Source organism: Manis pentadactyla, chromosome X, assembly GCF_030020395.1.
Source record: "Manis pentadactyla isolate mManPen7 chromosome X, mManPen7.hap1, whole genome shotgun sequence".
NCBI lineage: Eukaryota > Metazoa > Chordata > Mammalia > Pholidota > Manidae > Manis > Manis pentadactyla.
The window spans coordinates 129,556,341-129,628,429 of NC_080038.1; the positions used below are offsets into that span (position 1 = coordinate 129,556,341).

Below are 72,089 nucleotides of genomic sequence, written 5' to 3' on the forward strand. Positions count from 1 at the left end.
CAAGGGAATACCACACAGTTGCTAAAAATGAACCCATAAACCATCACCCACATCAACATAGAACATTCCAGAACTCCTGGGAGCTAAATATTTGTTAAACTGATGCACATAAGAAATCCCTGAGTTGTGAACAGTTAAACACAGAGGAAGAGGGGGCTTGTGGGTGTTGGCTGGGATGGACATGAGCCAGAGATATTTAAAACTTGAATGGTTAGTGCCTTGTCCCTTTCTCTTTCGTAGAGGCAGTCTGAGGCTGGCAGGGCTGGAGAGGTATCAGGGTCACAGCCAAGGAGATGGCTGGAGCTGAAGAGGCAACCAAGGTGGCAGGATCAGAAATTGGTTATATATAAGGAAAATGAGCATTATATTGGGGATAAATGGAGGCAGGCGGCTCTGTCAGAGAAAGATAGGATAGGGTGGATGCTGGAATGAACACTGTGGTGTTAAACTGGAATTGGAGGTTCCAGTTTGAACTCGTGATTTTTCATAGATGAACAGACATAGATATGTATGCAAACATAAATATACATCTACATGTATTTTCTCTGTGCTGAGAAGAGCATTAAGCCATGATGCCCCAGGAGCAATGATTATACCTAGTGCCTAAAGCTTGGTTTTGAAATACCATTCCCCATTAAAAGGAATCAGGACTCTAGAGAAATGGCTAATCCCATGGCTGGGGCAAAAATGTATGAATCTGGGACATCTTACATCAGAAATTAAAACATAAAAAATTACCGGGATTTGTCAAAAGGACACAGGAGCCAGCTTGGAGAGGTTCTCACTGTCCAAATATGAGATGTGAATATCAAAATAATTATGACAATGGATTACACCCCACTGAAGTAGGAGTCTATGAGTCCACGCTGATGCAAATAAATGGCAGAGAAAGGAAATTTCTTCTTTACAATAGAAGGCCAACCAGTAAGTGCAGAAGCAATGACAGAATTGGAGACACCATTAGGTAAACATGCCATCAGGCAAAAAAGATCAATGGATACTGAAACTAGGGAGTGAGTTTGATGAGGAAACAGACAATTTACATACTCTCAAAGCATTGCCATACAAAATATCCTATTAATTTCAAAGGGAAAACACTGTGGAGAAACATGGCAGACACCACCTTAACCAAAAGACCATGGTCACCATCATTAGTAACTAGACGGACAGTGACACAATGTGGCCCCCTGAAAATGACACATTGAGAACACAGCATTGTTTCTGTGTTATTTCTGCTAAAAACGTACAGCTTGAATTTAATAAGAAGGAAATACCAGTCAAACCTAAATTGAAGGACACTTTTCAAAATAACTGGCCAATAGTTATGAAGATCACAAAAAGACAAGGCTAGGGACTTACAGGTTGAGGGAGACCAAAGACAGATAACAACTAAGTGTATATAATCCTGGATTGAATCCAGGCTGAAGTCAAGTTATTTTTCCCTTTCCCTAAAAGAGCTTTTTTGGAACCATACACAAAATTTGAATGGGGTCAACAGATGAAATGATAGTTTTATATCAAAGTTAGTTTCTGGATTTTGATAGCTGTAATGTGGCTATGTCAATGTCCACATCTTCAATAAATGTACACTGAAGCATTTAAGGATAATAGGGTATTATGTCTAAAACTTTTTCTCAGATGGTTCAGAAAAAATATGTGTGTGCATACACACGTACTAGAGAGAAACAGAGAGAGAGAAAATGATAAAGCAAATTGGGGAACGTGGGTGAAGGATATATAGCTCTTTAGGCTATTCTTGCAACTTTTCTGCAAATGTGAAAACAGTTCATATGTTTTTTTAAGTACTGAAAGAAAGTTGAGCATTTGCAATCTAAGTCATGCATAAAAGGCTTTTATTTTTTGCCTGTCTAGCCCCCGATCTTGTTCCAAAACAGTTTTAGTCTAATGAATATGTAAAAAAAATAACAAGATGAAACACACTGAAAATAAGAAGTATGTGTGGCCTTGGCAAGAACCTTCTAAATTGTCAAATTCTAAAAAATGCTCTTGAAAATTTGACAGATTATGTGGAGAGGTTTCTCTTTGTTTTGGGAAACTGCCCAAACTTCAATACAGCTATTAGTTCTTTTGTGTTCCTGATATCCCTTTACTCAAAATTCAACTGTAATTAGAAACAGAGAAATGTAATATTGGGATATGGAGGCAGAAAATAATTCTTAGTAAGGATAAAATGACTTTAAAAAATTTTACAGAATATTTTGCATGTGTACACACTTTATTAAATTTGCATTCTAAGAGATACATAAGCTCAGCATTTCACAAAACTTCCTAATATTCCAAAATAGTTATCATGAAACACAGTGATTACATGAGTCAGTCAAGAAAAAGAGCATCTATAGGATTTTATCATATCATCTCTTATACTTGTTTTGAAACAGAAGCCTGAAATACGATACAATATTAGAACAGGAAGAGAGGATTTTACTTTATAACAATGATCACTTTTCAAGTATGAGACTTTATATAAAAATAAAGGGGTACTGTCAAGAAAGCTCATCTGGAGGTTAGCATCTTTATCTTTTATTCCAAAACAATCCCTGCACAAACAACTTTCTAGTCAATTTAAACAATAAAAACAAACCTTGGTTTAAACAATAAAGTGAATCGTTGGGTCTCCTAGTTCTCATACAACTGGAACAATTTCATTTTCCTGTCCCAATTCTACCCTTCCACTGAACTTCAAAAATAAATGTAAATGTCACATTCCAGAGGTTTATATCTTATGAGTCCTAAATTAGAGCCAAAAAGTGATAGCCAAAGGTATGCCTTTAAGGCAAAGACGACAGTGGAGTGAAGGGTGGATAAATATCCTGTAAGATAAAAACATCTCTCAAGTATTATAAAGGCAGAACATCTTAACATGGTTCTTTCACAAACAGAATAAATACACTGAATACCATTGAAGTAATTTTTCTCTAAAATGGCATACTAGGGAACAGTCTTCATAATATATACATTTATGTTGTGTTTGAAGGATTATGGAGTTTGCACAGGTGAAAGCAATATGAGAAATAAAGCCATTAATGGCCATTATGGCAGTTATTACCATTTAAACTAAACACATCTGATGCTGTAACAGGACTGCTTACTGCAAGCTAAGTGATGCTCTCCTGTAATTCAGAGAATAGGTTTCCCTTCAAGCCATACAGTATTACTGCTCTGTGAGTACTCTCAAAGCACATCACCTTTCTCAAAAATTTAAGAATCTCTGCCTTCAAAAGACACAAACACAGTAGTTTCCGTTTCTTACATTCATTTAAAAACGGAGTATTATGATCCTAGCAGGTAAATTTGCATATTAAACACAATCCAACCACAATGTCTGAACATTAAAAAAAATCTATTGCAACAGACAGGTTTACACAGTTTTAAATAATAAATAACAGATTACACTCCGGTTTTTTATATAGCTCTACCAGGATTTTCCCCCTTTAAAAATTGAGTAACTTACGTTACCTCAGACTTACTATCATACACACTGTTCATAGCTCAAACAGCTTCATAAAAGCAGAATGCACAGTAACATTAGTTTATCAGCTCCTAAAAGTTTCTTTGTAGATATTTAACTGCCCTTACTATATGGCAGCATGAACAAGAACTGGATTCTGATTCTGGTGGCAACACAATAACCAAAACACAGTCAGCAGCACCACTCACCAGGCAACAAACAAATCCAATGAAGAAAAAGTAATCAGAGAAAAGCAGCAGTTGGAACAGTATGCGGCAATCAGACACATAAAGCCTCCTCTTCTACCCTACCTGATGATAACACATCTTGACAGCACAGCTCTGTACCCCAAGGCACCTCAGGCCTCATAATACAGCCCAAGACGAGCTGTCATGCTCCATGTATGCTTTTCTACACAGTGATTTGTGTGTAAATAACATTATTCATTCATTTGTAGATGCTCCACACATCTGGTCAAGGCAGGAATTTCTTCTCCTTGATAACACCACCTAGAAACATTAACAATATTTTATATATTCCTTAGGGCAACAATTTTGGGGAGAAAAACATCAACTGTGGTAGCTAAGTCATAAGAACATGTGGTGAGTCATCCAGGCATCCTGTAAGTGCATTTACATTCTCAGCACTAAAACCAATCATCATGTCGCACTCTCCCACAGCGAAGAAGCCATATGGATAGGAATGAAAGCACCTGCATGTTTCTTCCCTCTGTGAGGAATGGCGAGTAAGCAGCTCAAACAGGAAAGGGAAACAAAATAATGTACTTGAAGCTGATGCAGAATAATAAGAATTTAATATAATCAAAAGCAATTTACCTATTACAGTGAAATAAAGAGATTTGAAACTATGTAGTCAACAGAGAACAAAAACATCTCTCAAGCAAGAGAATTTCTGATCAACTCAAGCTGTCATATCACTGCTGGGAAAAAAAACATTACTGAAAATATGGATCAGTTCTTTCCTTAAATGTACAGACTCTAAAATAGGTGCTCTCTGAGGCACTGAGAAAAAATATATATACTCTACGCGATCAAAAATGAATATTTGAGATTTAGTCAAAATGAGATCAGCAAAGAGACATTACGTAAGGTCACTACACTTGTCAAATTGAACTTTAGAGAAGACAGATGCCAAAAAAGAATGGCATCGAGATGGCTTAAATCTGGAACACTTTAATCCTCATTATGGATCAAAGTTCTCTGCGTTCCTCACTGAACGTTTTATGCAGGAAACAGCAGTTAAAACACTGAATCAGAAATGGGTAAGTCACTTGGGTGAGAGATCATCCATCAAGATGAACGGAGAGCATGAATTGGAGCATGCTACTGGAGACTCTGCGGTTGTGCTGCCTTTAGCCAGTGAGTCTGAGGATAAGCCACTGCTGCTACTACTGCCATCCAAAATATCTGAACTGAGGACAAAGCAAAAAGAATTATAAGCAGATGCATCTATCAGGGTAAAGGTAAACATAACATGCAACGACATAGTTTCAAGAACTCACGAATCAGTACAGCATTCGTAAATCATAAAGAACATAAAAGCAACAGCAATGAACTACATAAGGTACTGTATTCAGATACCTGCAAAAAGACAGTCATAGAAATCCAAAGTAACGCATTCAAGGCTCTGTATCATTTGAGCGCTCTCCTGGAGGCACCAGAATGTTCAGCATATAATAAGCTCTCCTCTGGACATGTCAGGATTTTCGTGACGGAGCTCCCTCACCTTCAGCTCAAGAGATTTCTATTTTTATTTTATCTTCTTACCTTCCCAGCAGTCTTAGAGTGAGAGGAATGCTTATTCACTGAGGAACCCTGGCCTGTCTGAAGTATTCTATCAAGTACACTGCTTCACAGTTCCTCTACTCCAAAACAAAGTCTTTCAACTGCTTGAGAATTTACCACTTCCCCACTCCCAAGAGGCCTTCAGGGCAAACACATTTTTTCTAGTTTTCCCCTCTATTATTTGCCTTTTATGTTCTTCTCATTTTATGCATTTCTTACACTGTTTCCTTTTCTTGCTTTCAAACCCAAAGGGCCCCCTATTATCTCTAAAGGACCCCTTTCTCCAAGCCCTTCACTTACTACCCAGCTAAGCTCTAAAAGGAATGCTCTATATCTAGACCCAACACCCTCACAGTCCATGTGCCTCTTGGATCCAGCTAGCTAGCTTCTGCTCCTATTCCACTAAAACTCCTGATCTGGTCATCCAAGTCCACAGATACCTTACCCGTCCAGCTCAGGCTCTCATGGCTCCAACAATCAATCCAGCCTGCCTCATACATCCTGATTCATACATCAATATTCACAATTAAGAGCCTTCACAATTTGGCATCAGGCTGCCCTTCTGGCTTTGATTCCCTTCAACCCAACATATAAACTCTATGCTCTGTATTTGGCCCAAATTCACTCATTCACTCATTCATTTATTCTAATATGAAGGTGAGTACCTGCCAAGTGCACGAAGTATGCTAGAGAGTAAAAATACAGTGGTGCATTAAGACAAACATGGTCCCGCCCTCATCAAATTTAAAGTATAGTGCAGGAGACAAACATTTAAATAATCATGTTAATAAAACATATAATCTGTGATCGAAGCAATAAAGGAAAGATACAAGGGGCTCTGAAATATGTAACATGGGTAACCTAATCTGATGTGGAGGACCAAGGCTCCCCCAAAATGCTATTTAGCTGTCATCTGAAAGATGAGTAAGCATTAACTAGGTTTCGTTTGGGAGGAAGCAGGAGTAGTTTTAAGAGCCAAAAGCAGGCTTTGTGGATGTCGTACAGAGACTAAGAACAACACAGTGAGAGACAAAGCTGGACAGGCATTCAGGCAGTTTTAGGATTTACATAGACACTTTACTTTCGAAAAGGGAACAAAGCACAAAATTGGAGAAGGAATTAGAAATCAAGAAATTTGGGTTCTAGTTTAAGTTTGGTCACTAGCTATTTTGCAAAAGCCCGTCCTGGTCCAACATGCTCTGAGGCTAAATATTATAAGTCTTTAATACTATCGTTTTTATGAATGTCCGAGTCAATGCAGTTCTGGTGTTAAGCAGTGCATGGACATTTGGAAGCTTCTGTACCCTGTACGACGCTCAATGAAATATAACTTTCTCCCCCTGCTTCTCTACTCCTACATTTTTCTTCAAAATGTCATTTCTTTATATTGACTGTGGATTGTTTTTAGGTAGAGGGAGAATACAGGCTTCAGAAAAGTAAAAATGAAAATGGAAATGGTATAGTCCACAGTACTCCTACTCTATGCTCACTGCTGTCAAATGCATCATTAATAATACTTTTTTAAGCGAGAAGTTTGGAAAATTTTGCTGGCTCTCATATTTGTTCAACCAAATGGTAAAATGGGTCTAAAAAATGAATTATTCAAACTACTGAAAGAAAGTTGTACAGATAATCTAAGACATTGGAAAATCAAAAGACCTTTCTATTTGCCTTTGGAACATATGTGATTTTTCCTGCTTGCAGCATTTTGCCTAGATTAATATTAAAATGAATTTACTTTCCTAAAGCACATACTGACTGGGCAGCCAAAGGACATGCTCTGTGGTACTTGGCAGGAAGAAACAGGCTTAGATTAAAATTTGGCCAGCAAGCAGATAATCTGAATATAAATAAAGACTTTCTTATTCCAATCACCAGACTTATGGTGAGCCCTGGGTTAAAAGATTCCATTTGTAATAAGACCTGCTTGCTTAGGTGAATCTTGTATTCATTCAAAAACACAGAACATGACTCATGCAGAGAAATCTGTCATTTCACACTGTTGATAACCTTAAGAGAAATAAGCTAATGGGGAAGTTACCAAAAAATATACATATAAATCTGAACATTTCATTTCACGTTTTTTTCAAGAATTTCTTCTGTTATGAAATATAAACATACATGCAATTTTGTTCATTAACAGAAAAACAGCATACTTATATTTAGTCTCCAGTGCAATTTAGGTTCAGAACTTGGTAAACATCTAACCAGATATTTTCACTAAACTAAAATCTAGTTTCTATTCTAATTAATCTGGCACTACTACACATGGTCATGGAAGCAAAGACTATAGGTCACAAATTACCCACCATTAGTATATCAGGGAAAAGCAAGAATTACATGATTTTTTAATCCACAGAGAGATCATTGAACAAAAGTGACTTTCACAGTATCCACTATTAACCTCCTACCAGGACTTCCAAAAGCAACAAAACACGGTCCAACTTGAGTTTCGCTCATCTTTCTTTCCTAGCTTAAGCTCTGATGGAAGTGTTAATGAACCTTAAATGACTGAAAGACAGACAATGGCAGGAAGGCAAAGCACCTAGACAATTCAAATTGGACACAGGAGTACATGAATCAGAAGTGAACTAATTCATTCCAACTACTGAACATAAATATCAAGGCAATATTTGAACCACACAACCAAACATGCTTATGACAGTTAAAGTAGTGCCCTCTGTCTTAAAAAACTATGTAAAAGAGAACCATTAAAACATTTAAATGATAACCTAACGATAAAATTAGGATGTTCAGTGTGACTCATGCTATCACCCATCTGATTGAGCCACTCTGTTCCTTGTGGAATTAATAAATTGGATCCTACAGATGAATGCAGGCAGGTAAATGCACTAGAAATTAGCCACGGCCCTATCAACCCCAGCACAGATTACAGTATAAGGTAAGACCACGGGGCATGGTAAAACCTCCTAGTGTGGGTTAAACTAGTCCCTATGGTATCTTCTCTGGTCTCTACTACCTACTTTAGGAAGACCCAGCATTAACTTTCCATTTAACCTCTAAGTTTTTAAGATCACAGATTTAAATATCATTTCCAGGCACCTTAGAGATAGGAGTTTAAAAGTATCATCACAGATGTCACATAAAAACCTTCCAAGTATATGTTATACATTTCTGTTATTAAATAAATCACAATTAAATCTTATTCTAAATCTTATGTCACATATTCATAATAAAATTTTCTTGCCATGACATATATAACATGAAAAATAAAGTTAAAGCCACTAAGGTAAATCTAATGGAAAATGTTAAAACCATAAAGGTTAAATTAGCAGTCATGTTAACCATGATGCACTGGGCAAGAAATTTCATGGGAAACTTTTTCCTTCTCTGTAGGAAAAATAGACTACCAGTTCATCTTCACTACATGGCCAGTAGCTCTGAAAACTCCTTTACTTTATATAGCATACCACAGACAGTCTGATTCCCAGAAGAATGAGGAGCAGAACAAGAGTCGCCAACACGCAAAGAGAATCAAAGCACCATGCAAAGGTGTACTGCCGAACTATGATCAAACTCTTGATGTTCCTAAGGACTAAATGCAGAATGATCTAACCCCTGCCTTGCGGTTGACAATGTTCCCCAGATTTGGTTGGCAAAGATTCAAAACTTTCATTTAGTAAAAATATGATATAAAGAGGAGGCCAAAAAAAAAAGAGAGGAGACCTACTATTCCTTTGGGCAGTGCTGGCACACTGGACGCAAAGTCCAAACGGGTCCATACTTGAACTTCACGTTTAATTTATAGTTCAAAGATGTCAGAATGTTTATACATCATCTAATATATAAACTTTATAAAGTCTTAAAACCCAACTTTTCTTTGTGGGGTAGGGCAGGGAACAAACTAACGATTTAAATGATAAGATAATATCTACTCATGATACGACTGATGCCTTTTCTGCTCCCTAAAATGTATAAAAATTATTTCCTTAGCTATCATGTAGATTGCTGTCCTTGCCAACAGAAATCAGAACACAGCTTGTTCCTGTCACCAATCCCATTTCGAAGAATATGGATATCTGGTCAATGAAACTGCATTTAAAGAGATAGGAAAAAAACTTGCAAAAGTGGGATCCAATTTTTACATATCACGAACGACTCACATTTTAAAATCTCTTCCGGGTAGACAGTAAGTGTCAGCAATATTCGTATACAAGGTATCCCAAAAGTCTTAGTGCAATTTTAATCTTTAATATCCTCAGAATTCCAGATGCTGCAAACTTAGTAAAAAGTCATTTAAAGCTCTCTGTCTCTCTCTCTGCTGCCCTCTTTGTCTCTGTCTCTCTTTGTCTCTGTCTCTCTCTGCTGCCCTCTCTCTCTTTGTCTCTGTCTCTGTCCCCCTGCTCTCCCTGCTCTCTCTCACTCTCTCTCTGCTCTCTGCTGCTCCCTCTCTCTCTCTCTCTCCCCACCCCCCTCTGGTGCAGCCACTCTCTCCTTCAGATAATAAAGTCTCTTGTGTGGGGAAAAAAAAAAGTCATTTAAAGTTTAATTACTTAAATATCCTTAACACTTGATTTTGTGAATTTTGAAAATGAAGTTCTTTTTAACATATGATTTGAGCCATGTGTTGGCCCTGAGTGGCCATAAACAAAGCAAATCTCTCCAGGCAACACTTTTTTGTGCGTGTGTGTGTGTGTTTACAGATCAAAGTGCCCTTGATCACCATGGCCAGTAGCAGGTCTACAGAGAATGGGAGTGGTGGCAACAGAAATAAACCTCACAATAGCCACCATCATCGACAGCTTAGGCTGTGCTGCTCAGAGGAATGATCACCTGAACAAGGGGAGAGGACCCTTGGTAAATACCATGCCTTTTCTTTCCTTTCTTACTTATTCACATGAACCTGGTTTATGGCATCCTGCAGTCAGTCTACAAGACTATTTTTCAAAAAATCACTTCAACCTGAATGCTTTTCACTTGACAAAATGCCTTCATATCTTTTACCTAACTTGGTTACTTGGTTAGTAACTGGGTAAGCAAATCTATTTATAATGTCATGTGCCTATATTAAAACACACTTTACCATAAATGTGATATACAGTTTCCACTAAGTATAGAGTTTCATCCACTATCCCTCTTGACAAGCTTTAGAAGTTTTCTCTTTGCAATCATCTACATACCTGGAAAAGCACTCCGTACCAAAATTAGCACAATGAGCTACCAAGGACAGGGATGAGAGAGGAGAGACTGTGGAGCTGAAAATAGCTAGAACAATCTAAAAGGCATCTGTTTCAAGGTTAGAATAGTACTGATCAATGAGTCTAATAACTAGAATAATCTGTGACTTCTTGGTCAACTAGAAGCACAGATTATCTTACATATATCAATGAATAAGTTATTTGGGAAGAAGAAATCATCAATCCTAATGCCTTATAAACGGCTTACATAATTCTCCCATTTAGAGGAGAATTTTATTTTTAAAGTAAATGTCCTCTTAAGCTCTTAAAAAAGACCCTCGGTTGTAAGATTCAGGGAACAAAAAGCTCTGAAAGGCACTATTCAATTGTGTCTAGAACACAGGTGCTCAGTGAGTTGATTAGAAATACGTACTGAAAGATTACAAAATATTACCTCAGACACTGCTACTCTCCCTTCCCCTTCCTTCCAATATGTGTCACCATCCAAAGTGCTCAACATCAGGTACAGGAAAAGAAGTTAACTTTTGCACAGAACCACTGAAGGGCCTTAAGTTAGACACCTAAACCTGGATGGGGAAGACTAATGAACAGAAATATATGTAAGTGGACCAAGGGAATCAGGAAGTGTTCTTATAAAAAGGAAATCTTTTCCTTCTAGTTATTGGATCCTTTATTTGGAATATCCCAAAATTTTCAAAAAGATCTTAAAGCAACAGAAAATACTATTTAGAAAATGCCATGCTTAAGAGAATGCTGGTACTCTCTGCTAAGTCAAAAAGATATTAATAAAAAATGCAGGCAGAGTAGCTATAATCAATGCACATTACCCACGGCAACCCAGAAACTCTTTCTCACACCATCCAGCTGTTGCCACTCTCTCACACCATAGCACCTACTGAGAGAGGCCAACCTAACAGGGGCTAGGAATGAAGGTGAAGGTGCCAAGGACATACACACTTTTCCAAAGGAAGTACTCATGAGTTTCAAATGATTTGTTTTTCATATTATCTGCACCTCCATGGAGATTTCCCCTCTAGAGAGCATGGATTAAAAAGTTGAATATATTTTAAATGATCCCAATATACTTTTGATGTGGCTCTTTAAATAGATCATACCCTAACAGCCTTTTGATTTTATTTCATTTTTTACCATGAACTGAGATGAGACAGTTGTGCAGCCTCTGGAGACAGCATATTGGTAGTGCCTTGGAAAAGCCTCTTGGGCTGGCTTTCTGTCTCCATTTCACCTAAAACAGAAAGAGATAATGCTACTGTAAAACAATTTTACACTTACAGGCTTGATTCTAAAGTGGATGAGCTTTGTTTAGCCAAAGTTCGGACTGCTTCTTCAAGCCAGTATTTGAGAGCTATTTTTTCCATGTGCTTTAAGGTAGAAGAAATATACTTCCATATAACTTCAACCAAAAAATAAGCAGCCCTTCAAAAAAACCTTCTAATTTATTATATGCTACATGTTATGGATATAGTCATGTTCTTTAATAGAAAAGGAGAATACTGACTCTATCAGGCAAAATGAATCAAGGCTAACCACAGTAGAAATACAATATCCCCAAACAGCTGGAGCTCAGAGTGAATAATAATTTATCCTAGTCAGTTAGTAAAAACTGTTGATTTTACATATTTTAATATTGGAACATTTCCTGAGTTGAAGTCAAAAGGGTTAAATAGTATGTAGTCTGATAAACAGTGTATAAATCAAAGGTTGCATTAGACTACTTAGTGAAAATGAAAACTAAAAAGTAAGTCTGAATGCTCATCTGTCGTTGAAAGCAATTATTAATCACTTTACAAAACTAGTATTGTACTGGCTACCTCAATCTTAAGAGATTTTCTAAGAATAGGTAACAGAAAAACTTTGCACCAGTACGACTAATGGTTAACATTTTGCCACCAGGAACGCAAAGACTAACAACCCTAAATTAGACAGAAAAATAAGCTATGATTTAAAAGACAAACATACCTTGGTTTTGAAGCTCTTTATCTGAGCTTTGAGATGGAATATTAAAGAAAATTTAATTCAGGGGCTTGCTATACTCCAGTAGGAAATTAGTAACTATGAACTTAAACCTGTACACGATTATGATGGAAAAAAGATCAAGTAAGAAAAATGCAACATTCATTATTTCCACATTATCAATTACTTCATATTATCTTTCCTGTAAAGCTACTCTGAAAATTACTGAAACTCAGGAAAGGCTCTATTTTTATTTGCCTTTTTCCAGGCTTTAATATGCAACCTTCAAAAGCTGCTGTCAGGCTTTCAATAACACCTCATTAACAAAAGACTTTACCTCTTTTTAGCAAAGAATCCCTCCATCTGCTGGTATATTTTGGAATAGCTTTGAAACTGAACAACATACTAATTCCAACTTCCTCCAACATACTTACAATCAGTAGTAACAATAACAATAAAAGCTTTAATCTCCAAGTGTTATTTTCATGTACTAGCTCCTGTGAAGGTTCTTTGGACTGTAAGTAATTTCTTGCAGCATACAGAAAAAGACTATTGGTCTATAAAACAATACGTATTCACTAAATACAAGTATCATCACTGTATCAGGATCCATTTTCCAGAACACACCATCTTTAATTTTAAGTTGTCTGAAATACAGCACTTTTTGAATGTCTGTATGATGCTATCACTGGAAAGTTCTCAAAAGAGCCGCAAGTATCTGTTACCTAATATTAGGAGACCTGATGTTTTCTGACCTCAAGGGCTATCTGTACAAAGAAACCACTAACTGAATTTTTTAAAAATATGGTTAAAATTATTGTTTAAAATGACATCCAGACTGGTTAGCCAGAGACGGGTAAGATTCCTCAAGGGAGGAACAACCTAAGACAGGCACAGTCGCAGGGGGGCCATCAGGTGAGAAATTGGGGATCAACACAGGTGAAGCTTAGAACCTCACCCCCGCTGTTTTGAGAGAAATCTTCTGCATCCGTGGATGTTTTGTTGCCCTTGTCTAGCTTGGATTAACACTTAGTCTACAGGCACACACCTGATCATCTACATTTGCCCTCTTACAGCACTAAACTATGTTTTCTACCTTTATCTTGCATCTACCTACCACTTCAGCATTTTATTAAAAATAATAATAATAATAATAATAAGGGAGAAATGTGGGATTCACATATAAATCAAGTATAAAAATCAAACGAATAATCATATTTGACCTGATTGTTTACAGTTCATAATGCGTGATCAAAACCGAAAGTTTCTTTGATGACTGCCCTTGCACTGTTCACCATGTAAGAACTTATTCACTATGTAAGAACTTGTTCACCATGTAAGAACTTGTTCGTTATGCTTCAGAAGATTGGAGACTGTTGAGAATTAGGCTTGGGGTTGATTAATGATTGTGCATTGAGCCCCCTATACAGAATTTTATTGTTGTTAACAACCATTTGATCAATAAATATGAGAGATGCCCTCTCAAAAAAAAATAAATAAAATAAAATAAAATAAAATAAAATGACATCCAACACTTACAATCATGTGGTCATAGCCCCAGGAATAATGACTAAACCTATGTTAAATTTCTTAGCCTTTTCTTAATAGACTCCATCAGGTGCCCAATATAAGCATCTAAAACTAGCACTGAGCAAGATCATTTGAGCTCTGCACTTTGTGGTTCAAATAAGGTAACTGCGAGCACCCCCATTATATCAAAAACCTTATAGACTTGATTATGAGGCAATTCTCGCTGTGTCAAGATGTAATTTGGTGGTGGCTTGTATTTTAGCATATGCATGTTTATAGACCTATGTGCTATGACATAAGCATATGTTTCTGCCACATATCACCTTGCATCTTTTTTATATTCAGAACACAGAGGCAAGATTTTTGGACTATACATTGATAATATGAATATATGAATAAGATTCAGTTATGAAGCATAAAAAATATAGACAGTATCAAATAACTGATTTACAAAATTTAAAATCAGTAAAGCATATATTGGGAAGAATTTCCACATTTCTTTAGAAAAAGAAGTCATGCCTTGAACTAATTTCAGACAAAATCTAATTTGTAATTCAAGCTCAACTAGGTTTAATATCAAAAGTGTGAGGCTTACCTTTTCTTTTGAGAGGACCGAGAACACTGGGCCTAATGCACTTGACTGGACTCTGACTCCTCCTGCTTCAAAGAATAAACAGGATGATGAGAAATACTTCTAAGATGCAAGATAAACATTACAGCCCACCAAATAAATCGATAAAATTGACAGTCATAAAGGGAGAAATGGAAAATGCCTGTGTGGTAGGTTGAGCAACTGAAATGCCAAAACATGATCTGACCTGGCAAATGGCAACTGGGAATAACATGGCATTTTAAGCTATTTTTAAAATCATTCTATAAAACAACATATTCATAACAATTTTTTTAAGACAAACCTTATTACAAAGGTATTTGGATTTGTCTGTTCTACAATCTTAAACAAATTTTTTCCTTATCCTTATAAAGCATATATTATCTTGTGTGTCCTCTGAATGTAAACTGGCACTAAGTCTCAAAAAAAATGAATCTGGTAAAATATTAATGGTAGAATATAGGTGATAGGTATATGGATGTTCACTGTAAATTCTTTCAATTTTGCCGTCTGTTTGAAAACTTCCATAATAAAGTGTTGGGACAAAAGTTGACTGGAGAGACAAATTTAACGAGAAGTAATTCAACCACATATACAAAGTAGGTTCACTTACCTGGAAAAGTGTCTTGGATTAGGAATGGGACTTGGTGGCAGCCCACTGCTGCTCACAGACATTTGTAAGGATGGTGAAAAACATTGCTAGAAAAAACATACTTAATATTAAAACAGTTGTAATGCTTCAGTTTTCAAAAGGTTCTTCTCAAAATGACAGAAACAACATCCTTAGAACTGCTTAGCTGTCCGGATCTCTCATATATACATATATGAGAAAATACAGAGAGAGACAGATTTTTTTTCAAATTACTATCATAGACTTGTCAGTTTTTCTTCTAGTTATTGGATCCTTTTAAAGTGAGGTGATTTGTGTGTGTGTCTGTGTTCTAAAGAGTAAACAGCTCAATGTATGAAATAGAGTTAACATCTTGCCAATGAGCCTACCTTTCCAAATCCTCTGGTGGGTGATGGTGCCGGAGAAACTGGGGTGAAGTCGATCCTTTTAGGAGAATATAATTTCTCTGGCTTGTCAAAATCACTATCACTCTGTAAACATAAAGTGTTATTTCCTCATAATGTACAACTCAGCACATCTCAACTCTTCTTTACTACTTAAACATGCCTACATTTTTACAGTAGAAACATATAGGCTCTAAAAAAGTTGCAATCAAATATTCTGGTGGAAAAGCAGAGTTCAAAAACTGAATACAAATTTGAAAACAGAAGGGACAGAGTATATGAAAAAATTCACGAAGCCAATGATCAATATAAAGTTTTCTGGAAAATAAAAAGCAAGCAAACATGAGAAAACTTTACCAGGCTCAAGCTCTCATCCCATGATTGGCTTATCTGCATGGCTGTTTGCACTGCCCTAAAACAAACAAAAATGAAAGGCCATCAGTGTCCATAAATAGACACACATTAGGCTATGCCCTGTTCTCATGAAGCACAAACCTTTCATGCGCAGCTTCTTTGTTCATCACATCCATGCCTTCCTCCTGCAAAGACAAACATACGCTGAAAACAATATTTATCTACACAATTATTTCAAAGAAAATAAAAAAGACTTTTCTACCTTATTTGACATAATTATAGTACAGCAGAAATAACATTCTATGACTGCTACCCAGGCCACATCTGTATTCTATCTGAATACTCAAAATTGTAATGTCTACAACTAACCAGAGTTGCAGCCTGACTCGTTTTATAATACATGAATCTTCAAAATGAAAATAAAATCAAAATGTTAAAATCAGAAAATTATAGATCTGAGCAAGTAAGTAAAATTTACCCTTTTGATTTGATGCAGCCTGCTACTAGGAATACGATTAGGGGAGGATGACAGCAACTGCAAAGAAAAAGTAAACATTTACTATTTTCTGAATCACCAAGCAGCAGTCTGCTGTCAGTACCAGTGTACAATCTCTTTTTAGGTAACTTTTCATATTCTTAAAAATCTAGCTCTTTAAATCAATGAACATTAATGCACTAGAGGCAGTACATTCAGTCTTTAGTACACCAGGTGTCCAACTTCAAAGCACCATCTGTCACTAGATAGGCACTGACTTTAACACTTTTCCCAATGAATGCAGAGCTGTGTACATTTATGTAAAAAAAGATTCCAGGCCTTGGAAATATCCATCACCCCACTTATCTAAAAGGAACTCTATTAGAAGGGAAAGAAAAAAGATTTTATTCATTTTTATTACCAATATACAAATGGAAAAGACAGGCTAATAAGCCCAGTATAATATTTTGACTATGATTGTTTATTGAAAACACTTTAAAACTGCAATAAGGAGATTTTGCTTGCAATGCCTAAACCAATTCTAAAATGTGACCGCTAATGCCATCAGCACAAACCTTACTAATTAGGAAAAATCAACGTAGAAGACAGGGTGTATTTTAAAAATAACTGTTGCTTTCTATAACATCATCATCTTTTTAATAACACAAAGCTGAAATGATTTGGGGGCCATATTATGTTCCTCCAAAATAATCACAAAATCTGATCACAAAATGTAAGGTACAATTCATATCAACAGATCTTACAGGGTTCTAATAGCCCTAACATCTAATTGGATCTACATGATGTACAACTACTATTTATTCCTTAATGAAATGCACATGAATCTGTAATACTATAAAACCAAATAAGACAATTATCCTGTTACAAGAGACCCTATCCTATTATAACATTTAAAAATACTAATATAGTGAGTAGTAGTATAAAATGATGATAAAGTGCTTTAAGGTTTTTAGGCAAAAGCTAATACAGGTGAAATTTTTTACACTGACATATGATTTTACCTCAAAAGATATCCCTTCATTACCAATCCCTTTCTCTTACTCTTTCCTTTCCTAGACTTTGAAAAGAGAAAAACTTTACCCCTATAATCCTTTTAAAAAGTTTTTTTTTCCATTATGAAAGTAATATATGTTTACTGGTGAGCTCTTAATAAGGTCATATGAAAAACACTAAACTACTAGGCTAGTAAGTAAGGCAGAAAGACTGCAACAGGAGAATGTGGAAGAGAGCATGGGTATGTCCATTAGAGAACAAAAGAAACCCCAAAGGCAGTGAAATAATCAGGGGAGCCAAAGTAAGGATTGCAAAATGCTGGCTGTGAAGAAAGTCAGAAATTCAGTGGCTGCATCTATATGATGGACAACTTGCCCATTTTAGACAGAAATGGAAAACAGACCCGAAAGAGGGACAGAAAAGAGAAAAGCTGTGCCTAGTACCAGAAACAAGAGTAATATACAGGCAGTGAAAAAGCCAAATCAAGGGGGTACTGGTTAATGGTATTAAGTAAAGCCAAGCACTCAAGTGGGAAAAGAAAAGATGGACCTGCAATTGGCAACCAAGTGGGCGCTGGTGACTTTTGCAAAAGGTTTTTTTTAATGGAGTTGTGTTAAGAGTAGTGCTATCACGAATTGGCTGAATAGTTGGTAAGACATTAGGAGACAAAGAATTCAAGGCAGCTGAGTGTAGATGCAGCTTTGGAAAAGCTCAGAGAGGGGAAGGAGAAGGAGAAAGAGAGACCTATGAAAGAAGAAAAGTTTGTTTTCCAGATATTAGATGTGTAATTTGGGAAAAGGTGGGAGGGAAAGAGCCAGTGAGGATGAGACTGAAGACACAAGATAGACAGGAGACAACAGATGAAGCAAAGTGACAAGAGAGTCAGAACACGTAGGAACCGTTAGGACACACATGAAAGTAAAGACACTTTGAGAAGAAAGCTGACGTTTATACAAGATGAGTGTCTGTCTTCTCTGGGAAGTGAGGAGGGTCATCTGCTGAGAGTGAAAGGTGGTAAGATAGGAAGCTTGTAGTTTTTAAAAAGATTTAGAACATCGCTTTTAGAGTGCAGCATGGGGCCAGTGGCCCCTGGAACCCAACATGCCCAAAAGAATTTATCTTCCGGCCCTACAAACGACCAGTTCCTCTCAATTTCCCTATTCATAATAAAGGCAATACTTTTCCCCTGGTCACCAAGAAATAAAATTTCAGTCACTGTGAGTCCTCCTCCTCCCTGTCTTTAGAGCTAATCAGTTGTTAAATCATGAAGATCCGACTTCTGGATGTCTTTCATCAGGTCCTGCCTTTCTATTTCAGTCACCAACATCTTACTTTTTGCAGGTTAACACAGGACACACCTAAGTGTATTAAGATGTATAGAGTACACTGTGCTATATTGTATATGGTGCAGTCAAGATGATGACAGAAGTATACAAAGGGTGCTGTGGAAAGCTTCCCAAACTGGAAAGCTAGAAAGGAGAACAGGATGTGGTGAAAGACAGCATAAAGACTAAAGACCAGCAGAGTGAATCAACATGGCCCCTTTAGCAAACCAGGTGTTTTAGTGCAGAGAGAGCAGAGGGTATTTGTCAGGGAGCAGTGAAAGATAAGCCTAGACAGAGCTGATAAGAATCTTCCCATCTTAGAAGAAAGCAAAGTATAGAGAGGCAAATTCATTTCCTCTTCCTTGCTATGCCATTTGATAACAGGAACACAGCTGTATTAACGTGTAGAAGTGTTTTTCGTTTACACAGCAAAAGTAAGTATAGTTTCCAGTATCCTCAGAGGAAGAAGGTGAAGTGAATCAAACCTCCAGATAGCTAACATTTTCCCCTTTAAGTATTTTTAGCCACTTTAGCAGGAAATCTTTCTTTAAAGTGTCCTATTTTTTCCCTTTCTTAAACAGATTTTACCAAAGAGAATGGCGCTGGAAGATCTCCATTCTAATCCCAGCTCTGCCATGTACTAATTGTGTGATTCTGAGCAAGTCATATCAGCTGAGTTTTAGCTGCTACCTCTTTTTTTTGGGGAAAAACAACCTTTTGCCCTGCCTACTTCATAGGGGTCGCCATGAGAATTAAATGTGTGAAAGTACTTTGCAACATGTAAAATATCATACAAGTGTAGGTATTACTAGAATTTAAGGAAAGGTTAATGCTCCAGGTATCCTTAAGAACATCACTATAGTTATATGTCAGTGACACCCTTGTGGTCTATTAACAGGTCTAAGCCCTTATACTAGGCCTCAGACTAATTTCTTAAAAACCTGTCTGCTTGACCCACAGACCCCAAGAATGGACTAACAGTTACCAAGGGGAAAGGGACTGGGGAGGGTGGGTGGGAAGGGAGGGATAAGGGGGGAAATGGAGCATTACGATTAGCACACATAATGTAGTGGGAGGGGGACACGGGAAAGGCAGTATATACAGAGAAGACAAGTAATGATTCTATAGCATCTTACTACACTGATGGACAGTGACTGTAATGGGGTATGTAGGGGGGACTTGATAATGGGGGAGTCTAGTAACAATAATGTTGTTCAAGTAATTGTACATTAATGATATCAAAATTTAAAAAAAAACCTGTCTGCTTTTGTTTCCCATCTCCTCCATTGTTAACAGCCATGAGCATACCTTTTTCTTAATGTACCTCTTCTGATTTGCTGCTTCTCACACACTACTGGGTTGGAAGCTTATTGTAACTGTGCATAAATTTTAGATGATTCAGAGGTCAGAGAGGCTCTTCTATAAATAAACTGATGAACTTTTATGTAGAGACTATGGAAATCTAGTTCAGCCATTTAGAGGTCTGCTGTTTGCTTACATCTCAGATATATAAAACCTCATCATAATTCCTCCCAATGTGATCAACTAACAAGGTGAAGTGCAACAGCTCTGGCTATATAAAAAAGTCACAATCGCCAACTCTACCAAGAATATGAATACAAGCATTTTAAAGGAGTTTTGTACTTTGGATAAACAGCACTGTCCAACAGATGATTGTCAAAAATAAACCCTCTGCTGCCGTTTCAGTGATTTTTGCATGCTAGGACAAATAAAGACCACTCTTTTCAGTTCTCATCAGAAGTTAATCCTGACTTACCTTAATCATAATGCACAAAACACAACCACGTAGTGACAAAAATGAATGAAGTTTTAAAAATACAAAGTCTCACAGCCAAGAAAAAATTTAACCAGCTCTCCTTTTTGCACCAAAAGCTGAAAATGGCCATAAACAAGATGGGTAAAATAATTGTCTTCTTTTGCAAACAACTGTGCACAGTACATCATCTCAAGAAAGAACTAGATTTGAAGGTGTTTTCCCCAATCCATGCCACTAAGGATACTTACTTCTCTACTTACCAGGCTGTGACGGCTCATAATTGTTGTACTATTCCTCCGAGTTCTAAATGTGTATGGTTGAAAAACCTGTGAAAGGTCACTGAAAAATAAAAATAGAATGATCAGTGTCTTCTCATTTAAGATGGCCTTCATCCATACTAATGCCAATTCTCTAACAATGAAATCTTTGATGGCTCTTCATTTCATACAATGAATAAACTCCTCACCCTCCTCTTGAGAGCCTCTTCAGAGATTCCAAGCAGTTTGCTGTGATACTGACCTCCTCAGGGGTTGGGGGGCAGCTAGGAGATATGGGGCGGAGCTCCAGACTGGCTGCCTCCAGCTGCTTCTGGTCAAAGCTCACACCTCCAAACCAGTTACCACCAGACACGAGCAACCTCCTGTGTTTACCCCAGAGGACCTAAAAATGTGACTGCTTCCTGTGTGTGCCATGATGTGAGAGGAGCTGCGGAGCCCAATCAGCACACCTCCCAGTATTGCCCTATGCACACGGTCTACTTTTAAACCCCACTGTTCAACTAAATAAACATACCTGGAGTTTTGCTGATGTGGTCCCTTCTGCCTCAAATGTCTCCCTCCAACGACCATCTGTCAAAATCCTTCCTCTCCTTCAACACCCATCTTAATGCCACGCCTTCCATGAAACCTCTCTTTCTTCCACAACCTAATGCAATCATTCCCTCCTTTGAACCCAAAGAACACAATGGGAAATTAGATGCTTCTTGAGACACCAATTATTAAAATGTGTGTGTGTGTCTTAAACCCCTTGATGGAGGTGTTTCGTTCATCTTTCTGTAACATCCCTGCAGTGCCTAGCAGAGGGCTGTGCCCACGGTAAGAGGTCAAGAGGATTTTCAGGATTGAACTGGGTTGGGCTTCAAGGGACCACTGAAATCACCTAATCCAGCTCTCCTAAATTTTAAATGAGAAAACAGAGACTCAGAAAGGCGAAGTGACTCATTCATAATCATAGCCAGTTAAAGAGAAAATTGGGACTAGGCCTGCTCTTCTCATCCCCTCTTCTGTCACATCATGCTACCTTTCAAGTAAACTACTGAAATTGTGATTCAAAAAACAGCATGTTATTTCCACAACAGTCTAAATGCAGGTCAACAGGATCACCCTAGTCCCTAGGAAATGCTTGCTTACCAGATTTAAAAAGATAGCCCAGAAAGACCAGTTTATTCCTATAGTATCAAAAATAAATGTAGAGGAGAGAACAGCATTAGGAAAGCAAAGACTCATTCCCTCAATTTCAGAATTCAATGAAAGAAAAAAAGCAAATCTGTTTTTTCCCCAAAATATGGATATTATAATCAGTTTGATAGATTACCTCTTTGCCTTTACTGTGCTTGATTAATGTTTTTGGCCAACTCTACTCCCATCCCCTTTTTTGGACTAATTCCATTTCTACAGGGTCTCAAAAACTGGCTGTACACCTAAGATGAACTGTCTACTGATAAAAGTGAAATGTAATAGGCTCAGGAGGTCTGCCAACCTAATCTTCACTATCACAAGATTCTACTTTAAAATAGACCCTCTGGTGACTTATTCACATGAAAACACAAGACCTTACCACTAAAATTCAAGGGTGGATTCTTTCCATTGTTTTCTAAAACCTATGTTTTCACTGACCTAAGCTACATGCCACCCTTCTTTTTTTATGCACTGGAATGCATTTCAGGAAGGTTTAGAATCTGAAAACATTACAACAAATCCAAATCACTTGATAAGACATGAACACACCACTTCATTACAAGTTATTAGATAAATTGTGATTTGTTAAAGTAAACCTCTGTTAATGCCAGGATTCCTAAACTAAGCTTAGAAATAGCAGCTCTTTGAGAGAGGTGTCAAGTTGCAAGTCTAGTTCCAGGGGCTTCAGTATGACATTCAGTGGTGTAAATTAGGCAGGCCAAGCAACTTGTTAGAAAAGCCAGAAGCTTCTTTAAGTTTCTTTTAGAGTGGGCCAACAGAGCCCCAGGTAGAGAGGACTGAGTTTTTCCCACATTGCCCAGAGTTTGGAGTCAAACTTTCACTCGACCTTGGCACCCAAGTCACTGTCAGGCAGACAAGTCCCCACCCCCTCAATTTAGAAAGTCCAAATGAGCTCCAACTCTCACTTTCGGGAAGACTGCTTGTAGGGGATCAAACAGTCCCTGAACCCCATACTCCATCCTCCCCAACGCTGCTCACCTGAGCCCATGGATCAGGGGAGCGCTGCTAGATCTCCTCAGGATGCCCCCATCAGATGTGTCAGGCTCAAAGTCCAGCTCCATTTTCTCCTGAGCCATGTGAGAGCGTCGCAGGCAAGCACAGCGGACAGTGCTCTCAGCTCCCGGTGCTTAGCTATGGACTCCCAAGACTCACTGCAGGACTGAGCTGCTGGGGACTGGCAGTTGGGGGCGGGGGCTAAGGGGCGGAAGCTTGGGGGCGGGGGCTAAGGGGCAGAGAAAGGCCGGAGATTCAGGACGAGGAGGGAAGGAGGATGAGGATGAGGAAGGGAGGATGACAGGAAGGAAGAAGAGGTGGTGGTGGAGGTAGGATAGAGGAAAGAGAGGGACAGAAGAGGAGCGTAAAAGAGCAAGAGAGGAAAAGGACAGATGGAAAAGCAGGAAGACAGAAGGGGGAAAGGAAGAGGACAGAGGGGAGGGAAGAGGAGCACAAGGAAGGAAAAGAAGGACGACATACGGGGAAGAGGAGAGACGAAGGAGGAGGAGGGCAGGAAGAAGGGAAGGAGGCGGAGGACTAGGCAGCGGCGGAACCCATGCTGCTATCTTTCGGCCGACGACCTCAAGCGGGGCCGGGCTACAGAGAACGCGGCTGCCCTGGCAAAGCTGGCTCCGAGGAGCTGACAGACAGGCTGGGCCCGGCCGGGCGGCCTCGGCGGCTCCAGCTCCCCATGCTCAGGGACCCGGTCCAGGCCCCCATGCTCCGGGACTCGGTCCCGGAGGCTCCTCAGCCCTGTGTTCGGTACTTCTCCCCTCCTACTCCCAACTCTCCGCCTGGAGGACAGGTCGGGGGTTCGGCCCCTCAGCCGCCCACGCGGTGCCTCTGCTTTCTCTCTTGGGTTCTAATGGCCAAGGGGAATCCCTTGGGGCCGAGAGCAAAATCTACAACCTGCCGCCTCTTCCGCCTCCCACATTTCAAAAGAGAGGAACCTCCGCGGGGACAGATCTTCCGCGTGCGAGCACACATCGGGTCCTGCGCACGCGCCCGGCGGCCGCGCCGATGGGCCTGCGGGCATGGAGCATGCGTGCGAGCCCCGCCCTGCAAACCTCCTCCCAAAGGGGAGGAGCGTTTCCTGAGGGTAGCGGGGGCGCGCCTTCCTCCACGGCATTGGCCGGGAGACGCTGGCGCCCGATTTTGAAAAGAACCAATAGTTAGTTCGGAGACATTGAGGCATCATCTTTCCAGAGGCGTTTCGCCGATATTCAAGAAAAACAATAACGTGGTTTCCGCGATTCTTTTGTTCCCAATTTCTGACCTCTGTGATTCCCAATCATTTCTTAAATCTGGATTTTGTTCGTTTTTGTCTGGAGTGGCCGATTTCTTTTTCAGGTCACCGATTTGGATGCCCTAGACCAAAGGTAAGTGGAAAAGACAAAGGAATGATGTAAAAACAGAATCAAATGAGAGTTCATATGACTAGTGAGAAGCACTCACCTCCATTTTACAAACACTTGGGTTCAACGATATTAGAAAACATCCTGAAGACCAAGTAACAAAACCAGAATTTTCTTTTCTTCCTAAGATTTGTGGAGACCCTAACAATCAGTATTCTGCATATGTGAAACCTGGAATTATTTATTTTATTTAACAAACACATGCATAGCAGTTACTGTGTGTTAGGCACTATTCTAAGAGCTTTAGAAATAGTAACTCAATTCTCCCCCACTTGAATGACCCTGGGAAGAAGATGGTCATTTCATTATGTTAATCATACATACCTAGAAAGTACAGGGAATTTAACAATTATCAAATTCGTTTCAAGATTTAGCAAAAGTAGTTTTACCTGCCTCTTCAATTCAGTTGTCCCATGTTAAATTTGCCAAGCCCAATAGTCGTTTTATTCCTGTTTTTGTTTTCTGCTGTGATACGAGTTTTTAAAGCACTTTTGGATAGTTTCCTTTAACTTGTCTGTACTCTTGTCAGCTGGATTAGAAACTCAAGCTCTGTTTGATCAATTTATGTTATCTTTACATCTCAAGGTGTCAGCAACCCACGCCCCCTCTTTGCTCAGAAAATTATAGCACATTCTATTTTCCCAATAACTACTAAACAGTTTGTTGACCATTTGGCATAGTCCCTAACTCTGATAAGTCAAACAATTTAGTAGAATCCCTAACTTTCAGGATTTTAACAACTAGAAGAAACTCAAGGATGTCTGAGAAAACAGATGCTACCTTGGCCATCATTGCCAGATTTTATTCATATTATTCTTGCCTCCTTTCTTTTACCCTTCATGTAAATCTTTTGGGGTGTTTGTGGTTTGTGAACTTGTATTTGACTTGTCTTTTGGTAACTAAAGGTTTAACATGTTGCTTAAAAGTTGCCATGACAACTGGTAAAACAAAGGTCTGATTATGATGTGTTCGTCGAACACCTTTTATAGGTGAGAGGCCTGGGCAGAGGGCAGTAGACTGGGACTTAGAAAAAGGAGGAGCCTAATTGTCAAACTCTAAGCAAACCAGTGATTAGAGAGCGTGGTTTAATGAGTATGGAACAGCAAGAGCTGATCATGAAACACAGCTAGGTTGATGTAATAATCTGCTGGTGGATAGAAATGGGAAGCAGGAAAAATAATTTTTTTAAATGTGTTTGCCACTATAGTATACAGAATTCTTTCTTTAAGCCTGCCTTTATCCATAAAATAATTTAGTAAGTATTTATCGAGTGCTTATGACTACAGAAATAGTGTCCAGAGAAATATCTGGAGGCACCCTGTCTTTTGACTTAAATAGAGGAGCAGTGGCATCTTGGCTTTGCAGTTAGTAGTTGTAATTTGAGTAAGCTCTCTGGGCTCTGGTTTCCTCCTTTGAAAAATGGGTGTTGTGATGATGCCTATTTCACAGTTATTGTAAGCCTTAAATGCGATCACATATTTAAAGTGTTTAGTACAGTACCTGGCACGCAGTGCCCCAAAAATGGTAGTTATTGTTAACCTGTCTTATATCAGGAATGGAGACTCCAAATTGTCTTCACGTCTGGGATTTAGGTAACTTAATTCTGCGTAATATAAGTAAGCTGTTCTTATTCTATTTTTAGAATGAATAATGATTATGATCTTTCATGCCATAACTTGTCATGAACCATTTCAAGATAATCCCATTATTTTAAGTTCACCACTGATTACCTGAGTAGGGTTAATGATTGCATGAATTCAGATATGTCAAAATATTTTTTCAACTGTAAAATGATGCACCATTATATGACTATTTTAATTAATAACTCATTTCAGTAGTTTCAGTAGTTTCACTTGCCTTCTCTGCCAGTTCAGTTCCTATATGGTTCCTAAAATGTGGGATTTTACAAAATTTAATAACGTGGAGTTCAGGTTTCAGAACTCACTGTGGCTCATTAACTGGTGGTAAAAAATTCTAAAAGATCAGTTCTTAAAATATTTTGAGCCGTGATAGTATTGTTCAATGGAAACACTGATTTGGATGGATAGTAAATTCTGAGATATTTGTTTTAAGAAAACAAGCCTTACTGCTTTAACTCAAGTCTTTTTCTTAGATGAATAGCTTTGAAGAGCTAGATGTTATTTAGTGTAAAAAATACATAGTACAATTATAGAAAAAATAAAATGCAACCACATGGAAAACAATTATTTGCCTGCGCGCAACTGATTGAGTTGGGTTAGCGCTTTACCAAAACCCTTTGGGAGCAGGTAGCCTCTAAGCACTTAGGAATGGTTTGGGGTTTCTTAACCAGGCTTTAGCGTTTTAAAATTACAAAGGTGTAGTCTGTCTGTTGTACCAGGATGGAAGCATTCCTCATGTGTGGTAACAAGCTTGTTGTCCTCAGTCATAACGCTGACCAAACGGGCTAAGCAAGACAGAAAATTCAGTATTAGACATAGGGCAGAAAAGATGGCGCCCCCATCCACCATATACTTCTGCCCACCATTTCTTTCCAAATAATAGTTAACAAAAACCACTTTTGGCTTAACAGACAAGAGAGACATCTCTAGTGAATCTGCATTCCGAAGAGAGAAGGGACGACCCAGTTGGGTGGGGGTCGGGGGGTTTCTTTGCGCGTGCGCCCCTAGCAAAGCGGGCGAAGGCTTGCGCAACAATCACTGTACATAATAAGCCTGAGTTGGCAAGCTGGACACGGGGCGCATGCTCAGAGGGGAGGTGTTCTGATTCCTGAAGGCGGCAGATGGTAGTTTCTATTTTATCAGGGAAGGCTTACGAGCGGTTGCTTTGGCTAAGAGAGAAAAAGGAGAAGGATTCGCGGAGGTGACCAAGATAAATTTCCCACTTTCAATATAGGCTTGGAGGTGGAGGATCTCAGTGGTGGGATCCCCGAATTTGTGGAGTAGGAGATTCGGGGCCAGCTCAGTCCCACTTTGTGTCCTCTGATGTTAGGGATGGTAGGGCTGCCAAGGAGAGCACTCCACTCATCTAAAACCTTCTTCCTCTTTTCTCTTTTTCCCCTTTTCCTCTCTCCCTGCATCATCTCGTCACCAAGTCGAGTTGAATTTATGTGAACTGGAGTCAGAAACCTCGGGAACTTCGAACTAAGCAGTGGCTTCTTCCCCGACATGGACCTGGCACAGGAGAAAATGGAATTAGACTTGGAGCTGCTGCCGAATTACACCACCACAGACGGCAATATCCTGAGAAGATCCAACAGCGTCCTGTTGATCAATGAGCTTGGGTGAGCAGGACTGAGAAACTGGAGGAGGCAAGCAGGGGTGGGGTGGGCGGCAAGAGCTGGAGAAAGTGACTTCCGACAGCGTTCCCATCCCTTTACTCATCGAGGTTCTGCAGGTATTCATTCTCCCGTGTTCCTGGAGCCCAGAGATCACACCCTCAGCCCGGCGGGGGTGGGGGTGGGGCTGGCTGCTGGAGGGAACCTGAACGTCCTCTACTGACGGTCCACCAGAACCTGAAAGCAGCTACCAGTTGGTGTGGAGCACAACTTTTTCTAACTTCACCCCAACTCTTACCCATTCCTTTGAAGAAACCAAGCACTCCCACCCTTGCCTCCAAACCTTTTGTGATGACTGTAATTTTTGTCATTCTCTCTGCTTTGTCACCTCTGACCTTCACCTCCAGCAAATGGAAACTGTCAAGTAAATAAGCTTGGGCCTGTTTTACACCTGGTTTTTATTTTAACAAAAAGTTTAGGTACCACAGAAATGTGATCTAAATTTTGCATCATCAATGGCCAGTATTGCCCTAACTTGTTCCTGGGGGGTTGTGCAAAAAATCCTACACATTTTATGTGTAAAGCACAGATACACATATGCAAGTTTCATGGGAATTTTCAGGAGGGAGCTATTAGCGGGGAAGAATGCCTAAGAAAAGCTCCTTAGAGGGCTGATGATGACAAAGATAAGATTTAGAAACACTGATGGTCAACAGTACTTCCTGAATATATCCAAAGGTCTGGCATGACTGTTGCTTATTATTTCTTAGAATTTTAAAGTGAGATCTTGCACCTCACATTCCAGTATCATAAAGTTTTATCGGTATTGTAAAAATGTCTGAGAAATGCATTCACTACAAATGTTATAAACTTTTTTCCTCCTGTTTTTGCTGGCTTCATACTAATTGATAGTGGTAAATCACACTGTTAGAAGTGAACTCAGAGACCAGATCTACCCCCTTTGTTTAACATATGAGGGAAGTGAGCCTTATAAATATCCAAAATGACATAGTAGCAGAGCCAGTACAAGGAACCTGTGTCTCCTGACTCCTAAGGTAATGCTTTGTCCACCAAGAGTCGACATCAGCTAAGCTGATTAACTCTAAAGAAATGCAGCTTTCTGGTCATTTGCAGTAAGGGAGAATATATTGTCAACAAATGAAAAGCAAACTAAGATTGACCAAAAAATAATACATTACCTGTTTTAATTAAAAGGCAGATAGAAAAATAAAAGTAGGGGTTTTGCTTGTTGTGCTGAGAACAAAAACGTTTCAGAATTTTAGTCTAACCCTGTTGTGTGAATACATGAATTGTTATGGACCCACTCTGCTAGTAGAAGAATACCCTTGGGGAGAATGTTGGTTTTGTTGGAAGCCTTCATGAAATGAAAAAACAAGTTGCAAATGATGGGGGATATATACTTGAAGGAACACCATGGATCCTGTTTAATACATTAAGTGTTGGGGAGGGCCGGGCAGGCAGGCCCCGTTCCCCAATCCCCAAAGTCCTGAAAGCAAAGAGAGTGATCACCATGATCCCTCCACACTTTGCTTGGTTCTGCAAAGGATTTGAAATTTTTATGTGTCCAGTTCTGTAGCTTAAGGTCCTGAGGCATGAAGTGAAACTGGTACAGAACAGGGAGGGTCAATTGTATACTTATCTAGTAGGAGTTAAAGATAAAGAAACCACAAAGCAGACCAAGTCCAGGCACTCTTGTTAATCAAAAAGATGTAACACAGGAATGATGTATGACATGCCTGGATCACGGAACTTGTCCAAATGATCCCCTGACAGCATATTTGTGCTGTTGTGGCAAATTTAGGATACGGTCAGAGAAGTTACACTGAAGCAAGAAAAGTTTAGAGTAGAATTATCCTGACCCTTATTTGAGTTCATATTCTCCTCAGTTCTTCTCAGCTGCATATGTACACTGCTCACTTTCCCTTTATTGGGCCTCTAATACTTGTTGCAGTGCCTCTTTCACAGCTCACTAAATATTGTTGCATTTTCAAGTAATTTTCCAATTTTGCTTGATGCTTCTTGCATATAAAGACTCTCAATCTCTTTTGCACCAGCATTTGCAGGATTTGTTCCTTAAATGTTAACTCTTTAATACAACTATTACTGTTTTTAAGAAGTCCCTGCACTATTTTGTATACATCTTGAATTAATAAAAATACCAATGTTAAAAGTTTTGAACCTCTTAGTTCTTTTTACTCGTTAGCCTTCTAAGTTGGCTGACTTTACTACCAGTGTCAATAACTTTATATACCCAACTACTGCCCTGGAGCCAAATCCAGCCCACCACTTGGTTTTGTAAATTGTTTTATTGGAACATGGTAACCCCGTTTGTTTACTTATTGGAACATGGCCTCTTTCCCACTACAATGGCAAAGTAATTGCAACAGAGATTGTAAGGCCGACAAAGCCCAAATATTTACTATCTGGCCCTTTGCAGAAAAAGCTTGCCAATCATCTGGTTTATTGAACTCTTACGATCCTGGGAGAATAGTGGCCATGAAGAATGATTGCTTTGGGAATATCACTGACATAAATAAACTGTAGTTTAAACAGAACAGCTTACTGATCATTTGATGTGTAGCGTTGAACATCTATCTAGTTGTATTATCTTCACTTTTTTCCAAGTTGTAAGTAGCATTTAACTCAGTTGTAGATACCACCTAGGATTTTATGAATTAATGTTGAGTGACTCATACCAATTGAAGTTTATGCTGCCTCAATGGTTTCTTTCAGTTATGGTCTTATTAAATAAAATTGACAGGATATATTTCTGTTCTCGTATGGGGAAAATGACTGGGAGAAGAAGTAGAAATTAAACCCATACATATATCCTCATAAAATATTGAGTTACTACCTGTTATATGCAAATTACCGTGCTACAAAGATGTATCTCAAGGCTCAGCTTTTAATAAGACAGATATTGAAAAGACTTAAATGTATGGTAGAATAAGATCTGTGCTCACGGAGAAAGAAAGTGCTAGGGAAATTCTAAGGGAGTGAGAAATGACAGGGGGATTGGCGAGGGATAAGGTAAAAGTTCTTGGAGTGGTGGCATTTGAGATGGGTGCTAATGGATTGATAGGATGCAGCCTGGAAGATGGGACTAAAGAGCTGGAACAGCATTCCAAGTATACAGAGCAGGCTCAGAGGCAGAAAAGCAAAGGTGTATCCTGGAGAGTTGGTCAGCTTTGGGTCACTGGCTCCCAAGCGTGCATCTGCTGACCAGTGCTGATTACAAGTGGCATTTCACTAGTCCATGGACTTTGAAAAAGTTAGGTGCAGCATACGTAAATATATTGTTATGAAGTTGCCCGTCATCCTTTCCTGGGCAAGATTGTACTTTATTCTGAGATTGTTAGACCTAATGTTTTCAAATACCAAAATGTCCTTTTATAAATGAAATGATGGTGTTGGGAGGTGGTGATATATATATATTTTTGGTATCATTAATCTACAATTACATGAGCAATATTATGTTTACTAGACTCCCCCCAATTTTTTTTTAATGACCTTATTTGGCAAAAGAAAATGGCAGCAAATGTATGATTGTTCCAAGATTTTGTTCTGAAATTGTTTACTATCCCATAAAATCCAAAAGTATAGAGCTTAACGGGGGAGGGCTTTGAATGTCAGAGAGAAGAATGGAACTGAATTCTGCAGAGTATGAAGAGAGTTACTGAAATTGTGAGCAGGAGAGCAAGCTGTTTTTTAGGAAGGTGATCTGCTTGTCAAACATTGTAATAGGGAGAGAACAGAGGGGAGGCGACCAACTAAACTATTGCAGAGTCTGTGGAAAAGCAAAAAGGCTTTCAATTGGTTTTTTGGCTAGAAGTCCGAAAAGAATAAGGTGAATATAAGAGAGATCACAGAGGTGAAATCTAAAAGACCTGGCACCTGACTGGATATAGGTGGCCAGAAAGAAAATGTTAAAGATGACTTCTTACCGTCATTGGGAAAGCCTGGATGAAACGTCCATGGGAACCCTCTGTATTCTGTTTGCAACTTGTGAGTCTTAAATGACATAAAGAGGAAAAGATGACTTCTTTAGGGTCCCAAGCTCAAACAGGGCTGGGGACAGCTGGGTGGGCACTGTCAAAGCTGAGGAGACAGCCCCATCTTCAGCGGACAGTGGCTGCTCAGCTTTAGTTTGTTGTTGCCATGTGGGAATGTGGCCCAGTTGTAGCAACATCTTGCAAATGTTCAATAGAAGCCAGGCGTCTGGAATCTGGATTCTTTATGTGAAATCTCTCAGTGTTTCAAGTGTGTGCGACTAATTCAAAAACGTCTTTAACACCAAGTAGGCCAAACAAAACGTATCTATGGAAATGTCAGTTCTGTCGACCTCTGTTACTGATTATCCCTCTTAGCATGTGAAAATTTTGAAGCTGAGATGGAATTGTTAGTAGCACATTGTAGCTCCAATCATAAATTTAAATCAATTACAGGTTTACACAAAATGATGTATTTCCGAGGCCACAATAAATTACACTTACTCTTGGTAGCATGATTAGCAGTAAAGTGTTATGCTTGAGAATTCCTTACCTTACATGGACACTTGTGTAGGCTCAGCCAACTAAGGCTTTGTTTAATGTGTGTGTGCATGTGTGTGTTTTTTAATTTCTACATCTGCATGGCTGTCTCCATGAAGAAGCCATTTACGTTAATAGCACTGCTGTTTAAGTATTTGAAATCTTATTTCTTTTTAAAAATTTTGTAGCAAGTTTTAAATGACACATGTTTTCTTTTTCTTCTTAGTAATAATTCACAGGTGTTCCAAGCTGACAAATTAAGAACTAGAACAAACAGTACAGCAACGACAGGACACTGTCTGGTAAGAAAATGCTTATAGCAGCCTCACTGGCCAAGACTTGTGCTACTGGTCTTAATCCCTGGTCCTCAAACTTGAGTGTGCACCTGGAAGGCTTGTTAAAACAGACTACTGGCCCTTAACCCCAGAGTTTCTGATTCAGGAGGTCTGGGGCAGGGCCTGAGAATTTCAATTTCTAACAAGTTCTTGCTTTGAGAAACAGTATTGAGGGAGAAACAAACACATTGACTACAATTGTGATTGCTGCAGCTGCAGCAGAATTAACTTTTAAATCCCATATGGATTTAACATTGAGATTTGTTTTTATGTATAAGACCATCTGGCTTTATTTTTAAAAGAACATTCTAATTTTGAGAGGAAATTTTGCAGGCTCTCCTCAGAGTAGTTTTCAGGCTTTTAGTTCAGCTTTTATCTTGCATTTATCATGAATTGAAAACAAAGTTTGTTTTTCATGGTGTTATAATGCAATCTCTAAATTATAATTCTTATCTACTAATTGTCCTGTAAACATAGGAAATATGCTTATAGATCAGTAAGGCAAGTGAATAATTGATTCACTGTATGAATCTTTTTATTGAGGGTAAAATTCGTATAACATATAGTTAACAATTTTCAAGTATACAATTCAGGGGCATTCAGTGCACTCACAATGTCATTCAACCACCATGTTACTCTTGTTTCAAAAAGTACACATCTTTGTCTTATTCCTGCTGAAAGGCTGTAAGCATTCAGTCGTTCATTATTAGTATGATCTTAACTGTAGGTTTTGGTAAATGCCCTTTATTATTAGAAAAGTTCTTTTCTACTCTTACATACTGAGTATTTTTATCATGAAAGGGTGTCAAATTGTTTCAAATGCTTTTTCTGTGTCTATAGAGACAACCATATGGTTTTCTTCTCCTCCGTTCTGTTAATATAATGTATTACATTGACTTTCTTATGTTGAACCACCTTTACATTCCTGGGATAAATCTCACTTGGTCCTGGTGTATAATTATTTTAATGTACTATTGAATTCTATTTGCTATTATTTTGTTGGGGATTTTCCCATCTGTATTCATAAGGGATATTTGTCTATAGTTTTCTTTTCATGGAATATCTTTGCTGACTTTGGTGTCACAGTAATGTTGATCTCATAGAATGTGTTAGGAAATGTTTTTCCTCTTCTATTTTTAGAAGAGTTTGAGTAGGATTGATGTTGATTCTTACTTAAATTTTGGGTAGAATTCACCAGGGAAGCCATCTGGGCCTAAACTTTACTTTGTTGGGAGGTTTCTAAAACAAATTCTGTGTCTTTACTTGTTTATAGGTCTGTTGAGATTCTCTATTTCCTTTTGAGTCAGTTTGGTAATCTGTGTTTTTTTAGAAGAATTTGCCCATTTCATCTAGATTGTCTGATTTGCTGACATACATTGTTCATAGATTTATTTTACATTATTTTTTTAACATGATGGACTCCATAGAACATATCTGAGGAAAATGTTATAGCTTGGAACCCATTTTAAAATTATTGCCTTCCTACTCTTAAAAGTGGACATTTTCCTCTTCATAGAATGATATTCAATATTATTCTTCCACATGCACTAATGTTATATTGGGAAAAAATAGAATTGTTCATTAAACAAATCTTCCCTCTTCCAGCCCCTCACTGTTTACTCATTCATTCAATATTTATTGAGCTCTTGCTTATCTATCAAAGCCCTATCCAGTCTTGTTTTCTACTCAGGCAAGTCAATGCATTTTTAGGAATCTATTATGTATTAAGCCCTGATCTTGTTGCCAGGGATATCTATCCTAGTTTGAGGGTGTTAGGGAGGAAAGGACATCTTAGCTGAGATCTTACTAATGTGTAAGAGTTATCTAGTTTGGGATATTGGTTGGAGGAGAAGACAATATTCTAGGTAAAAAATAGGATGTCTGAAAGCCTGGAAGTGAAAAGGAATGTGGTGTGTAGAGAACAGAGTATGCAGAGAATTTGAAAGAAGTGCATTTTAGCTCTAGTGAAAGTAAAGATGAAGTGGTAAGAGATGAAGTTGAAGATGTAGAGTAGTGCAAGATCTGTAGGGCCTTCTAAATCATACTAAAGATTTTGCACTTTATGCTAAAGTCAGTGGGAAGCCACTGAAGGGTTCTAAGTCTGTAATTGATATGATCAGATTTGCATTTTTGAAAGACTACCTGGCTGCAGAGTGGAAAGTGGATTGGAATAGGGCAAAGGTAGATACAGGAAGATCATATAGGAGGCAACTGCAATAACCCTGGCAAAGAGCTAATAGTAACTTGGACTAATGGGATGGCAGTGAGCATGGAGAAAAGTGGCAGAGTCATGAGATAATCGAAAGGCAGAATCAATTGGTGATAGATCTGAGGGAGAGTGGAAATGGTAGAGGCAAAGATGACTACTAGGTCTCTGGCTTGGGCAACTGATGGGATGATGGTACCACAGGAAAAAGGGAACATTGGAAGAGGAGTAGCTTTAGAAGGGAAGACAAGTTTAATTTTGGACATGTTAAGTTTGAGGTTCTCTGGGAGCTCTACGGAGAGATGTTAGATATACTAGTTTGAAACTCAGGGTTGAGATCTAGGCTAGACACACACATTTAGGAGTCATCAATAGATCATTATTTAAAGCCATGAGAATGAATGATATGAGAGAGTATAAAAGGAGAAGAGAGCATAGGAAAAGGCTTTAAAAACTACCAGCACTCTGCCAAAGAAAACTAAAATGGAATGGTCAGAGAGGTGGGAGGAGATGCAGAAGAACCAAGAAAAGCTGTCGAGTGGTCAAACATGACAAAGACTGAAAGGTGTCCTTTGAATTATGGAGGCAATTCATGAATTCCTTATATTAAAAGCAAGTTCAGTGGAGAGAGAGGTGGTGGGGATGAAGCCATTGTATAGATAGAGTTGAAGAATGACTGAGTGATGAGGACCTATGAATAGCACCATACATACTAGCTTGGTTACTGGGGGCAAATTACCCTTTCTATGCCTTAATTCCCTCATCTGTAAAATGGGAGTGTAGTAGTATCTGCCTCATAGGTCTGTTGAATTGATTACATTAACCAGTGTAACATCTCAATAAAACTGGAAGGTAAAAAGACTTAGAGCACATAGCACAAAAATGTGAATGTACTTAATACCACTGAATTGGTGTACTTGAACATGGTTAAAACGGTAAATTTTATGTGTATTTTACTGTAATTTAAAGAAAAAATGCTTATAGCATGTAAAAAAATCACTGTAAAGCACTCAGCACAGCACTGGCACATACTAAATGTTCGGTAAATATTGGATGTTTGTATTAGTAATAGTACATATGTGGAGCAACCATGTACCTGGCATTTTTTTAAATGCATCATTTTCCTTAGGAATTCTAGGCTCTTAATTTGCAGAAGGTTCCATTTAATATGACATATATTTAAAACAAACCACCTTATGTAAGGCAGAACTGACATCATTTAACCTTATTACATGATAGGCACTTCAAGGCTGATTGGTTTAGGTTGCTAGAACAGCATTACGCACATGCTTTTATTTTGTTCAAAGTATCACTTTGTTATTATTCTAGGACTTCTGTAGGTGTATACTTGCCTTCAGTATAGATATACTGAGTTATCTAGGAGAATGACAGGATAATTAGAATGCCTTTAGCAGAGGTAATAAAATCCAATTATAAGCGACTTAAACAGTAAGGGATATTTATTACCTCAAATAACAAAAAGCCTTGAGGAAAGGAGGTTCCAGGGTTGGTTAATGCAGTGACTCAATGATGTCATCAGAGACCCAGGTTCCTTCCATCTTTTAACTCTACCATCCTCAGTGGTCTCACTAACCTCTGTGCCTAATAATGGACGCAGCATTCAGAGCCATATGTTTCGCATGGTCTTACATATACAGATGTTGAGGAGGATATGCATCAATCTATTGTTAGTAGTTATCACTAGAGCATGGAATTAAAGGAAGATTTTACTTCATTCATAGCATTTCTATACTATTTGAATGTTTTTCACCAAACAATATAGCTGTTTTCATTTCTACCTCATATATTGCATTACAAAATAGTAGCATCATTCTTGAAAAAACACAAGTATTGCTGAGGGATAATCATGAACCATAAGTTTAAGGGTTTGATTCTACACTGGACTGCCCTTAAAATTGGTGCTGCAGGAACCTAGAGTAATCAAAGTCATAGAGACAGAAAGTTGAATGGCAGTTGCCAGAGGCTGTAGGGAGTGGGTGATGGGGAGGTGATGTTTAATGAGTATAGAATTTTAGTTTTGCAAGATGAAAAGAACTCTGGAGATTGGTTGCACAGCAGTGAGAATGGACTTCACACCACTTGAAAATGGGTAAGATGGTAAATTTTGATACATATTTTCCCACAATTAAATTTTTTTTATTTGGTGCTGGTTTTTCTGTATTTCAGTGGAGGTGAAACAGTGTTTTAGAAAAAATTGTGGTGGCAGAGGGCATTGAAGAACTGTGGGTGCTGTTTAACACACAAAGATGCATAGTTCCAAACCTGGTAAAAATCAGCTTTCTCACAATTATTTTCTTAATTAAGCTCAAATATTTTCTTCACCACTCTAAGAATGTCACTCCACCCAAGGCCCTCTTCTGACCATGTGGACTATGACTTCCCCCTTAATTACCCCTTTGTTGAATCTCCCTAGAGCTCTGAGGTTGGCAGGCCTGTTCCCCACTCTTCCAGTAGGAATTCTTTTCCTGGCACCTCTGTTGAGCTGGTGCAGCTGCATCTTTTCTCCATCTCGGCCCCCTCCTACTCTAAAACAAGCAGGAGAATGTTTCATCTTTCTATCGGTAACAGGCTTTTCTAGAACAATTTGTCCATTTTAATTTTATGGCTACCGATATTTAGCTGATTAGGTTTTGCTTTTCACGTTGGCAACTACAAACTCTTACATTTAATTTGTGGCCCACCCAGTTGTGAGTGTGTAATACATCCCTGGCCCTGCTTTATGCTCTGTCCTTCTAGCCTACATTCAATTTGTGTTCAGTATCTTTGTAATCCACTTTAAATCATTTCAGGACATTCATAAGCATAGCATACGACTCTTGTTCAGGATTCTCTATGTGTTTTATCTCTAGTAACTGGTAGGAAATGGGTTAAAAATAGCAACTATAGTAAAGTTAAAATTTATTTTTAAAGAACAGTGTCTTAGAATATTAGTTTTCTGTGGTCTCTCTTAAATGAAACTTAGGTTGATCTTTCTTATTTGAGTTACGTCACTGGAGGTAATTCTTGGGCATCAGGTCACCCAGTACCCTCTCAATCCTCTCCTCCCTCTGGGATGGGGGGGCAATACTAACATCATCCTCAGGGATGGACACAAGGGGCTGTTAGTCACAGGCCAATTTTTTTCTAAAACTGTTAGCTGGAAGCAGAGGAACACCACTTTGGGGTGCTTGTGCTGACTCAGGCTTCCATCAGCCCCAGTGCACAGGCACAGCAGTGCTTTCTGGTAGTTGCAGGTACTGTCTCCCTAGATGTGGTAGAGCAGGGACTCAGCTGCAGTTTTCCACATGTCGCTTTCACTGCTGGGGACCAGGATTCTAATCAGGACCTTATCATTAGCTCCCTTGCCCTTCATAGAGTCATATAGTCAGTCAGCAAAAGACAGGGGCTTGTTCTGAATACCATGGACCAGGTTCTGGAAAGCATTTTCCAGATCCCCTTTTACCTCCTTCTTGATCGTAACAGCTGTAGCTCTTGTACCTTCAAATGCTTTCTGGAAAGGATGCACACTCTGCTCAGTCATGATGCTGATCCTCTTGGAAACATCAGTTCCTTTCCTCTTCGCTCCAGCATCATGAGCCCGGGTATCTTGGGTCAATCAGTTCATAATCAGTGACAGCGCCATCCTTTGCCCTTCTGCCCTTTGCAAGGGCAACCATCAGCTTGTGGAAGTCAGCAGATGTGTCCAAAACAACGTTCTTTTCAAGATCAGTCTTGTACATTTCCTTGTAGACTGTAGATTTCCTGCAGTGCCTGGTTGGTCCTTGAATAGATGATCTCACTGAGGGAGTCCCCATCAGTCTGCCGCCCCTTCGTGGAGGAGACTTTCAGCTTGGAAGCCTCATACTGAGCAGGTGTGTTCAGTAGGCCCCTAATCACCTTATCCAGGTGGCTGCACAAGGGCTGACCTCAGTGGTGAGGCAGGTTCCTTTTTGGTCTTTCTCTGGTGGGCAAAGGCAGTATCATATCTGTTCATTGCTGTGGTTGATCATATCGGCAATGGTGATCTCATCCACACCCTTGGTCTTGATGGATGTTTCAGTGTTCAAAGCATCCCACTCAGCATCAAAGTTGATGTACACCTTGACTGACCCACATGAGCTTGGGGGTGTAGAGTGGTCACCCTCCAAGCTGAGCTTGCACAGAATTTCATGAATAGGCATTTTGATAGAAGCTGGCCCAGGGGCTGAGAACTGCAAGTGTCCCCAAGATGCAAAGCCAGAATGTATTATTTTTTTCAATCTGTAAAATAGTATGTACAGTAGGATCCAGTTCTGGAAAAATGAATACAGACATATTTACTGTGGTCATCTCTGGATGGTGGGTGATGCTGTTTTTCCCCCATTAATTAGGTTTTATACTGAGCATTTATTGCTTTATAAAGAGAAGAAAAGAAAGTGAATTTCTGTTGAAAAAAATAAGAGATCAGGATGAGTAGGTAAAGCACAGAGGATTTTTATAGGACATTGAAACTACTTGGTACAATTCTGTAATGATGGATATGGGTCATTATACGTTTGTCTAAACCCATAGAATGTAAAACAGCAAGAGTGAACTGTAGTGTAAACTATGAACTGTGGGTCATAATGATGTGTCAGTGTAGGTTCACCTATTAAAAGAATTTACCACTTTTGTTTGGCTTTTGATAGTGGGGGAGGCTGTGCTTCTATGAGGATAGGGGAAATCTCTGTACCTTCTACTCAATTTGGCTACGAACCTAAAACTGCTATAATAAATAAAGTATATTAAAAATTAAATAAAAGATCAGAAGGGAAAAAGAATGAAGAATGCTTGGCAGCAGGGAACAGATACTGTAGTTGTTTATATATCATTAAACATTGACTTCTAGAAGTATTTGATGATGGTGGTGATAATCGTGGTTGTAATAGAGTCATTTGCCATTTATTGAACACATACTATGTACCAGGCACTATTCAGCATATTATAGCGTTAGTTCCATTAACACATTTAGTATAAATAGATAATTGAAAGAGAAATGCTGTTATGAGCTCTTTTCATAACACTTCCATATAGCAGCAAATCATATGTCCAATGTCTCCCTTTTGGGCAAGTTTTATCAAGGAGTTTCCTGACTTCTGTGACAATGGTTAGACAGTAGTCTTATTGATTTGAATTAAGAATTTTCTTGAAATATCAACCAAAATAGGTAAGTTTTCCACAGTTCAAACTTTTTTGAGTATGGCATTCAAGGCTTTCCAGCATCTTCACCCTCTTGGCTTCAGAATCTTCTATCCTTCCACAGTCGCCTGGCTTTCCACTCACACAAGACTAGTAGCCTTTCCTAAATCATGCCAGGCACTTTCACTTTTCTGTTGCTTATGCTGTCAAACTCCTCAGCTTACAAGGCCCAACTCAAATGCCTGTCTCCAAACTCGCAACCCCTGTGCCCATTCACTTAAGCTTTGCTTTTTATTCCCACAAAGCTTTGCCTCCATTTAACACCCATTTCCTTGTCTACTATGTAATATTTGCTTTCATGTCTGGTTTGTAATGTCTCTGAAGGTAATAACTATGGCTTATTAGGTTTTAAAAAAAATCTTTCTTTCCCCACTGAGCAGAAAAACATTTCCTGACACATAATAAAGGCTCAATAAGTATTAAAATACTGAGAAGTTAGACCTATTTTTTCTGATAGTGAATTATTATGATGAAGTAATTGTCACTAATTTTCAAATATAATTTATATGTAGTGACTTTTCAACTATCCACATATGAATTTTCTATTGTCACTTTTACAAACATGGCTGTCTCCTCTACCTTACAGCAGATGATTAGCAAAAACAAACTGATTTGAACACTTTCTTTTTTTTATTGAAGTATTGTTGATAATATAATTTTTACTGCTTTCAAGTATACAACACAGTGGTTCCACAGTTACCCATACTGTTAAATCCTCACCCCCACTAGGGCACTTACTGTCAACCTAGGAAAATGTTATAGAATCATTGGCTATATTCTCCATCTTGCACTTACATCCCTGTGACCAACTTATATTATGATTGAGAATCTGTGTCCCTTTATCCCCCTCACACTTCCCACCAACCCACCCCAACCCCTCCCCCATGGTAACCACCAGTCACTTCTCAGTGTCTATGAGTCTACTACTGTTTTGTTCATTCTGTTTTGTTTTTTGAACCCTCTCTTAAACAAAATATAATTAGTGAGACAATACACTCCTTAAAAAGTCATATGAGACATTTTTAAAACCTAAAAAAATTCAAGACTCTACTTCATAAAAACATTTATTTGTGCAACACACATTTTATGAGCACTCATCTTCTCCCACCCACCAACCTGCTCTACTTACTGCCTTTCTTGGCCACCATCCACCTATAGGTTTCAGCTGGGAACTCCTGGCCAATCGCTAGATCTTTTCAGTTTCTGATCATTTCTCCAATCTGCCTCCTCTTCTTCCCTCTCTTCGTCATTCAGATCCTCATCATCTTTACCCTAGCTTGTGACCCTGCTTCTAGTCGCTCTTCTGTCCACCCTCAATGTGTTCTGCGTGTGCTACTAGTGCTGCCTTTCTAAAACAGGTATGATCTTCTTGTTTAAAATATCTTTGAGGTTTAAGAACTCAGAAGGACCTATGCTTTGGGTTTCCTACTAAGCTCAAAGTCTAAAGCCCGAAAACCACAATCTGATTTCAGCCAGATTTCCCCAGAGCTGCTTCCTGCCATGCCCTATCATGTACCAAATTTCAGCCACACTGAACCTCTCTGATCCCCAAACATACCTCTCTGCCCAAACATCTCTTCCCACTCCCTGAAATACCCTCAATCCTCTTCTCTCTCTAATGAATTCCTACCCTTCTCTGCGAAGCCTTCTCTCAGACCCCAGGCACAGTAATATTCTATTCCTTAAACTCCCACAAAATAAAACTCCTTCTGGCACTTACCTGTGACCTAGTTTTCCCTACCTAGACTATGAATCTCTCAAGGACAGGAAAATGTCTTATTTATCTTTGGATCCTCAGGGCCTAGCACTGTGCATTAGCATCTAGTAGGTGCTCATTAAATATTTTTGAATGCACAACTCAATATGCTCTTAAGATATAATATGAAAGTAAGATGGTAAATTGCCTGGCATTTCAAGAACTAACCAGGATACAGCTAGGATGGATAAATGAATTCTAAAGGCGATTTTCAAACTTCATTTTCGCACTTAGCTTTAAATCCCTCCATTCTTTCATTTCCCTCTCATGTGGGTCCTCATAAGCTTTGAGAAAAGACCTAAGAGGAGAAAGTAAAATGTGCTTAACTACTTCCAAGTGATTGCCTTAAGTCATTCCATATTGTGAAATTTTGGGTTCCCCAGCTAGATTCCAAGATATTTGATGGGGTTTTGTTTATGTTTCTTTTGTATGTTTGGTCAGTTAGCTGTGATTTAATGACTGTTTCAGCTTTTTCTGGGTAATGCCTGTCACTAAGCTTTAATAGTGGGCTAAAACTGGCAAGAAAAAAATGAGGTGATTCTAAGATCTAGTGCCTTGGGAAAGGAAAGAGATAAACAAGATGTTCTATTGATGGTCTCTGCCCTATACTTCTTATGTTAATGGTTATCTTGTTCCATTCTGATATATTTAGACTTTTGGTGAGTATAATTTTCAGTCAAAATTTAACTGAGTTTTTAAAATTTTAAGCTGAACGAATCCTATTGTTAGCATGCATTAGACAATCAAGAAATAGTTTAGATAATTCAACATTGACTTAATGTTTAGAAACAATTAATCCGAAACATTAAAGCAAGCTTCACTATTATATTTTAAATTTCAGTTTTCGCCAAGTTTTCCAGTTCGCATTTCCATGACTCGCGTTCAACAAATCAAGCAGGTAAGAAAACTTTCAAAACTGACAGCTGTTCATTGAAAAAGAAAATTTTGTTATTCTTTAAACAAAATACGTATGGTTCAGGAACTCTACATGAGGTCACATATGATTAAGTTTTTAATTCCAGGAATGCTTTCTCTAAAACAAAAACAGAAACAACTAAGGAGTCCTATATTTATTTGGGTTATTAACTACTTTAATGTTGATAATTTCCAGAAAGACTAGATACTCTTGTACCTTGAATCTAGCTTCTTTCAGGGATTTCAGAAAGGAAGAATGTTATATGTAAAAATTAACTTTTAGGTTCACAGTAACCATAATTTTCATGTTTGTTTTTTAACCATCAGATGAAGAAGGTTTTTTTGGACAGATAAAGTGGCCTTTATGCTATCATTTCGTGTTCACTCCGTACTGATCTGAGTTCAGGGACACATTGTACCTCACTGGCTTATGTTTGTGTGTGTTTGTGTGTGTGTGTGTGTGTGTGTACATGCCATGTGTGTTTAATAGCAAAAACCTAATACAGAATTAAACCTTTTAATTATCCAAGGATTAGCCACAGAACTTGAAAGATCAAATCACCACTCCACCACAGGTGGTAGGATTTTTTAACCCAACTGCAAGCAGACTTTTGTTCAAGGAGGGGCTTAACTGTTACGAAGCAGTTTTTATTCACTTAACACTGTAATAGGTACTCTACATCTGTGGTCTCATTTCATCTCACAACAACCATATAAGGTGAGAAACTAGATGGAAGAAATTTAGGAATTTACCCAATGTCTGCAGTTAGTGAGCGTCAGATGCAAGATTTAGCCCCAGATTACGGGATTCTTTGCCAGCTGCCCTTCCCCTGTTGTAGTGACACAAACCCATAGTACCTTGTGAGCCTAGTTTCCTCCTACTTCTTTTCCCTCTTCCCTTTCACCCCATGATTCCCCGATGGTCCAGCTTATCATCCACTAGCAAGAAGTATGGCAAAAAAATTTATTTTACTCTTTAATAGATAAAACATTGTTTTACTCTTTGACTTGGTTAGTATGCAGCTATTTTAGAAATTCTTAGAGCCTAAAACTAGTAGATAAGGTGACCTCTGGTTTAGCAGTCAATTTGTTTTTTGCTTCCTCTAAATTAGACCAACATTTGAAAATTGATTGCATGTTGTTATTTGATTATGAAGCTTGGGATCAGTTTAACTGGTTAGTAATATACATTGTAATGTCATGTGTTTCCATAGTGACAGAATATATATTTAAAACATTTAACATGAAACACAAGTAGAAAGTGAATGAAATGGGTAATCAGAAATAACGTTAACTTTCAATTTGGGTACTGATTGAATGGAAATTTAAGACTAATTTTCAGCAGTTTAATGGCTGATAACTATCTGAAGCTGCCTATTTACATGCATTCTTTAACCATGACTTCTTTTTAGCAATTGGACATAACCTGATAAGGACAAAACAAAAATGCCTGGTTCTCACCTCATTACATTCTGAACTTTCACACTAATAACATTAATTAAGGCATTTATTTAATTTTATTTCATTTTTCAGTAAAATGGGAGAAATAACAGCAGCTCCCTCATAAGACTGTGGCAAGGATGAAAGGAATTAATATAGACATGGTGCCTGGCTCACTACATGGAAAAAGAAAACATTTCAAAACACACAGAATAGAACCTCCACGTACTCAGTACCAAGCTTTAATTATTACCCACATTTTGTACATCAGTTTTCATCTATCTCCTTCTAGTCTGGGGGGAGAAGGATGCTTTTCAGTAAATCCCTTATATCTTTTTACCCATAAACATTCAGTATGAATTTCTCACAAGGACTTTTTAAAATATATATATATATATATAATCATAATGCCATCATTACATCTAACAAAATTAAGTTATTTCTTAATGTCATCTAATAACCACTCCATGTTAAATTTTTCCTGATTCTCAGAAATGCCTGTTTTGCTGATTCAAACATGTTCTAACCATGATCTCTTAGGTCTCTTTTATTAAACACAGGCTTCCTCTCCTGCTTTTGTTCCACTTATTTATTGAAGAAGCCAGGCCACTTGTCCTGTAGAATGCCCCACATTGTGCCTCTGCTTCCATGTGGTGGTGTTTAATACGTTCTTTTATTCCCTGTATTTCCTATAAACTGAATTGATTAAATTTGCTTTTACTTTTAAATAAGCACACAGCCCAAGTCAATAAGAGGTTCTGGGTCAACATTTAAGAAAGTGTAGGGTTTAAGTTGCCCCTTTCCTATTAAGGCACTTAATGGACAATTTCTTCTTGACTGTGATTGTTAGCTGTTTTCTCGGTAATTGAGAGCTTGAGCACATCAAGCTGGAAGAAACTTTTCTCCACCACCACCACCCACTCCCCCGCCAGCTTTACTGAGATACAATTGACATATAACATGGGGTTAGCATAAGGTGTGCAATGTAATGATTTTTTGTATATATAGTGAGATGATTACCATGGAAGTTAATTTTCTAAACATAGTAATTCCTAAGTATTCATGAATTACTCTTTTTATGTAGTTTTCCTTTCCTAATAACAATTGAGCTTGTATTTCAAGAGGCTTGAAGGCACCCAGCTTTTAGGTCCCTATCTCCCAATGCCCTGACCATAAATAACTGCCCTGCAGAAATAGTTCTTGTATTAATTTGCTAGGGCTGCCATAACAAAGTACCACAAACTGGGGGGTTTAAGTAACAGAAATTTATTGTCTCCCAGTTCTGGAGGCTAGAAGTCTGAGATCAAGATGTTGGCAGGGTTGCTTCCTTCTGAAGGCCATGAGAGAAGGATCTGTTCCTGGCCTCTGTCCTTGGCTCCTAGATGACTATCTTCCTGTTCACATGGTATTTTCCCTGTACACGTGTCTGTCTCCAAATTTCTCCTCTTTATAAGGACATCAGTCGTTTTGGATTAGGACCTACCCTAATGACCTCGCCCCCTTCGGGCAGGAAGTAGCTAGAGAATGCAATTCTACGCCCAGTTCCCCAGAGGCCCTATTAAGAAAAAGAAAAAATGGGAATGAAGGCAAATTCTGGCGCGCTGAGACCCCCACTCCTTAAGATCCAATCACCAACGCAGAACACACCCTACCCCTACTCCTTAAAAACGCGCTTCCTCCCCCACAAGTGGCTGCTCTCCACCTAGAGACAGCCATTAAAATCTCTTGCGTGGGGGAAAAAAAAATCACTGGTACCCAGTAAAAACTTGACTTTCTTTGCAGTGTCTTAAGTAAAGTCAGTTGTCTCCTTACTATACTACCTCTGCATTTCTAGCATCCCTTGTATTTACATCTTCACAAATGTAAACTTTAGCAACACATAGTACAGTCTTCTCTTTATCTTACCAGGTTTGGATAAATTAAAAATGGGTTTAGACACAGATGTAAGGGAACTTTATGGGGTGAAGCCCTTTAAAATAGATTATGCCAGCTGGAGTACAGGGCATGATTATGATTGGGACAATTTAGATTTCATCTGTTACATAAGGTGTGTCTGCGAGCTTTATCTTCTGCTGGCCAGGTTTCACAGTTAATCTGTCTAATGGACCTTGCTACCATTTTCTAATCTAATAAAGCAGCAACATTAGATTTCCATGATATGTTTTTGAGTTTTCCGTGGAACCTATTAAGTACCCAGTCTCTTACGAAGAGACATTCCTTAAGGGAATAGCCTAGCTTGTTTTAAAAGAGATGTAATTTGATCTTAGTTTATAAATCATTTCATTCTTTCAACAAGCATTTACTGAGCACTGTGCTGGCACTGGGCAACTAAAATCTTTCAGGCATACTCTTCTTCAGACAGCAAAAGTGGACAACTTTACTATTTCCATTTTTACCTTAGACACTGTAAGGTTGAAAGCTAAGTTTAGTGCTCAAGTGCAGCAACTCTCCTTAACCTAGGTTTCTAGCATACCATCCTCTTTGCCCTTGACAGTTACATGGCTCCTGGCCTTTTATCCTTATTTTGACAGTATTATTATTTCATATCTGTTTTGGAAATAGGCAAGATGAAAATAATAAGAGTCCACTCACTGTTACTAATACCCTCAAAATTGCTGATATTGGTTAATGCTCCAACTTTCAATGAGAAGAACAATAAGCAAAATTCTACTCCAGTTCTGGGAAACTTGCTTTTGTGAATTGAGTGAGTTACAAAATAATTTGAGCTCCTCATTAGAGAAAACATCTGTGTAAATATTAAATGTAAGAATTGCACTAACAATTATATTTTACTGAAAAGATATATGGTTATTCCATTGTTTTAAAAGACTGATTAACTTCTTAAACTGCCTTTCCCAATTTCCCTCGTTTTCTGCAATGGCATCAAAATAGTCACAATCATACAGTTTTAAGACTCAAAGTTCTAGGTTCATCTTCAGTTTGTCCTTATTTTTCTACTGTATCTAATTAGGCATGTAATCCTATTAATTATTCCGTGACAACATCCTCTCTGTTCCTACTGCTACTTCCTTCTGTCCCTTGGATCCAGATTAATGTAATAGCTCTAGTAGATTTCCTCTCTCTGCCCCAGTTTACTCTGACTCCCACAACCAACACCAAGGTAACTTTTCTAAACGTTGTTTTCACCTTTTCCTCTCCTGTGCAAAAAGTTGGCAATGGCTTCCCATTACCTACTGAATAAGCACAATAGCCAGACTATATTGAGCACTTACATAGGTTGCCACGTGCTGTGATAAGAATAGTACAACCACCTCATTATCCTCATGATTACCATCAGCTTCAATATGGATGAAGAAATTGAGGTTCAGGTTAAGTTACCGGCCTAAGGTTGTACACGTAGTAAGTTTCAGAACTGGGATTTAACTCAGTTCTGTTTGGCTTCAAAGCCTATGGTCCTAACAACTATGCTATTCTGCCGAAACTCCTTACGTTCAAACTCTACCTAAGAGCCTATAAATATGGCCCTGTTTTGCTCTCCAGTTTTCTCTCTCATGTATTCATAGCACAAACTCTGTCAGTCAAGCTAGTCTCACTCCCTCAAACCTGCCATATTCTTTACCTCCCATAAGCTTCTTTATATGCTTCCTTCTGCTTGGAATACCCTCCCTTCCACTCTCTTCTTGTCCAGGTTTTAAATATCTTTCAAGGCCTGCATCAAATTTTAATTCATATAACTCACACCACTCTTCTGTTACAGACTACCCATAACATTTATTGTTTGTACCATAGACAATAATATTTAAACACTTTTGATCACACACTGCATCAGTAAGAAGTGAGCACATGCTTCCAATATATGTATATTGTATTTACATTACGGACATGTAGTCCTGCGGTAGTATATAATGTCAATTATAGAATATACACAAAATAGAAATACAAAAAGGATGAGATAAAGTTGAATTGATACTTTCAGAAAAGTTTAGATTTTATTTTGTTAACTATATATCATTATTGAGAGTGAGTATGACCTCATATTTCCAATAACCTTCATGATTTAAAATTATTTTAGCCACCTCCTTAATAGAGCATATTAGCTCAGCATTATGTTTTCACAGTAATGTGGCATATGATGAGCTGTGCTCAGAGTAGCATCTGTTCCATTTTTGCCATTTCCGTTATTTGCTTAGACTTGCATTACTAACCTTTTGCCCAAGGTCTCTGTATGTCAACTTATTAAGGCACTTGTCCATTTTGTGGAACTTGGTTTAGTTAAAACTAGGCAATATATCCATATGTTCACCTAACTTGGCAGGTGAACTGAAATTAGTTGTAACTATCAAAAGGCCAAAGAAAAAGACTCTTCTCTCACAAGATCTTTGGATCCTGTGGACTGAGTGAGGGTACCTGCATCAATCTGGATATCTAGTATCAGCAAGCCTTCATTGCTTACTTTCTCAGATTTTAAAATATATAAATTGAATTTCCATTTATTCTTTTTGCTTCTCAGTGGATCATCTTATACACCTCCTTGGCTGTGATCATGCTTACTTTGAAGAGCACTGACCTAATGTATTTAAAGCTTGACTCTCAAATACGATTCTAGGCTTCTTTAGGGAAAGCTCGTCTGCTTATTTCATGTTCCTTATAATATTTAGCACCATATTGTCCCAGAACTATCCTAGGTACTTTAATATATGTGAAATACGATTTTATGAATGACAGGATGAATTTGGATTATGGTGTCTTTTTTTTAACCATTTTTAGTATTTCCATTTTTACCTTAGATACTATAAGGTTGAAAGTTAAGGATAATTCAGTGGCACAGAGTACATTCACAGTGTTGGGCAGCTATCATCACTCTCCATTTCTAGAACTTTTTCATCATGCCAAACAGAAACTTTGTCCCCATTCATCAGTAACTCCCCACTTTACCCCCATCTCCTGTAACCTCTATTCTACTTTCAGTCTCTCTGAATTTGACTACTCTAGGTACCTCATGTAAGTGGAATCATATAATATTGGTTCTTTTGTGTCTGGCTTCTTTCACTTAGCCTAATGTTTTCAAGTTCATCCATGTTGTAGCATGTGTCAGAACTTCATTCTTTTATCTGGATGAATAATATTCCATTGCATGAATATACTACATTTTTTATACATTCATCTGGTAATGGACACTTGGGTTGTTCATCTTTTGGCTATTATGAATACTGCTGCTATGAAGATTAGTATAAAAGTATCTGTTTGAGTCCTTGCTTTCAGTTATTTTGGGTATATACCTAGGAGTGGGATTGCTGGATCATATTTTAATTCAATGTTTAACTTTTTGAGGCACTGCCAAATTGTTTTCCACAGAGTCTGTACCATTTTACATTCCAATGTGAGGATTCCAATTTCTCCACAATCTCACCAACACTTTTTATTTTCCATATTTTAAGTGATAGCTATCCTAATGAGTATGAAGTAGTAGCTCATTGGTTTTGATCTTCATTTGCCTAATGACAAGTGATGTTGAGCATTGTTTTATGTGCCCATTGACCATTTACAAATCTTCTTTGAAGAAATGTCTATTCAAGTCCTTTGCCCATGTTTTAACTGAGTTGTTTGCTTTGTTATTGTTATTGAATTGTAGGAGTTCTTTATATATTCTGGATATTAATCCTTTCTTAGATATTTGATTTAGAAACAGCTTCTCTAATTCTTTGATTGTCTTTTCACTCTCTTGATAGTGTGTTTTGATGCACAGAAGTTTTAACTTTTTATGAAGTCCAGTTTATCTATTTTTTCTTTTGTTATCTATGCTTTTGGTATCATATTTAAAAAAGCACTGCCAGATCCAATGTCATAAAGCTTTTCCCTGTTTTCTTCTAAGAATTTTGTAGTTTTAGGTCTTTCATCCATTTTGAGTTAATTTTTGTATATGATTTAAGGAAAGGGTTTGACTTCATTCTTTTGCTGTAATATCCTTCTAAACACCTTTCCTATCCAATTTTACCTAAATAGTATCTGTTTTTTGTCTTCCTTAATATGTAATACATGTTTTCCAGTGTCAGTTTTCCCAGCATCATTTGTTGAAAAGACTGTCCTTTCCCTGTATATATATGTGAAGGTTTGTTGCTGAGCTCTCTAATCTATTCCATTGATCTGTATGTTTGTCCTTATGCCAGTACCACACTGTTTTGATTACTTGTAGCTTTGTAGTAAGTTTTGAAATTGGGAAGTAAGAGCGCTCTAAGTTTATTCTTCATTTTGGAGATTGTTTTGGTATTCAGGACCCCTTGAGATTCTATGTGAATTTTAGAATGCGTTTTTCTATTTCTGCAAAAAATGTCATTGGGATTTTAATAGCACTTGCATTACATCTATAGATCACTTTGGGTGTTAATACCATCTTAATGATATCAAGGCTTCCAATCCACAAACACAGGATGTCTTTCCATATGTGGATTATTTAAAGAAATAACTATTTATATGAAAGTGGTACTTGCATATTATAAAAAGGCCAAACAATATGGAACAAATTACCCCAAATCTCACTGCTCATTGATAACTAAGTACTGTTAACTTGGTGGTAAATATCCTTTTGAACACCTTTCATTTCCAATTTTACCTAAATAGTATCTATTTTTTGTCCTACTTAATATGTAATACATGTTTTCCAGTGTCAGTGATGAGATTTAAATCATGATAGTACCATCATTTACTTAAGCAGACTTGTACTGATAGAAATTTAGTTTGCTTTGAACTATGAGTAATATTTATTAATATCATGGTAGTAATGGTCGGAAAAATCATGTAATATTGAATGTTTGATTTCTCTTTTGAATGAAGAAAGGTACTTCATCTCATCAGTTCTTACTGATATACTGTAATGTATAAGTAAGAGATCTTTGGTGTGGTAGGTACAACAATGAAAAGTAGGGAACCAGACACTTGTTTAGAGATTTACATATACTCTAGCTCTTGTACAGCCCAGTGAATAAATAATAAAGGTGAAGCCAAATAAAATCCCTTCATAAAAGCGTAGGAACTGGTATTCAGTTTACTCTCATGTTCTTGCCTTTCAGGAAGAAACCATGGATTTAAGATGTGGAGAAGCAATGCATGAATGGTGACTAGTGGACTTTGAATTACTATTCTGATCATTTGCATATGCAGTTACATCTTTTCTTCTAGATAGGCAAACTGCAGTACTGATGTCTCTTCTTTTGTAGGGAATTACATTCTGCAATACAGATAAATCATGCTTGGGAAGCAAATCTGAAACTGGTATGGTACTAACAATCTAATTTTGTAGAAAATTTGGAATTTTTACTGATTTTCAATGTTGTTGCTACCTACTTTTGCTGTAATTTCTGGAAATCTAAGCTCTCTTTTGAAACAAAAACTATATATACTGCATAAATAATTTTTAATTGCTCTTGAGAAACAGTTTATGATTTACCCATAAAAATAGCTAGCATTGTGCCCAGCATTTGTCTTGAGGTATCTTTACCACTTGGAAGAATTATGATACTCGGTAATTTCAATATGCAGCACGAATTCTACTTAAGGGTTGTAATTAGGAAGGAAGAAGAAAAGCTATAGAAGTAGCAGATGGAAGAAAACATGGGAAGATTGATTATTTCTTTGACTTATCTTCTTGTAGTGTAACATAAGCATGTATAGGTTTTAAACTACTAATTAAATTGCGTGCACACATTAACATAATAGGAATACAGCTACATAACCAAAGCAGACCTACAATTACCAGCCATATCCAGTGAAACCAAAAAAACCAGTTAGGCACCCTAGGCATTTGTGAAAACTTATCAATGATATGATGGATATTGTGTAACTGAATTTGAATAGTTTGAGAAAAATCAGACATATTAAAACAACACATCCCTGGGAACTGTTCACATCCCATATGTTCTTTTAATAGTAGATAGTCTATAGTCACAAGATTTTGGAGCACTGCAACTTGCACTTCTCCTAATTCTTGGTTGAGTTCCGACAGTATAGATCCAGTCAAATTTGTTGTTTTAGTGTATGCACAGGCCAGCTTAGATATCTCCTTCTTCAATCCAATGGCAAGTCCAGGAACCGGTGGGATGAATGCAGCTATAACTGCAACAGCGCCAGGATCTTTGTTGAAGTTTTTTGATGATCATCTTCTGGAATGACTTTTCCAGAGAATGTTGATGTTGGAAGTTCTTCTTCATATCGTATCTTAATTCCTTTTCTGGGTAGCCAAATTGGGCTTTGATCCTCCGTATGAACACAAACAAACTCTTTGACCACCCTTTGATATGCCCTTTATACCATTGTGAAGAACTTATTGGAGATCACCACACAGGAACTGCTTTTTTTTTTAAGAGAAAGGAATATTATCAGAAAAATGTACTTCTATAGCTGATCATCTGACACCCTTTAAATGATCAAAATTAAGGATATTTAAAGCATCCATTAATTGGTGATTTGCAGTTAGTTTTATCCTATCAGGGAGTAATCCCCCTTTTCTTTTTTTTTTTTTTGTAGATAATTATTTTTTTATTGAAGGGTACTTGACACACAGTATTACATTACATTAGTTTCAGGTGTACAACATAGTGATTCAACATTTATATACACGACAATTCTAGGTACCAGCTATCACCATACCAAGCTGTTACAATATCTTGACTATATTCATTACATCCCGGTTACTTATTATTTTACCATTGGAAGTGTATACTTTTTTTTTTTTTGTGAGGGCATCTCTCATATTTATTGATCAAATGGTTGTTAACAACAATAAAATTCTGTATAGGGGAGTCAATGCTCAATGCACAATCATTAATCCACCCCAAGCCTAATTTTCGTCAGTCTCCAATCTTCTGAGGCATAACAAACAAGTTCTTACATGGAGAACAAATTCTTACATAGTGAATAAGTTCTTACATGGTGAACAGTACAAGGGCAGCCATCACAGAAACCTTCGGTTTTGCTCATGCATTATGAACTATAAACAGTCAGTTCAAATATGAATACTCATTTGATTTTTATACTTGATTTATATGTGGATACCACATTTCTCTCTTTATTATTATTATTTTCAATAAAATGCTGAAGTGGTAGGTAGATACAAGATAAAGGTAGAAAACATAGTTTAGTGTTGTAAGAGAGCAAATGTAGATGATCAGGTGTGTGCCTGTAGACTATGTGTTAATCCAAGCTAAACAAGGGCAATAAAACATCCACAATGCAGAAGATTTCTCTCAGAACGGGGGGGTGAGGTTCTAAGCCTCACCTCTGTTGATCCCCAATTTCTCACCTGATGACCCCCTGCGACTGTGCCTGTCTTAGGTTGTTCCTCCCTTGAGGAATCTTACCCGTCTCTGGCTAACCAGTCATCTTCCGGGGCCATACAGGGAAATGTAAAGTTGGTAAGTGAGAGAGAAGCCTTATTGTTTGAAATGGTTAGCTTTTTATTTCTTTGCATATTTATGCCCTGTAGCTTCTATGCCCAGCATTTGTCTTGAGGTATCTTTACCACTTGGAAGAATTATGATACTCGGTAAATTTGATATGAGGCACGAATTCTATTTAAGGGTTGTAATTAGGAAGGAAGAAGAAAAGCTATAGAAGTAGCAGGCGGCAGAAAACCTGGGAAGATTGATTATTTCTTTGACATATCTTCTTGTAGAGTAACTTCAGCATGTATAGGTTTTAAGCTACTACTTAAATTGTGCACACACATTAACATAATAGGAGTATAGTTACATAACCAAAGCATACCTGTAATTACCAGCCATCTCCAGTGAAACCAAGAAAACCAGTTAGGCATCTTAGGCATTTGTGAAAACTTATCTATGATATGGTGGACATTGTCCAACTGAACTTGAACAGTCTGAGAGAAATCAGACAAATTAAAACAACCCATTCCTGGGGAATGTTCACATCCCTTATGTTCTTTTAACAGTAAATAGTCTGTAGTTGTAAGATTTTGGAGCGCTACAATTTGCACTTCTCCTAATTCTTGATTGAGTTCCAACAGTATAGATACAGTCAAATTTGTTGTTTTACTGTATGCACAGGCCAGCTTAGATCTCTCCTTCCTCATTCCCATGGTAAGTCCAGGAACTGGTGGGGTGAGTGCATCTACAGCTGTAGCAGTGCGTGGATCTTTGTTGGGGTTTTTTGATGATCATCTTCTGGCATGAGTCTTCCAGAGAGTGCTGATGTTGGAAGTTCTTTTTCATATCGTATCTTAGTTCATTTTCGGGGTAGCCCAATTAGGCTTTGATCCTCTGTATAAACACAAACAGACCCTTTGCCTACACTTTTATATGCCCTTTATACTCTTGTGTAGAACTCATTGGAGGTTACCACACAGGAGCTGCCCTTTTCTTTTTTTTTTTTGGTTTCACTAATCTACACTTACATGATGAATATTATGTTTACTAGGCTCTCCCCTATACCAGGTCCCCCCTATAAACCCCTTTACAGTCACTGTCCATCAGCATAGCAAAATGTTGTAGAATCGCTACTTGCCTTCTCTGTGTTGTACAGCCCTCCCCTTTCTCCCACCCCTCCATTATGCATGCTAATTATAATACCCCTTTCTCCTTCCCCCCCCTTATCCCTCCCTACCCACCCATCCTCCCCAGTCCCTTTCCCTTTGGTACCTGTTAGTCCATTCTTGGGTTCTGTGATTCTGCTGCTGTTTTGTTCCTTCAGTTTTTTCTTTGTTCTTATACTCCACAGATGAGTGAAATCATTTGGTATTTCTCTTTCTCCGCTTGGCTTATTTCACTGAGCATAATACCCTCTAGCTCCATCCATGTTGTTGCAAATGGTAGGATTTGTTTTCTTCTTATGGCTGAATAATATTCCATTGTGTATATGTACCACGTCTTCTTTATCCATTCATCTACTGATGGACATTTAGGTTGTTTCCATTTCTTAGCTATTGTAAATAATGCTGTGATAAACATAGGGGTGCATATGTCTTTTTGAATCTGGGATCTTGTTTTCTTTGGGTAAATTCCTAGGAGTGGAATTCCTCGGTCAAATGGTATTTCTATTTTTAGTTTTTTGAGGAACCTCCATACTGCTTTCCACAATGGTTGAACTAGTTTACATTCCCACCAGCAGTGTAGGAGGGTTCCCCTTTCTCTGCATCCTTGCCAGCATTTGTTGTTCCTAGTCTTTTGGATGTTGGTCATCCTAACTGGTGTGAGCTGATATCTCATTGTGGATTTAATTTGCATTTCCCTGATAATTAGTGATGTGGAGCATCTTTTAATGTGCCTGTTGGCCATCTGAATTTCTTCTTTGGAGAAGTGTCTGTTCAGCAACTCTGCCCATTTTTTAATTGGCTTATTTGCTTTTTGTTGTGTAGGAGTGATTTTGTCTGCATAAAATCTATAAGCACTTTTTACACCTGTAGTTATTTTTACTGTCCCATTTGTAACTTAGTTCTAATTCTTTTTGATCATTTCCTGGGCATAATATTGTAGTTTTCAGTAACAAAGCACATGTCAAACCCAAAGAGAAAAATTTTAATTTAGGATTTCTGTATATATAATAGACATTGCTTAATATTGAGTACTCACATTCTAGGTCTTTTGGAGTGCTAGGGAAGCCCCTCAAGCACCATGTAGCTCTCTTTCCCGAAAGGTAAAGGGTGCCTTTGCTTTTGAAGTGAATCTTGTGTTCCCTGCTTGCTTTAAGATGGTAAGAGCGCCTCACCATGGCATAGCCACTGACTCAGCAAGGTTTCTCTTCCCCATGCAACAGCTATCTCCTCAAGTATTTGGTAGGTAAGCCGTTGGTGCTATGATTGTATTCTGCTTTCTGGTTACACAGAGTGACACTGATGTAGAGGAACCAATTTCTCCACGGCTCACTAATTCCATTCCCATATCTCCAGCAGCTTCTCCCACCATGGGGATTGGGCAGGTAAGAAAGAAGTGCCTAAATATCTTTCCCTTGAAATATTTATTAGTGTTTCACTACCCGAGTCTTTGGAGGGATATATTTTGCTATACTATATCTGATTTCCCTTCCTTTCCATTTCTGAAACTATTATTTACATATAACAAAAGTCAGCAACTTGTAAGTATATGACCTGATGTTTGGAAATTGTGCACAGTCCTGTAACTATAACCATGATCAAAATATAGAACAGTTCCCACACGAACAGTTTCCTTGTGATCTTTTGCACTCAGTCTCTTTCCCCCACCAAAACCCTCCCCAACCTAGGAAGCCACTGATCTGCTTTCTGAGAAAACTGGTGGTTTTAAAACCTTTGTTCCATTTTGGTTTTAGCAGTATTTTTCTCCATCACAAACATGTGTGACTTGTACCACTTTTTGTCCAAATCCTACCTCCAGTCCTACACAACAATTTACAATATAAGTTTATGTTGTATGAAAATGAGACTTTTTGGAAAAGAAATTATAGCTCCACATTCTGTAACAACCAAAGAAGTAATGTCTTTTTCACTAAATTAAAACTTTATTGCATTATCATTTTGTGTATTGAAAAGAACCAAGTGACTAAGAACACGTGAGAACATGTCAACCTATGAAGAATCAGTAGCTTATTAACCCTGTTGACCATAATTTTCCTCTGACCAAGAGTGTTCCTCTGATCAGAGCCAACTCTTGAACTTTAAAGAACTGTACCTGCTCATTGATTCACTCATGATTCGAGGAAAGCCACAGCTGGGACTACAGGTCCTTCAAGCTTTTTTCCCCACAGCTTGGGAAAATCGTGAATCCTTATACATTGCAAGACAGTTTTCAGTCCTGAGGCATTCCTGTTTTTCCCTAGATTTAGAGAAAAGTGATAAGGTGATGTGATGTGGGATCCTACACAGAACCCTCTTTTAGTGTATGTCCTTAGATCTGTTATAATGAACAGTCATAGCTGATTTTGTTCAAAATTCTCTTGTAATAACTGTGATAATTTTGTTTTAGAAGAAATCAAAGCACCACGTACACCATTAGACCAAGCATTTTTGGACCACTAAAAAGAAAACATTCTTTCACCTACTGGAAGAAATATATATAACCTTGAATTATTTCAATAAACTATCATATAAACTCAAGTGTCCTACAAAAATTCATTGTAAAGGATTTGTTTAAAATATATTTGTTAAGGTACAAGAGACCTTTCATTTTACTCAAACAAAACTATATGTAAAGACATACTAAAAGCTATAAAGTGCCATATAAATGTGAATTGAGAAATTTAATTCCAGTGTAGTCAACTGTTATGATTTTGATCACATAAATATAATTCACCAAGCTAACTACCTTAAATACTTTGTGAAACGAAGTGGGGAATGAATGAATGAATGAACAAATAGAGTCCGTCGTCTAATGTTCTGCTGAGTCTCAACCCCAGTCCTGCACCACCACCACACATACATGGTGATAGCCTATGAAGAAGTTGACACAAATTAATCTAGTTACTATACTAAAAATATATGGTAAGGAGTATGTTCTTTGAGGTTTCACTTCTTTATGGGGGTTGTTTTTGGTTAAATATATGGATAATGACCCACGTACTCGGTAATAAAAAGGCAGTCAAAAGAACAGACATTTTTTTTTTAACTCTGGCAGTCCTGGACTAATTTTTCAACCCTGCCTCACTAAGCTATGATATTCTTCCATTTTTGTTAATACCACTGCTAAATTATAGGCTTAGTACCAAGTTTAACTATAATAGGGAAGGGAAATGGGTAAATAGGAAAGATTAAACTTTAAAAATGTTTATTTGTGAAAAATCCATTAAGATGGGAAAGAAGAAAGAGCAGCAGAAGAAAAAGAGGAGGAGAAGACAGGCTGGGCGAAGAAGAAGGAAAGTAAAACTACAGGGAAAGAAGTTGAAATGTACTTCAATTTCCTGTGTATTTTGGATTAAATAATGGCAGTCATCCTAACAACATACCTAACTCAGGAGGCACTTATATTCTAAGAGTAAGACTAGATCAGACCTCAAGAATACTCTTTTCCAAACTAAGTGTATTTTACTTATTTATTTATTTTTATATACAATTTTTTAATAAAGGTATTATTGATATACACTCTTATGAAGGTTTCACATGAAAAAACAATGTGGTTATTACATTCACCCATATTATCAAGTCCCCCCTCTGTACCCCATTGCAGTCACTGTCCATCAGTGAAATAAGATGCCACAGAGTCACTACTTGTCTTCTCTGTGCCACACTGTCTTCCCTGTGATCCCCCCCACACCATGTGTACTAATCATAATACCCCTCAATCCCCTTCTCCCTACCTTCCCACCCGCCGTCCCCCACCCTTCCACTTTGGTAACCGCTAATCCCTTGGAGTCTGTGAGTTTGCTGCTATTTTGTTCCTTCAGTTTTGCTTCATGATTATACTCCACAAATGAGGGAAATCATTTGGTATTTGTCTTTCTCTGTTTGGCTTATTTCACTGAGCAGAATACCCTTCAGCCCCATCCATGTTGTTGCAAATGGTAGGATTTGTTTCTTTCTTTTACTTAATAGTATTCCATTGTGTATATGTACCACATCTTCCTTATCCATTCATCTACTGATGGACACTTAGGTTGCTTCGATATCTTGGCTATTGTAAATAGTGCTGCAATTAACATAGGGGTGCATACATCTTTTTGAATCTGAGAAATTATATTCTTTGGGTAAATTCCTAGGAGTGGAATTCCTCAGTCAAATGGTATTTCTATTTTTAGTTTTTTGAGGAACCTCCATATTGCTTTCCACAATGGTTGAACTAGTTTACATTCCCACCAGCAGTGTAGGAGGGTTGCCCTTTCTCCACATCCTTGCCAGCATTTGTTGTTCTTAGTCCTTTTGATACTGGCCATCCTAACTGGTGTGGGGTGACATCTCATTGTGGTTTTAATTTGCATTTCCCTGATAATTAGCGATGTGGAGCATCTTTTCATGTGCCTGTTGGCCATCTGAATTTCTTCTTTGGAGAATTGTCTGTTCATATCCTCCACCCATTTTTTAATCTGGTTATTTACTTTTTGGGTTTTGAGGCATGTGAGTTCTTTATATATTTTGGATGTTAACCCCTTGTCAGATATGTCATTTACAAATATATTCTCCCATACTGTAGGATGCCTTTTTGTTCTGCTGATGGTGTCCTTTGCTGTACAGAAGCTTTTTAGCTTGATGTAGTCCCATTTGTTCATTCTTGCTTTTGTTTCCCTTGCCCAAGGAGATGCGTTCAGGAAAAAGTTGCTCATGTTTATATTCAGAAGATTTTTGCCTGTGTTGTCTTCTAAGAGTTTTATGATTTCATGACTTACATTCAGGTCTTTGATCCATTTCGAGTTTACTTTTGTGTATGCAGTTACAGAATAATCTAGTTTCATCCTCTTGTATGTAGCTGTCTAGTTACCACTTGTTGAAGAGGCTGTCATTTCCCCATTGTATGTCCATGGCTATTTAATTGTATATTAATTGACCATATATGCTTGTGTTTATATCTGGGCTCTCTAGTCTGTTCCATTGGCCTGTGGGTCTGTTCTTGTGCCAGTACCAAATTGTCTTGATTACTGTGGCTTTGTAGTAGAGCTTGAAGTTGGGGAGTGTAATCCCCCCTGTTTTATTCTTCCTTCTCAGGATTGCTTTGGCTATTTGGGGTCTTTTGTGGTTCCTATGAATTTTAGAATAATTTGCTCTAGTTTGTTGAAGAATGCTGTGTATTTTGATAGGGATTGCATTGAATCTGTAGATTGCTTTAGGCAGGATGGCCATTTTGACGATATTAATTCTTCCTATCCATGAGCACGGGATGTGTTTCCATTTATTGGTATCTTCTTTAATTTCTCTCATGAGTGTCTTGTAGTTTTCAGGGTATATGTCTTTCACTTCCTTCATTAGGTTTAGTCCTAGGTATTTCATTCTTTTTGATGCAATTGTGAATGGGATTGTTTTCCTGATTTCTCTTTCTGCTAGTTCATCATTAGTGTATAGGAATGCAACAGATTTCTGTGTATTAATTTTGTATCCTACAACTTTGCTGAATTCAGATATTAGAGCTAGTAGTTTTGGAGTGGATTCTTTAGGGCTTTTTATGTACAGTATCATGTCATCTTCAAACAGTGATATTTTAACTTCTTCTTTACCAATCTGGGTGCCTTTTATTTCTTTGTGTTGTCTGATTGCCATGTCTAGGACCTCCAGTGCTATGTTGAATAAAAGTGGGAAGAGTGGGCATCCTTGTCTTGTTCCCAGTCTTAAAGGAAAAGCTTTCAGCTTCTCGCTGTTAAGTATGATGTTGGCTGTGGGTTTGTCATATATGGCCTTTATTATGTTGAGGTACTTGCCCTCTATACCCATTTTGTTGAGAGTTTTTATCATGAATGGATGTTGAATTTTGTTGAATGGTTTTTTGGCATCTATGGAGATGATCATGTGGTTTTTGTCCTTCTTTTTGTTGATGTGGTGGATGATGTTGATGGGATTTTCTAATATTTACCATCCTTGCATCCCTGCAGTAAATCCCACTTCGCCATGATGGATGATCTTTTTGATGTATTTTTGAATTTGGTTTGCTAATATTTTGTTGAGAATTTTTGCATGTATGTTCATCAGGAATATTGGTCTGTAATTTTCTTTTTTGTGGTGTCTTTGCCTTGTTTTGGTATTAGAGTGATGCTGGCCTCATAGGATGAGTCTGGAAGTACTCCCTCCTCTTCTTCTTTTTGGATAACTTTGATGAGGATGGGTATTAGGTCTTCTCTACATGTTTGATAAAATTCAGCAGTGAAGCCATCTGGTCCAGGAGTTTTGTTCATAGGTAGTTTTTTGATTACCAATTCAATTTCATTGCTGGTAATTAGTCTGTCCAGATTTTCTGTTTCTTCCAGGGTCAGCTTTGGAAATTTGTATTTTTCTAGAAAGTTGTCTATTTCGTCTAGGTTATCCAGTTTGTTAGCATATAATTTTTCATAGTATTCTCTAATAATTTTTTGTATTTCTGTGGTGTCCATAGTGATTTTTCTATTTTCATTTCTGATTCTGTTTATGTGTGTAGGCTCTTTTTTTCTTGGTAAGTCTGGCTAGGGGTTTATTTTGTTTATTTTCTCAAAGAACCAGCTCCTGCTGTCATTGATTTTTTCCATTTTTTTATTCTTCTCGATTGTATTTATTTCTGCTCTAATCTTTATTATGTCCCTCCTTCTACTGACTTTGGGCTTCATTTGTTCTTCTTTTTCTAGTTTCTAAGCACGTTGTTTTATGACAATGGATCAATGACTTAGCTTAGGGCTCTTTTGCTTGTGCAGTGAATTTAGACTAGTGTTGAAAAAACATTCAAATATATTAACAGTTTAAGAGCTGTTAGGAAAATTGGGGTCATCTGAGTACTTTAAATATGCTTACATTGAAGACAGTGTTTTACTAAATTTAAACAATTCTCCTTTTAAGACATTTACACATAAAATGTTTTATAACATTGAAAATGCCCGGAATTTGCTTATAATTTATGATTTGGAAAATTGTTTTTATATTTCAATTTTGGTCAGATTTAGGTTCTGTCCAGCATCTTAGCAGTTGTGGCATGTCTCACAAGCCTGTTGTTCCTGATTCTTAGCTGCTCTAGAGGATGACTGCCTCATTTCTTCTAGGTGTCCTGAAGAATTCCAAAGCAAATTTTGTATATACTACATAGTCTGTATTTTAAGTCAGACCCTCCCAAATATAGCCTATATATTTTGGTCAAAATTTATCTGGCCTTTCAGATGCAATAACAGATTAAATAAAAATTTTATTTATTTCTTATGTTTTGGAATATGAGTATTCGTTTGGGAAACAACAAATTGTGTCCTATTTGGAGTCTACTAATACAAGTGAAATGCGGGAGAAGATAGTTATTAAAAATCAAAAAGAGGTCCTGGCAGGAGAGACAGGGAAAAAGAACAAGGACTCTGTAAAGAAGAGGAGAGTGTGAGATAAAGGTTGAGAGTCTCCAAGAATATGAAGACATATTTTATGAGGATAAACAGCAGTTGCTTCCATTAGGATTAAGCAAGAGCAAATAAGGTTTCAAGTGGGAATTCTGAGATATCTGCAGAAAGTGGGCAGGTGTAAATGTTGTTTTACAGTAACAATGATTTTAGCAAAGAAATTTTTAATTCAATGATGAATTTGTTTTGATTTGTCTTGCCTTGAATGTAAACCAAACAGGACAGATGAGTAGTTTTTCCATAGTTGTTCAAGCACACTCTGGCATGGGGCAGGATCCTGGATGCCCAGACCTCTTTTGAGCTTTATGAGCTATGATTATACTCCTAGGAAGGTCTGTAGAATCTATTCCTAGGGATATTTTTCAATGAATAGATAGCCTTAGTGTTTTATCGTTCAAATATATTCCACCCTTGAAGTTATGGGTTTGAACATCCATTTTTCTCACATCCAGACATGGTTATCACATGAATGTGTGACATTGTGTAGATTTTAACATTTACTTGTGATGAAGATTATAGCAATGCACTATTTTGAAATTAACTGTTTCTCCTTAACCTTTGAAAATATTTTTCTTTGTTCATTGTATACTATAAAAAATTGATCTATTTAGTTCATCAATGCTTAGCAAAATAAAGACGGCAACAACCCAAAGGTATAAAATAAGGAATGAGATTAAATTATGGTACAGCCTTACTATGTAGCTATATAGTATCATGTTGTAGAATTTATTTAATAATATCAGAAAATTGTCATCATTAAAAACAAGAAGTGGATCACATACTAGTATTATATACAGTACAAATCAAATTTTGTTTAAAACAATCATATATACACACACACATTCAGGAATTGCTAAAAAGTGGTTGTTTCTAGATAATGATGATGTAAAATTTTTCATGTATTTTTATGTATTTTATAAATTAATTGCAAATGGGCCAGCTTTGCTTTTGCAATTAAAAGCATAATAAACATGTTAGATAAAATATGTCTATCTTGATCTGCTTTTTTGCCATAGATGGCATGGCAAATGAAGATCCTCCAAAGAGATTTTTCCAAGGTACAACCAACATACTTAGTTCTGATACTATCCAACCATCTGATATGAATGTGTGATGAGTATTAATATGAGGTTTTAAACATTAATTGGCCACTTAGCATTTGGTTTTTCAATTTGCTTTAGCTATTATGTATATTCAGAAGTATTGTACATTATTAAATATTTTGGGAAGTTATAAAACGAATATCCCAAGTGGATACTATTAACTTTAGTTTTTCTCCCTTACATTGATGTGTGACCTAATAATTTTTAGAAGTGAGGTTTTGGCATTAGATTAAGAGGTGTTAGAAAAATACATGAAAAGGCAAGCTTGGAAAAAAGTCGCCTTCTGCCCATCTTTTCTACCTTGGATTTTTGTGTGCTTTGTTAGGCTGAACATCTTCATACCAAGAAAGCATGGTTTAATAATCAAAATGGGTTGTAGACTGAATAGATTGTTCTTTGTTGTTACTGTTGGTTTTATTTTACTCCTCTTGTGAAACTGCTCTTGTAATTAGTGCCAGTTCTTTGCTTCACATATTTTACATTCATTTGTAGACACAGGAGAGAGTGCAGTGATCTCCTGAATTCCATCCTCAATGAGGGGCATTTTCTTCTCCTAGTCTATCTTCAGATGCCCTTGATAGAAACTGGAGAGGTGAAGGATTTTCTTGTAATTCACCAGCTAAAATCAGCACTGTCACAAACTCTCTTGTGTTGCTTTCTGATTCCGGTTCTCCATTTTTCTAGTAGATGAACTTTCAATAAGTGATTCAACCATCCAATACTTTCTCACCAATGCTCTCTCTCTCTCTCTCCCTCACACACACAAGTTGGAGCAGTAACAGAATTGTACAATTTAGACTATTTCCTTCTTAGCTTTTTTTCTCAGTTTCCTAAAATTATGTTTATCTACAGAACTTGCATGTCTAATTCCTGGATATTCCCTTAAAAGCAATATAGTAATATTTTCAAAGATGTTTCCAAATAAGAACTGTGTCAAAGATAAAATCATATATCTTCAAACTGCTAATGTATAGAAACCTGCTGAACCTTAACTTTTAAGAAAATAATTGAGAATTCTATTTAATAAATAAAATTACAAGTTCTGATGAAATGTAATTGTTCCATTAATCAACCAGTAAAATGATTTTTTAAAATTATATACTGAATATCCATGCTAGTTTTTAATATTTTCAGTAATTGTTAGTTTCCACTTGGTAAGGAAAAATCACCCATCAAAACCAGTTTTTAAAACTAAACTAGTTACACCATGCTGATTCAAGTATTGCCTGTTTTGTACATGAATCCTTGTGTGTTTAATTTGTTGGGAAGGAATAGGCTGGTGAAGCAAGATGAATAAAAGCTAATTGAATAACAGGAAAGTAATATGTATTCGGAGCGTCATTCAATTTGTATGTAACCTGATTATTAGCATGGAAAAGACAATGTCAATAAATTGTGGTCTTTTACATTTCTATGAATCACCCTTTATTCATCAACATGACTACTGATTTGATTAAATACAGGCTTAATATGTTAGGACTTTTCTGCAAGAATCATGAGCTTCTAGTTGTTACCTAAGGACTATAAATGTTTGCTTAAACCCTAATTTTCTATTCAAAAGCTTTAAGGGTTGTTTTTGAATAAGAAAAATCATGTGTTAAAAATTCTAAATCTTAAGTAAGTGCTTTAAGTAACTGAGAGTAATATTACCATTTTGAAAAATAGAAATGTATCCTCATGAAATTAAGTTGAAAATTAGTTTAAATCTCCTCAGCTAATGAAATAAGAATGGTCATTTAAAATATTTATTAAAAGTTTTTCCTTGTCATTGGAAATAATCAGAATGATGAAAATCTGATGAAGGTATGCCATGTTGGAAGAAGACTGTAGCACAAAGAATTTTTTTTTTTTTGAAATTGATTAAAATGGTTGTTTGTCTGGGGGAAAAACTCTATTCACCTATGAATAAATGAAATTGAATATTTGTAGATGACTGGGATCATGATGGTCTCCTGAAACTGGGACAGGATTCTACAAATTGGCTAAGGACAAGTGAACTAACAAATTGCCTTTGTTACTGAGCTTCTTTACTCGTCAGACTTTTAGTGGCCCAATTGTGAACATGTAAGGAGGCCCTCATGGAATGAGGTGTGCACCAAAAGGTCCTCATGTACTATTGACAATTTAGAGGAAAAAAAGTTTTGTAGAATGTTTAAATGCAAAGACTAAGAATAGAGAAAGTGACCAATAGGGGTGAGACTACTTTAGTTCCGTAAGGATCTTTTATCTGTAAATCTTGGTAATCTTGATTATCTCAATAATACTTCTCTCAACACAGACAATTTCTTTTACTCTACTCAGTTAGTCCTTATTGTTTTGGTTGTACCCTAGGATACCACAACTATATACTATGCTCAGAATTAAGGATTTTGTAGTTGGCTTTCATTCGATTGCCTTTTGAGCTTACATATTGGGAGGATCCAGTTCTTAAATGGTTTTCCATTTACTGATTTTTCAGACCAAAGCAATTCTAACTTTTACGTGCTAGTATTTTGTGGCTGATTTTTTAAAATTATGGTAAGCCTAGAGTTTGTCATCCTAAACATGCCAAGTAATTGTCATGTCAGTTTTCCATAATGAAGGACATGTGTTAGTTTCCTAGAGCTGCCATAACCAAGTATCATAAACTGGGTAGCCTAAAGCAGTAGAAAAGGATTCTCTCACATTTTTGGAAGCTAAAAATCCAAGATCAAGCTGCCAGTGGAGTTAGTTCTGTCTGAAGGCTCTGAGGGAGAATCTGTTAATGTTTTACTCCTAGCTTCTGGTGATTGCCAGAAAGCCTTGCTTTGTAGACATAGCACTGAAATCTCTTGTCTCGGTCATTACGTGGGGTTCTCCCTGGGTCCCTGTGTTTTCACATGGCCTTCTCATAAAGACACCAGTCATTGCATTTAGGGCCCACCCTACTCCAGTACGACCCCATCTTAACTTGATTATACCTGCAAAGACCCTCTTTCTAGATAAACTCACATTCATCAGTCCTGTAGGTTAGGACTTTAACATCATCCTTTTTGATGATGCAGTTCAACCCATAACAAGATAATTTTGGAATTTTTATGTTGCTTGTTTCATTTTTCTTATATTAGTTTTTTAAATCATCTACCTTATAATCCATTTTTAAAAACATGAGAACAAGAGGTGATCATGTTATACATAAGTGTTATGTCTCCTTCTTATATAAGTACTTATAAATATATATGGATGTATTACATATATGCTAGTTTTCACATTGTCAATAAAAGGGTACATGAAAGAGGAAATTGTTTTTCATGTATTTTTAAAGCATCTTTAAATCTTAAATACGTGTTCATGTTCAATCAGATGCTGTTTTACGTAGAACCTTATAAAAGAGCAGCCCTCCAAATTCATCCTAACATGAAAACCCGCTGCAGTAGTAAGTTATATTCTCAGATCAGGAAAAAGAAAATAAGGTTCTTAAAATTTATAATGACTAAATCAATCAAGCCTGTAATTTCAAGTATATTTAATAAGTAGCTACTGAGTACTTTCTGTGTATAGGAAGCAATACTTAAAATTACAGAATATATGAAGATGAGTGAGATACCACCTCTATCTATAAGCAGGATAACATAAGTACAGAAGTAATTGTATTTCATCTTGGCCTTGTCATAGACCATTACAAGATCTGGGAGCTCGGGGACTATAGTGACATGAGGGGCAGTAGATGTTGTGTTCTAAGCCATTTACCTATGTCCTCACAGTGGCACAAATCCTATACATTTGACTTATTTTTCCCTCTATAATATTTTAACTAAAAATTGAGTTAATGAATCCCAGTTGGATAAGCATATTACTTCAAACAAAATTAACGATACAGAGCAGTCTAAGATAATATAATTATGGATGCACATATGAAAGGATCTCTGTGCTGTAAAAGTAGAAGAGAAAGATAATATAGGAATCATAAAATCTTAGACCTTGAAGATTTTAGACATTTTTTAATCTACTTCTCAATACAGGAATCCTTTTAAGCATTCCAAACAGATTATCTTTTAGCCTTTGTTTAAAATCTTATAGTAATGAACTCACTCCCTCACATGAAAGTTCATTCTACCATTGGGCAACTCTCACTATTAGAAAGCCCTTACATTAAAAGGGGGGATGGGGTTAAAACTTGTATCTAGGTAACCTGTTTCATTGGCTCTTTAGAATTGAGGCAAATCAAATGAGCTATTAAAAGCACATGAGTTAGGATTCTAATTCTGCATTAATCTTTGTCCCTGCTCCTTGAATTATTAGTACTCCCACTGCAGGATATATTTAATCTCATTTCCTAAATGAATTTTTAAAATTCACCTGGAAGCAACTATATATAAATACCCATGGTGAAAATGCATGTATGGTACTTTATGTTTCTATGGAGAAAACTAATTACCATTTGCCTGAAGTATTTTTAAATATTTTAGATCTTATAAGTTGTGCTTCTATGTAAGAATTTGTTCTCCATGTAAGAACTTGTTCATTATGCTTCAGAAGATTGGAGACTGATGAAAATTAGGCTTGGGGTGGATTAATGATTGTGCATTGAGCATTGACTCCCCTATACAGAATTTTATTGTTGTTAACAACCATTTGATCAATAAATATGAGAGATGCCCTCACAACAACAACAACAACAAAAAAGTACACACTTCCAATTGTAAAATAAATAAGTAACCGGGATGTAATGTATAGCATAAGGAATATAGTCAAAATATTGTAACAACTTGGTATGGTGATAGCTGGTACCTAGAATTATCACGTACATAAATGTTGAATCACTGTGTTGTACACCTGAAACTAATGTAATGTAATACTGTGTGTCAACTACCCTTCAATAAAAAATAATTATCTACAAAAAAAAAAAAGTTGTGCTTGATAATGTAGCGGGGGGGACACGGGAGAGGCAGTATATACAGAGAAGACAAGTAATGATTCTATAGCATCTTACTACGCTGATGGACAGTGACTGTAATGGGGTATGTAGGGAGGACTTGGTGATGGAGGGAGTCTAGTAACCATAATGTTGTTCAAGTAATTGTACATTGATGATATCAAAATAAAAAAATAAAAAAAATTGTGCTTGAAAAATCTTTCACAGAGGTAGACTTTGCTGTTAGTTGAAATTGTGCATATAGAAAAGGCCAGAGAACAGTAAGTACTCTGGCAAAAAAGTAGCTTTGCTTCCCTTAAATTCCATGATATCTCACAGATTTCTAAAAATATGGTTCTTAACTCAAAAGTAAATAAGACTGATATTTATAATACATAGGTGGAGAGAGTCATACATCATACAGGAATCTTGGGAAGTTGCTTGACTTTCTTAATAGTGAGAGACTTAATGACAGTCTCTGAAAAGAAATGCATTAAATTAATGCAGTTATTAACTGACTCCTATAAATTGACCCATAAGGTATATGTAGGAAATTGGAGCTCTCTGTGGCATTTTTGACAGCAAAGCACACTGGTAACACAATTGTTCATACCAACCTTTTAGTGTAGTGACAAGACTACATTATTAGTGAATACAGGAGTTTGGAGACCCGACTTGTAGCTCCAGCTCTGTCCCTAGCTCTATATGACTTTGGGTAGGTCACTTCACCTCTTTGCAATCTGTAAAATGGAGCTGGACTAGATACTTATAAGTTCCTTCCTGTCTCTTAAAATTTTGTTGATTCTGTAAAAATGTCTGCCTTCATCTTTGCTAGCATGAAAGTGAAAGTCATGATGGCATTAAACTTCAGAAGGCCTTAAGAAAACATTTAGGAAATTAGATAGCTTGATACCTAATATTTTTATTCTTTCTGGGGACAAGAAACTCATTTTGTTCAGCCTCATCAATAGTTTCCTCTCTTCCATGAATTATTCATGCTTTATGATGAAATGTGGAAAGCTAATTTCCCCCTGGTTTCTTGTTTTGTATGGATAAATGGCCCTCTCTGGATTTCCATATTAATAACAAGTTCCCACTGACAAAGCATTCACCATAAAACGTTCTTTCTACTATAACTACAGCTGGAGACAAAACAAAATAAAGATGTATTTGGTGTGTTTGTTTCAGAGAAACAAAGGAGACAAGCCAAAAACTACATCAACTATAAAAACTCTGTCCTAATACACATTTGGAAGTGCTCAACTAGTACTAAAAAGCAGTCTATCAGCAAAACAGCTTTTACTTCTTCCATGATAATTATCACTAGGCTATAAGAAAAATTGCTCTAACTTTAGTTGATGTCTTGGCATGGGTCTTGTGCTCGGTAACTCCCCATTGAGCACAAAGAAAAAGGAGCACTTCGAAGTTGCAAACAGCTGGTTTGGGACTTTGCTGTGGAAGGAAGTATTTTGAAATTACATGATCCAGAAGAGGAACCTAATTATATTTTCCATTTCTAATCTCACTCTTCTGAGAAGAAGGGTTTAGTTTGCTTCTTTATCTAGGCTTATGTTATATTCTGCAAGGGTTTATATCAAGTCCTATTCTTGGATAATCTTTTCGTAAGTGTGAGGTTTTTAGAAAGGAAGGTGCTGAGCCTAGCATGTTTGGGTTATTAAGGGAACCTCAGCTTAAACTCCCTTATGCTTGATTTGGAATACATTCCCATGCCACATTGACTGGCAGAGATTTTTAAAGTTTTTTATAATATATAAGACTTGAGAGTGTGGGAAAAGTGCGATTTGAATTCACTGTGGTGGATTTCTAATGTCCTTCCTGGAAGAAATTTGACAGTATGCATCAAAGCCTTCAAAATGCATACATTTTTGATACAGCAACTCTTCTAGGAATTTTTCTTAGGGAAAAAATATGGGACGAGTTGAAAAGGATATTTAGTGTTATTTGTAATAGTAAAAACCTAATGTTTTCAACAAATGGTGCTGGAGCAACTGGATATCCATATGCCAGATAGTGAAGTTGGACTCCTACCTCACACCATATGCAAAAATTAACTCAAAATGGATCAGTGACCCAAATGTTATGAACTAAAATAATTAAACTCCTAGGAAATAAACAGGGGTAAATCTTTATTACCTTAGGTTTGACAATGGATTCTTAGATACAGCACCAAAAGCATGAGCAACAAAAGAAAAAAATAGATAAATGGGGCGTTATAAAAATTAAGAACATTTGTGCATCTAAGGACATTAACAAAAAAGTGAAAAGATAACCTATAGAATGAGAAAAATACTTTTTTCAGAAGGCAATTTTTAAAACTGAAGTATCATTGATATACAATCTTATGTTGGTTTCAAGTATGCAGCACAGAGGTTCAACAGTTACCCATATTATTGAATCCTCACCCCCACTACTGCAGTTACTATCTGTCAACATAGGAAGATGTTACAGAATCATTGGCTATATTCTCCATGCTGTACTACAATCCCCGTGACCAACTTATATTATGATTAAGAATTTTTGTGCCCCTTTATCCACCCCCTACCCACATATCCCAACCCTTCCCCATGATAACCACCAATCATTTCTCATTGTCTATGAGTCTACTGCTCTTTTGTTCATTTTGTTGTGTTTTGTTTTTTTATTCCACAAATAAATGAAATCATGTGGTATTTGTCTTTCTCTGGCTGGCTTACTTCACTTATACCCTCTAGGCCCAAGCATGTTGTTGCAATGGCAACATTTTTCTTTTTTATGACTGAATAATATTCCATTGAGTATATGTACCACATCTTCTTTATCCATTAATCTATTGATGGAAACTTTCGTTGCTTCCATATCTTGGCTATTGTAAATAATGAAGCAATAAACACAGGGATGCATATATCTTTTTGAATCAGAGATTTTGTTTTCTTTGGGTAAATTCCTAGAAGTGGAATTACTGAGTTGTATGGTATTTCTATTTTTATTTTTTGAGGAACATCCATACTGTTTTCCACAGTAGCTATACTAATTTACATTCCCACAAACAGTGTAAGAGGGTTCCCATTTCTCCATATCCTCACCAACACTTGTTATTTCTTGTCTTTTGGATAGTGGCCATTCTAACTGGTGTGAGGTGATACTTCATTGTGGTTTTGGTCGGTATTTCCCTATGATTAGTGATGTGGGGCATCTTTTCATGTGCCTCTTGGCGATCTGTATTCTTTGGAACAATGTCTGTTCAGGTCCTCTTCCCATTTTTCAACCAGGCTATATGTTTTTTTGGTGTTGAGGCACATGAGTTCTTTATATATTTTGTACGTTAGCCCCTTATTGTATGAATTGTTTATGATTATATTCTTCCATACTAGAGGTTGCCTTTTTGTTCTGCTGATGGTGTCCTTTGCTGTACAGAAGCTTTTTAGTGTGGTGTAGTTCCACTTGTTCATTTTTATTTTGATTCCCTTGCCCAAGGAGATGTGTCCAGGTAAATATTGCTTGTGCTTGTGTTCCAGAGATATTTTGCCTATGTTTCCTTCTAAGGGTTTCATAGTTTCATGTCTTACATTCAGATCTTTGATCCATTTTGAGTTTACTTTTGTGTATGGAGTTAGTAATCCAGTTTCATTCTCTTTCATGTAGCTGTCCAGTTTTCTCTATACCATCTATTGAGGGTGCTGTGTTTTCCCCACTGTATATTCATGGCTCCTTTATCATATATTAATTAACTATATATGTGTGGGTTTATATCTGGGATCTCTATTCTGTTCCATTGATCTATGGGTCTGTTCTTGTACCTTTACCATACCATTTTGATTGCTGTGACTTTGTAGTATAGCTTGAAGTCAGGGAGTGTAATACACCCAGCTTTGTTCTTCTTTCTCAAGATTGCTTTGGCTATTTGGTGTCTTTCATGGTTCCATATGAATTTTAGGATTGTTTTCTCTAGTTCATTGAAAAATGTCATTGTTATTTTGGTAGGGATTATATTGAATCTGTAAACTGCTTTGGGAAGCATGGCCATTTTGACAATATTAATTCTTTCTATCCATGAGCAGGGGATAGATTTCCATATATTTGTGTCTTCTTTAATTTCTCTCATAAGTATCTTACAGCTTTCTGAG

General features: G+C 37.3%; 2 protein-coding genes and 1 non-coding gene across 13 annotated transcripts; 1 reads left to right on the forward strand and 2 right to left on the reverse strand.

The window, feature by feature from the left end:
- Positions 1–1,816: 1,816 nt before the first annotated feature.
- On the reverse strand, positions 1,817–23,961 carry PABIR2 (PABIR family member 2). 11 transcript variants are annotated; one of them, XR_008994994.1, is made up of 11 exons: positions 22,963–23,959; positions 20,755–20,845; positions 16,394–16,450; positions 16,057–16,100; positions 15,919–15,973; positions 15,547–15,648; positions 15,161–15,246; positions 14,533–14,597; positions 11,583–11,679; positions 10,867–11,013; positions 4,770–4,901 (listed from the first exon to the last, which is right to left on the reverse strand). XR_008994994.1 is itself a non-coding variant. In XM_036931190.2 (10 exons), exons 1-10 carry the CDS (start codon positions 23,058–23,060, stop codon positions 3,909–3,911), a joined length of 762 nt encoding a protein of 253 aa, XP_036787085.2. In that variant the 5' UTR covers positions 23,061–23,961; the 3' UTR covers positions 1,817–3,908. The 11 variants fall into 11 exon arrangements, 10 of the variants coding, with proteins under 10 accessions (XP_036787085.2, XP_036787084.2, XP_036787087.2 ...); XM_036931190.2 differs by lacking the exons at positions 4,770–4,901; positions 10,867–11,013 and adding an exon at positions 1,817–3,978 and having other exon boundaries at positions 14,533–14,594; positions 22,963–23,961; XM_036931189.2 differs by lacking the exons at positions 4,770–4,901; positions 10,867–11,013 and adding an exon at positions 1,820–3,978.
- On the reverse strand, positions 8,624–8,763 carry LOC118935174 (small nucleolar RNA U109). Its single transcript, XR_005033706.2, has one exon. It is a non-coding gene; the product is annotated as a small nucleolar RNA U109 (small nucleolar RNA).
- Positions 23,962–24,106: 145 nt separating the features above from the next.
- Positions 24,107–52,223, forward strand: LOC118935114 (PABIR family member 1-like). Its single transcript, XM_057495201.1, has 6 exons — positions 24,107–24,356; positions 27,466–27,654; positions 32,425–32,500; positions 42,554–42,610; positions 51,096–51,139; positions 51,243–52,223. Exons 2-6 carry the CDS (start codon positions 27,539–27,541, stop codon positions 51,307–51,309), a joined length of 360 nt encoding a protein of 119 aa, XP_057351184.1. The 5' UTR covers positions 24,107–24,356; positions 27,466–27,538; the 3' UTR covers positions 51,310–52,223.
- Positions 52,224–72,089: the final 19,866 nt, after the last annotated feature.

Excerpts from the sequence above, each read along its gene's own strand:
- PABIR2 (XM_036931184.2), bottom strand. The coding sequence starts at position 23,060 with ATGGCTCAGGAGAAAATGGAGCTGGACTTTGAGCCTGACACATCTGAT. Across the intron at positions 20,846-22,962 it reads CCCCTGATCCATGGGCTCAG|TGACCTTTCACAGGTTTTTC; the intron begins GTGAGCAGCGTT and ends TTTATTTTTCAG. Across the intron at positions 16,451-20,754 it reads ACAGCCTGGTAAGTAGAGAA|TTGCTGTCATCCTCCCCTAA; the intron begins GTAAGTATCCTT and ends TTTTCTTTGCAG.
- LOC118935114 (XM_057495201.1), top strand. The coding sequence starts at position 27,539 with ATGGACCTGGCACAGGAGAAAATGGAATTAGACTTGGAGCTGCTGCCG. Across the intron at positions 27,655-32,424 it reads CTGTTGATCAATGAGCTTGG|TAATAATTCACAGGTGTTCC; the intron begins GTGAGCAGGACT and ends TTTTCTTCTTAG. Across the intron at positions 42,611-51,095 it reads GCGTTCAACAAATCAAGCAG|GAAGAAACCATGGATTTAAG; the intron begins GTAAGAAAACTT and ends CTTGCCTTTCAG.